Below are 54,287 nucleotides of genomic sequence, written 5' to 3' on the forward strand. Positions count from 1 at the left end.
TTGGGTTCGATCCCCAGCTGGGCTGATTGAATTTTTCTTGACCTGGGCCTGGAACAATCCAGGTCTGGCTGGTGAGAGGCATCGGCCCTGGCTACACCACCCTACCGCCAAGAGATTTAGCGTTCCGCTACGATGTCGTGTATAAACCGAAAGGGGTGTAGATTTTAATCCACCTCCCAACAAATTAGTCCGTTTCCATCTTAAATTGCATCATCACTTACCATCAGATGAGATTGTAGTCAAAGGCTAACTTGTATATAATAATAAAAAGAACACAACCTTTGTGTGTTACCGTGTGTCAAAATGTACAAGTAAGCTCTTACATGAAATGTAATTTTATTCAAAAAGAGAAATATTTTCCTTCAGTCAAGAGATAAATATGAAATCTCAGTAGTCTGTGCTGTTGTCTCACAGTTAATATTAAATCAACTCAGGCAATGAGTTTCTCATGTTTATATGAAAATTTAATGGCACCGCTCCCTCGTCGCAATTTGTACGTAAATATTTTAGTAAGAATAAAACTTTCAAGTTTATTAAACCGACAGCTCGTTTGAAGGAATCCTTTTTGCTGGAGTCTGTTTTGCGAGTAACTTTTAATTATAATTTAACTAGTGGACGCACGCGATTTTGTCCGTAACAAAATCGATGTAAACTTTAGGTATGCAGTCATCTTTTGGGATAAATAAAATGGGAATAGTAATTTTCGTGAAAAGATAAATATACTAGTAATATACCATTGTGGACTTTACACAGGATAAGGATAGGACAAGTCTATTATTAGATAAGATAAACAGGAGAGTTTAGATTATATGTTTGCATTGAAATGCTCTAAAACTACTGGACCGATTTGAAAAATTCTTTCACCAGTGGAAAGCCACATAATCAGGAAGTAACATATGCTTAATTTTATCTTCGTATCCCTACGGGAACGGGAACTAAGCGGGTGAAACTGTGGCGTTCTGCTGGTAAATCATCAAAAGAGAAATAGTCCACCATGCATGTTTTTTTTTAATTTCCAGGGTACCTAGCTATTTCGATGAAAGCTCCCACTTGACTTTTTCCGACACTTCGTTACATTAAAAAAAAGGTGAGAAAATTATTTTAAAAAATCGATTAGATGTTTCACTGTGGCATACCGCAGACCAGCTAACTACACAAGGGCTCTACACACTAACAAGCGCCGCACACAAACAGCTGTCTACATATAAATGCATATTGACCGTTTAATGCCTATGAGTAAGGTAACAGACGCTCGGTTCCACTGTCGCCCGACATGGCATTTAGACGGCTGTAACTGAAAGGTCCGAGGTTCGATGACTAACTAGTGTAAATTTTTATTAGCCATTCCAGTGCCAGCTCTCCTCATAAGAGAGAATATTTAGAGCATCGACCAACCATGGTTCTGGTTGGCGCGTGGATGTTATGTGTAAATATAACGATGGCTAAAGTACTTTCCAAGGTGCTGGTCATTATCACTAATTTCCCAATTTCAAGCTTTCTTTGCTTCTTCAACATTCCATTCTTATGTTATTTACTTTAACAATATTTTATAAACTCAAGCTTTGAACTCAGGATCTCACAAAGTCGCATAAACTAACTACTAAGACCAATTCAGCCGTTGGATTTAATCATTTATTAATCATCTCGGATTTCGTCTAAACCTAAACCGCGTCCAAAAAAGATATGATGCTATAGAAAGACACATACAAGTATTATTTTTATATATTAATGTAAAAAACAACATATTATAACTATTTATAATGAATAATTGATCTGTGACTTTGACTTTGGGAATACACGTTTGACGAGTGTTTGACACATGTTAAATACTCGTAAAGTATTTCAAACCTTCGAGATTTGGGTTCATAGGAAAATGCTAAAAAATACCCGGAACGGAATAGTAACATACCAAACACTAAAGTGCCAAAATTCATAGGCCAATACAGAGAACTCATGTCCACCATAACGCGATGAAAGCTTGGCACGAGCTTTCTTTGAGCACGTGCAGAGTGGATCCCAGTTTTTAATTCCAAAACTAATATTGGAAGGGAAAACATGGGGCAAGTGAGTACTTAGCTGTCAAAGACGACAACGGTAGGACGTTAAGGGAGTAGGCAAGGCAAGTACAACGTATTTTCTACACCTTACTGCCGTACTAAAGTTGCTAGCCATTCCTCCATTAATCGAATTTGTAGCCTATTTAATTCTCTGCATCAAAATAATCAAGAACTCAACCTTTTTAATTCTAAAACGATCTGCTTTCGTCGTAACGTCATAAACTCCCTGCGCAGGGAAGTTGAAGATTAAGTGTAGGTACTTTACTTTTTTTTAAATATTAATTTGCTCTTTCTTATTTGTTAATTTTTGCTTTCTTTATTTTGTTTTATTTTTTGTGTTAGTTGTAGTTTATATTGTTTTATAGTGTTTTTTTTTTCTGCTTATATCCTAAGTATTTCTGTGTCTACTGTACAAGCCAGTTATTGATGTTTATGTTTTAAATCTGTATTTCCAGTATATCTATTTTATATCATATTATGTAAATTATTTTGTGTGCATAAATGTTGTTGGCCTGTTTAAATAAATAAATAAATATCTACAGCAAAAAGAAGCGGTTTCTTTGGAAACTTCAGTTCGAAGTTGGAGGTTGGCACACGTTACTGATGGAACATATAGCACTCTTTTGTGTCTTGTAATGGAAACGCACCCAATCCGCCATAGTCGGTGCATACACGTATACAAAGTGAACATTTCTATAGAGTATTTACAGGTGCAGAAATGAATAAATTTGCCCACACGGCACCCGGCCCACTTCTAGACACGCGACTGCGCCGATACGCTACCCTAGCGAATGCTCTAGTTCAATGGCGCTCTAGAAAAGTGCTGTGTTGTGTTGAGAGTAAGTTTGTTAACTATCTCTTGACATGAACACGTTGTTTGCATAGTGGAAAACACTTCAATAGTCTGATGATAGTAAAATTGGTATATAATTGGTTTTGCAGCTACATTTCTATCATTTACATCTGTATAATATTCATTGCAAGGTATTGTAAGGTGTATTTGAGAAGGATCTAAGTCACTGACCAGGCTATGGAGTGAGCTAAGATTGGAGTACTGCGTGATCGACTCAGAAATGAGGTTCAAAGTCACTGACATAGCTCAGCGAATCGCGAAGCTGAAGTGGCAATGGGCAGGGCTTAAAGTGCGAGGAGCCGATGGACGTTGGGGTCCAAGGTGCTGGAATAGCCTATAATGATAATTCATACTATATTTCATTCTCATCATCATCTCCTTTCGTATACCCACTTAAGTGGAGTAGGCGAAATATGTCAATCTTCTCCATTGTCACAATGTCCTCTTTTACACACTACAACCGTCTCTTATTTGACCTTCCTCTCGTCTTGTGTCCTTCATTTTATTTCATTTATTTTATTCCAAACTTTTGATTTATAGCTAACCAAATCATAGATAGAGAAAAGCAAAGTGCAAAGAATATTCCACATATCGAATTTATATATTCCACATCCAAATACCTTCAGCGTTGCTCACCAGAGACCAAAAAGGCAGGAGTTCAGAATAAATATGTCGCTCCATAAATAGATTGGTTGTATAGAAAGTACTGTACGCGCATCTTATTTGAATTTATTTATAACAGGGCTGCTTCGTATAGAAATAACTTGAGGCACAAAATTAAATTGAGAAATAAAGTAACATAACATATCCTTGGTAGAGAGCCGTGATAGCCCGTGGGGTCTGTGTCTCCGATTCCAGAGGGTGTTGATTCAAATCCGGTGCGGGGCATGGACCTCCAACAATTCAGTTATGTGCATTTTAAGAAATTAAATATCACGTGTCTCAAACGTTGAAGGAAAAACATCGTGAGTAAACCTGGATACCTAAGAATTTTGCTCATGCTCCTACCATAAGTAAGTACGGTTGCCAATTATGGAGTAGATCGTGGTGGCTTTGGGAGGTAGCAGGTTTTAAGGATCCAGACCCTCAACTGTCTAAGTATAAAGAATTATTATATTTTTATGGGCATATTACGAAAAATGATATTAATCTATTAGATTTTACCAACAAAACAAGACGGCTGCTGTATTTTATTACATCGTTTTGCGTAAATTGTGCTGCAGAACTCCCTCACTGGTCGTTCTTACGACCAAATCATGAAATAAATAGAGTACGCAAAGTTAACCACTCAATACAAACGTGACGCTCTCAGATACGTTAAAACCCTCTTACAGGTTCTCAGTGCGTGATAAAATTGCTCCCCAAAGAGAGTTACAAGTGAGTGAACGCATTTAGGTCTCAGAAGCTCTTGGGAGTGGTAACAAAGATTAATGCTTCACGTTCATATGAGTGATACGATTCATTCCAGTCAGATTACAACTTTCAGTGTGCCCTCGTGGGAGTTTTCAATATTTTCATACTGTTACTATCACGTTGACGTTTACGCTAATCTATATAGAATTAAGCAGTTGTGCAGTAGTGCCACTAGATGGCGCTGCTCCAATTCCTTAGAAATTCGCGTTTACGTTACGTGACAGTAACAGTATCAAACTGCCACTAGGAACTCAGTTGTTTTCCATCTTATGGTAATACTTGACGGGACAAGCAGATGACTTTTCAAGGAAAAGTGTAAAACCAAATTCGCAGGATACGCAAATAATACGTCCTAGAAAGTCACAGATTATCTAGAATCCGTACGTAAAGTGCTGCCTTGTTTCAATCACTCATTTTGTCTTGTTTTAATTCTGTCACTTTCTAAACTAGTGATAAAATTGGTCCCCAAAGTGTGTAAAGTGTGTGAATGAACGCATTTTCATCGACTCTGAAACCCTTGGGAGTGGTAACAAAGAGTAATGCTTCACGTTTATTGAATGATACGATTCATTCCAGTCAGATTACAACTACCAGTTGTTTTCCATCTTATGGTAGTACTTGACGGGACATGCAGATGACTTTTCAAGGAAAAGTATAAAACCAAATTCGCAGGGCACGCAAATAATACGTCCTAGATAGTCACAGACTATCTAGAATTCGTGCTGCCGTGTTTCAATCACTCATTTTGTCGTGTTTTAATTCTATCACTTTCTTAACTAGTGATAAAATTGGTCCCCAAAGTGTGTAAAGTGTGTGAATGAACGCATTTTCATCGGCTTCGAAACCCTTGGGAGTGGTAACAAAGAGTAATGCTTCACGTGCATATGAATGATCCGATTCATTTCAGTCAGTTTACAACTTTTAATAGGCTATATATAGTTGACACTTTTTTTAAATGGTCTTAAATTTCATTATCTGCCTGGTTTCTACTAGATTGAAATTTTTTTTTTTCAAATGTTTTTGAGTCGTAATTACTTGAACATTTTAGTTTTTTTGAATGATACGATTCATTTGAGTGAGTTTACTGCAATTTTCAGATAAGAGCTTATGTTAATTTACGATGTGCATTGATATTTTCAAATATATTGACGAAACTAGTAGATGGTCTTCCTTATGTTATATTTAAATCATACTCAATACAAGAGCATCACTATTAACTTTGCTAGTCATAGAAGGAACACGTCATACAAATTCCTAGCCTGTGTCTCTTAACCTGAAGTGTAGAAGCTTAGGTGTTAAGATTTATTTAGAGATTTATAATTCTTTAACTTTCTCAACTAGTGAAAAAATTGGTCCCCAAAGTGCGTTACAAGTGATTGACACACTTGCGTCGGCTCGTGGGAGCGGTAGGAAAGATTAATGCTTCACGTTCATATGAATTATGCGACTCATTCGAATCAGTACCATATCCATGGATTAGGACTTTTGTATCCTTACTGCACTACCTTAGTTGGTTTATACGTTTTACTAGTTACTTGGGAAAGTAATAAAAAAACAGTGCAAATATTTTTAAATTATACAAAATATCAGCAATTTCCAATATTATGAAAAGCATTTTGACAGTAATTTATAGCATAGTGACCATAATAGTTATTAGGTCTTGTGCTGATAAATAAATTAATTTTTTTTTTCTAAATTCTAACACGGAAAAATCACTCGATGCAGTGCGATCCTCTGGGATTCACTGCACTTTCTGAGAGTAGACACGTAAGAATTCTGACACTTTCTCAACTAGTGATGAAATTGCTCCCCGTAGAGTTCTGCAAGTGAGCTAGTATTTTGTGTTAGCTCCGACGCTCTGGTAGCGGACACAGAGATTAATGCTTCCCATTCATACGACTCAGTTTACTCTAACGTGAGTAACATCTCTATTGTTCGCGTAAGCTCTTTGCAGAACCTAAGCTCGCTTATAGGAAATATTTTTTTTAATTTTAATTTATTTGCTTTTTTTAATTTCTCTCATAATCGTAAACTCTGTATACAGAGTAGTGTTTGAGAACAGAAAAGTCTATAAATTTTTAGATTAATGCAACTCTCAGAGCAGGCACGTTGAATTGTGATACTTTCTCAACTAGTGATGAAATGGCTCCCCGAAGAGCGCCGGAAGAGAGTTTGCATTTTGTGTCGGCGCTCAGCGAGCGGTCGCAAAGATTAATGTTTCACATTCATACGAGTCGGTTTACTCTAACGTGAGTCTCTCGTTCGTGTATAATAATTATGGGCTTATTAAATCAGAAAAAAATATTAAATTGTTTCGGATTTAATATTTTTTCTCTCACGTTCAAGTTTATGTTTGTTTTTTTTTTAATTTAGACAATACATCATAACATTAACAATGTGATGATTATGAAGTCAAACATGAAACCAATTTAATTTAGCCCGCCAATCCGCACATTCGGACCGACATGGTGGCCCATACGTACTCAATAATATTGACAATATCTTTGCATGTGTGTGGGCTTCCTTAGGGATGAAAATCCACACATGATGGTAAAATTAAGATGATGCAAAAATAAAACTTTAAACCTTTAAAAAACCTCCTTTACGCGACTAGGTTAATTCAGCGTTTGTACAGTATATTAAGTACCTATATGAAAGTAAGGCTTTATAATAAATAGGTATGCTTAAAAAAGCTACCTTTTATTGTCTGTGGTTGCATGTTATGTTGTTTACTTTGTCAAAATTGTCGTGAGTGTCCCTCATTATTAAAGGCCCACTTAATTACCTTGCTGCGTCTATCATTTAAATATTTATATATTCTAAGCGTGAATAGCTCCACGGTTAGGAATTCAACAAAGGTAGATCGTGGGTTCGTATACCGCCAGTGGGAGTATTTACCCACTTTTAACACAGTTTTTATTAATTTATTGGAGCTGAAAGGGAACATTAGAAATAGCAATAAATATTTAAAAAAAAATTACTAACCCCATTAAGTGAATCGATGATTATAAAGCGATTACAGAGAGCTACTGGATTCAGGCAGCTCAAGACCGCGGTGTTTGGAAGTTTATACATACCCCCAACCTATGAAGGACCCAAATTTTACAACAAAATACCGACACCAATTAAAAATGTAAACTGACTCAATGCATTTAAAACTAAACTAGCAGATTACGTGATAAGTAATCAACACAACAGTTTAAATAATTATGTCTGAACTAATGCATCGAGTGAGTAATAGCAAAAAACATGATGGCGAAGTAATATAAGTTAATTTATGTTAAAAAAATACAACCGACCTAAAAACGTACCCACTAAACTAAAAAGCGAAAAATAACATCATAATATGTTCTACCTGCTGATATGTACGAAGACGGTGCTAAGCCGGTGATGTATTAATTCAAGCCATGTGAGAATATCTTATGGATTTAGATTTTGCAGACAGTGTTGTTTCATGTGGTCCAGTCAGAAATGGATCAATTTCTTTCTTTCAAAAATTCTTTTTTTGTTTGGAACGATTTCAAACAAAAAAAGAATTTTTGAAATCGGTCCAGGTGTCTTAATCGGTGTACATACATAAAAAAAATACCGACCGAATTGAGAACCTCCTCCTTTTTAAAGTCGGTTAAAAATTATGTTCTCATGTTAGCGGTTAAGCCATTTTATGAAAATAAATATAATCTTAAACCTTATTCCTATGTCCATCGTCTGATAATGATGATGAAAATGAAGAATATCCAAATAGAGCGAGCTAAGATCGAAGTATTACTGCGTGCTCAGAAATATCATCAATCAGAGTTGATACTTGTTCTTCTTTCTCATAAGTCATTGATATATTTGCCTTTTGCTTGAATCGATACAACAAGCTCATTCCAGATGCTTATCATGCCACCTAGTTAGCAAATTTTTACTATGGAATCAAAGTCCAAATCTATAAGGAAGGAGAGTCTAGCTCTACAGTGGGTCATTCTTATAGGCTGATATTGCTGATGATAATTACCTAGACATTACAGACATATATCACAGTGTCGGCAGCCCTGCGCAGACAATAGGGCTGTCAGTGATTGTTCTGCGAACAGCGGCGAGGAACACAAAGGCGTGACGTCATGCGTGACGCGGTGCGTATTGATTTAGTGCCCGTTTTGTTACGCGTTAGTAGGTACTGAGACATTGATATGATTTCTTAACTTCTTGTACCTACTGACATATCAGAAGCGTGCGTTATAGATTCAAAATGAACTGCCTACCCGGTACCCTTCAAAAAGATATATCAAATCCTTTATTTGCTGATACAGTTTACAAGGTCACAACAAATAAATTTAGTCTTTTCTGTATCATGCCCGATCGGCATGCAAAATATTATATTTGTTAGCGAAATTCATTCGAGAAATAATGAATGGAAAAACAATAATAATTAATTGAAAAAAATTAAATCAATAATTGGACTTAGTAACTATTTTCCATCATGAACATTTAATAGGGTAGGCAATGCCTACTTACCCTATTAAAAATCTTGTGCACTCCACTAATTCATACTAATAAGTCGGGTAAATGACGTAGTAGGCTTTTGTATCTAAGGCAGTAAGCTCGATTCCTATAACTGGAAAATATTTGTGCTATGAACATCGTTCGTTTCTTTATCAACCCATAAAGCTCACTGCTGAGCTCGAGTCTCCTCTCAGAACGAGGGGGGTTAGGATAATAGTCCACCACGCTAACCCAATACCAGAGAATCAAGATAAATTCTCTGGTATGCAGGTATCCTCACGATGTTTTTCCTTCACCATTTTTGAGACACGTTATATTTAATTTCTTAAAATGCACACAACTAAAAAGATGGAGGTGCATGCCCCAAACCGGATTTGAACCCACACCCTCCAGAATCGGAGGCGGAGGTCATATTCACTGGGCTATTACTACTCTTATGAACATGGGTATCATGATATAATAAATCCACTATACAGTATACACTCTCCTTTGTGGGGGTGAGGAGGGTATTATATTGATAAAAATACTTAAATCATGGCTAATATCCCGTTTCATTTCAAAAATAATTCTCATTCGTGACCATGTCTGAGATAGCTCGCTGTTTAGTCGAACAAAAAATGAGTGAAAATAAATGAAAAAAAAACTGCGGTCCACTCATAAAAGGAATATCATAAAGACTGAAATCCAATAATACTTGTGATCCGTACAGATTTTAGATCAGAGATTATGACAGAGTAAGAAAACGGCAGATGTGACATTCTCTGCAATTGTATACCTAACAATTGTGAAAGCCAGCTAAAAAGGTTCAAAGTAAATACATAGTCCGTTAGCTTCGAGTGTTGAAAATCTTGTTAATACAAAATACGTAAAGCCATTGGACATGACTCCGGGTATGTTGTCATGTTAGAAGGCCTATGAATTCTCCTACCAAATGTTAATACGGTAGGCAACTGTGGACTTTGGAGTTATGGACAATTGTGACGATGGTTTTGGGAGGTAGCAGACTTAAAAAGTCTAGACCTTCAATATTTCAGTCATTCAATGCGTATTGTATCCCCAGTCGCCACTGAAATAAATCTCTAGTCGCAAGAAGAAGGGTTGTCATGAAGCTAACTTCGTGGAGCTGGAGTCACTTAAGTTTAATATTTAACGATGTTTTGGAAGGGTTGCCACAAAGGTAAGTGTCTGGTGATTGGTGATTTAAGTTGTTACCACTCTACTTTAGCTACGAAAATTTCCTTTATATGAAATTTTATTCAATGTACTTTCGGAATTCAGCCTTAAACTCCGCGCCACAAAATAATTCCCGTGACTAAAACCTGATCTAAAATTGAGAGCGCCTTACACAAATGACAATAAGACCGCCATTACCAAATGACAATGAGCTCCATTAAGACATTAACGCCGCTTCTACTTGTGTCATAGCGCGGAGTATAGCAATCTCTTTTGACCTTCGAGTGCAATTCGTGAATGTACCTACAATGTATAAACATGATGCATATCCGAGTATTTATCTACTCTTTGACACCGCGGTGCAATATAGCAGTTATTGCAATAGCTGTTCATTGAGCGGCGGCTGCACTCGCTCAAAGAGTATTGACTCAAAGGCGTCGGCGGTCTACTTATCTCCATCTCAGTCGCGCTCACACAGACCGCGGCGCGCTTTGATCTCCACAGTTATAATACTACAAGCCGACTGTGTATACAGATATTTAGAATATTTCTTTTAACCCAGTGTGTGTTTTTAAACCATAAAAAGAAGGTTCTGATATCCACTTTTGTGCTAAGATCTTGATATTAAGGTAGAATTCGCTTGCCTAGAAGTACTTTTGACTTGAAGGTGGTAGGAAAAAACTATAGTTAGAAGGGTTTCCCATATTTAAAAATATCATACAAATAATAAATTAATAATGCAGACCCTAGCGTCCGTCGGCTCTTTGAACTATGTGCCCCGCCCATTGCCACTTCGACTTTGTGATTAGGTATACACGAGTATATCGGTAACTTTGGCCGACACCGAGCATAGCTCACGCCATCGCCCGCTGAGTGATTCTGAGCTTTCAGTGATTAAGTATAAATTCATCGATCCTCATTCATCATTATCAACCCATCTTCGGCTCACTGCTGAGCTCGAGTCTCTTCTCAGAATGACAGGGGTTAGGCCAATAGTCCACCATGCTGACCCAATGCGGATTGGCAGACTTCAAACACGCAGAGAATTACGAAAATACTCTGGTATGCAGGTTTCCTCACGATGTTTTTCCTTCACCGTTTGAGACATGTGATATTTAATTTCATAAAATGCACACAATAGAAAAGTTGGAGGTGCACGCCTTGGACCGAATTCGAACCCACACCCTCCGGAATCGGAGGCAGAGGTCATATCTAGTGGGCCATCGCGGTTGTATTGTTGTTGTTGATCGTCATTAATTGTATAGTAATCTAAACTTATTCTAATCCTCACAATAAAAATTTAAGTATGAGAAAAGCTGAAGAGAAATATCTAATGTTTTTAAGACCAGCATTCCAAGCGAAAGATGTGCCAGGGAAATTCAAGAGTGAATGGAAGGAATGTTTTTCAATGTGAATATTTTCTTATAACACAAGGGATGTTTGAAATAAAGCAGCGATCTTAATTTCTGACACTGTTGACTTAATGTATTTTGTGACGTCAGTTACCCCCATTACACTTTTCCTAATGTACTATAAAAGCCTGCAAGACTTACGTTAAAATAAGAAGGTTCAAACTTTTACAGCTAATGCTCCTTCTTTGTTGAAACGTTGTTTTAGAAGGTAGCAGGTTAAGTGTCCAGACCCTCAATCAGCCTTGTATAAAGTGTATTTCTCTATCATTTTCCTTGGCAGAATATGAGAAGTCATGTATCCAGACGATTTCCGGCAACCATACGAAAAACACCGTCAAAAATCAAGGGTTTCTGGAGTAAGGTTACCATGAAACTGTAAGCCTGGCGACTGGATCATGATTTATTATGGTATCCCGTAGAAAATATTGTAAAACTATCTTCTGAAGCCATCAAGGTCCAAACTTCATAATTGGCTATCGTATTTACCTATGGTAGGAGCGTACCACCACGTACATTTCCTTTTTGTTTTTTTTTTTTCAGGGAGGAAAAAAATCCCTCTGGACTTCTGCCGGCTAGTCGGGAGGGCATGTTCGACTTGCACTAAAATTACCTCCCGTGTACTCCGTCGTCAGCGCGGAACCGCTTTGCATTTCTTTGTGCTGATCTTCATAATATTTTCTATAACTCTCTCTAATTTGTTCTGTCTCTTTATCCTCTTTTCTTTTCATCGTAGTTCGGAGTATATGGGCGTACTAAGTAAGTACGTACTACTTACGTATTAAACGCCAAACCGTCAGTGTCAGACAGTGGGAACTTAAATATGATGAATTTAAAGTTCCATTAAAAGTTCTTGATCTTATAAAAGTGAGCCCATCTATTCCGCGTCAAACTGTCCCCCTTCAAGATCTTAATTAAGTGAACTAATCGAAGAGCTGGTGGGAAATTATGAGGAGCAAGTTTGTCAGCCAAATAAATCTCTAGTAGCGTTTTTTTTTTGTTGAAAGGCCTGGGATATCAAAGATGGTTATACTGGCGAATTTAATTTTTTACTACTAACAACGCAGTATAAAAGTCAACAATACCGACGCATTATCCCTTACCTTCTACGGTATTATCTAACGTGCTTTTAATTAGGTGCTTTCTGAAAAACTGCGTTGTGATGCTCATAAATTAATCATCGATTATTGAAAAATGCTTATACCTAATATTCAATTGATTTTTTATTGAATTCAGTTGATTAGTTTAAAATTGTAAGCCGTTCCATCAATCTATGCAGACCATAAATAGCACCCAAAAATCATGGCCATTTGCACTAGATGCTTTGCAAAAACTCTTCAGATAAACGCATTTCATAGCCCAACCCAATGGATATACCTAACGTCAGCCGTCTATTACAATCGTGAAGTCACCTTACTTGGAGGACCAGAAGTCAGTTGATGCGAGATGATGCAAGTATTTTTTTTTATTATATCTACCAAATAAGAACTAGATATACCAACATACTAACTAAGACAGTTTTGTCACGGTACAATTTTCGCAATTTTCTTATGAGAAACTTTCCTTGTGTAATCCGTTCCCTTAACAATATATGTTCAAGCACTTCTCTCAATTTTTCCACTAACTCTGCAACTAGTTGAACATAATTTGATCGGAGTATGACGGAAAGTAGTTGAACCAGCAAAGACGTGGACGAGGCGACGTCCTATCAAATGACGTGTTGAGAGATTGGATCTAATAGGTACTCTGTACCTACTCTTAAATCTATAAATCTAATCTTAAACGATGGATCTAATAGACTTTAGTGCAAAGTAAAGTATAAAGGATTTGATTTAAATTATGTATATATTTTTTATTCTTTACAAGTTAGCCCTTGACTGCAATCTCACCTGATGGTAAGTGAGGATGTAATCTAAGATGGAAGCGGGCTAACTTGTTAGGAAGAGGTAGAAAAACCACACTCCTTTCGGTTTCTACACGGCATCGTACCGGAACGCTAAATCACTTGGCGGTACGTCTTTGTCGGTAGGGTGGTAACTAGCCACGGCCGAAGCCTGCCACCACCTAGACCTGGACCAATTACAAAAACCTCAATCGGCCAAGGCCGGGGATCGAAACCAGGACCTCCGTCATTAAATCCACCGCACATACCACTGCGCCACGGAGGCCGTCAAAATACTACCTATAATATATACCTACCTACTAATCACTTAAAACTGTGAAAAACCTTATAAAAATAGTTCAACACTCTAACACTTTCGGTTGATATAAAAACTACGAATCTGGGATGTAGCGTGTGAAACATTAGGTTTTATTCTTGGACAGATAAGAAGGTATGAATCTTGCAACCTTCCAAAGCCTATATAGTATAAACTCTATAATTAGCATATATAATAATTTATTTATTTTACTATGATCCGCGAAAAGCCGACGAACCCATGTGACTACGTCACCCAGGTCCGACAAAATACTCTCTACGCACGTTTCACCCCGAAACCGGAGCATCCTCAGGAGATGTTGACTCTACAACGTGCAATTGCAAAGTCAAATTTGCAATTGCACGTTCTAGAGTCAACATTCCGCAAAGTAACGCCTGCTTCTATCCAATATCCATAATTAGCTACTATACTTATAAAGTTTCACTTTTATAAAGTGAGGTTGGTGTGGCTATTGCAGACCAGGGATTAGATATACTTACTTATTTTTATATAAACACTTATAACTCATCCAAACAATACAAGAATAGAAAAAAAAGTACAGAATAATGGAATTTCTTAACAAAAAAGCACTCACTTTTCCCTACATTGTCATAAAACCCGTGAACTATTTCAGCGTCTCCTAATTGCACAGGAGGCTCTCTCGTATCGCCGCGGGCCAAGTCAGAGCATCCTGTAGAGTGGAGGCTTTGTTGTCCGCGTATATACATCACCATATGTAAACACTTTAGATATGTGTGTGTCTAAGCCCTAATTCGCACGAGAGATTTTTTAACGGTCGTGAAAAAAACATTCGAGTACACAAACGCATTCCCAACTATATGTTCACACGACAGCGTTAGAAAATTAGACACTTTTATCCGATTTTTAATTTTGAGCGTTGGAAATGGACCTTCATTTAACTTTATTTACTATATTTAAACGCTCTTTTAACACCGTTAGAAAAAGTCTCGTGCGAATGAGGGCTTAAGATCTCTCTGTTTTGTTAATGTATGCGTCGCTATTTAACCGAGAGGTCTAAGTTTGAATAAGTTTTGAAGAAATTAAATAATATATTGTAAAGTAGATGCTTTATTAACCATGAATTGCTTCAAATGATTTGTGTTTGAAGATCTCTGTTATATTCGTGTAGATATGCTTATATGTGTATAGGTAGGTTTTTAACCGACGTCCTACTTTCGATATCAATGACAGTGAGTTTTGAAAAAAACGCAAATGAAACACCCCCGATTATTAATTATAAATTACACTCTCGATCAAGACATCAAGTTTTCAGTTTCTCTATCAGTTTTTATTTTATTTTTTTGTTTTTATTTGAGACCGAGTATATTTGCAGACATTCGGTTATTCTTCCCCACTTTCAACCCCTGGAACTTTTGAATGGCTCAACAGCTTCCCAGGATGTTGTTCCCAGAATGCCTAATAGTACTTCCCAGGATGAATGTCTGTCAAATTAATATTATTAATATAATGTTTATATACTTTATTTTATAACTAAACTTAACTCTTGAAACTGTGATTTATACAACCACCATCACCATAAAAGGGATAAAACTTAAAAGCAATATTGCACTTAAAAATATTTATCTATTTGTTCTTATCAATCACTCAATTTCACGATACAATGATGAGCGAAAAAGTCATTAAAACAGCCAATGAATATGTCGTGATAATTTATTGAAACTATTTCTACTTTATTTCTACTTTATTTATTATTTACACCTGTGCTTTAAAGAAGCTTTAAAGCGTAATATAATTTGAAGTTCTAAAGTTGTGTTCTCTATTTCTTCTTGGCATCCACCTTCTTCTTTGTAGCGGAGAGTGAACGCATAAGATTTTCGCGAGCGATTGCATCGTCTCTTTCTTCTAAAACTGCATTCAATTCTGGATTCCACTGCGAATCTACATGTGATTTCAATAATTATGTTAATGTGGAACAATCAGTAAAATATTGTATCGGGGCTTACGTTTTAAGCATATTAATCAATCAATCAATCAATCAATTTATTTCTTTGCAGATATTTGCATTATTTATACAGGTGGTCGGTAGATGTAGATGGTAAATGTATCTTGCCAATTTGGCATGCAAATTATTTATTAAGTATTTAATGATTCAAATGACAATTTCACCATTTAAAATTTACATCTTTACAATTAAAATATGTATGAAAATAACAATAATATCAACTTAAATACTCATTTACACTGTAGAATGCCTGTTGAGTTACGTATTTATATAAATTATTTTTAAACCAATTTATATTCTTTTCTTTCCTAATTCATATATATAAAAAAAATCCTACCAGAAAACCCTGTCAATTTATTTAATTTTGTTGTCGTGAAACTTTAAGACATACATAAGGGCTTTAAAAGGAATATCACACTAATATATATTATAAAGGTGAAAGTTTGTGTGTCTAATTTTTTAAAATTTTTACGCATCCGTAAACGCATTTCTCCTAATTTTAGTTCTCAGCTAGATTAATTAGAAAATTTATAATTCCTTTAGCTCAGCTGAAGCACAAAGTTAGGCTGAGATAGTCTAGCCACAGAAAACATATGTCTAGCTAACCTAGACGTACCTTTGTCAAAAAAAATAGCGGTACATTGTAAACTTCTGTTAAGTTAGCACACTTTAACATGCATAACCACTTAACACCAAAAGCGTAAAGTTGTCGTTGAATAAAAAAGCTCCAACCTCCGAATCGTCAAGCTACAGAGGATAATAAAAAAGTAAAAGAAATGCACCGAAGTATTGTATCAGCATATACCAGTAGGTACTAGGACTATAGCACTCAATCGAAGCAGTCACTAACAACCGGGCTTGAGACAACTCGAAAGTGGACGGACGTGACAAGTTGGCTGCTAACAAACCAACTGTACCCACTCCATGCGCCCCTAGTACTTCGCAGTCTTCAATAACTACTTGATAGTTATGTGGTTCGGTTACTGTAGTGATTGTTGAACGCGTTTGTTGTCTGGTTAATTGTATGCATAATAAAAAAAAAAACAATTGACTGGATTGCTCATGGGACGCACTGTGTCCGGTTATTTGTAAGACTTTGTTCACATTTTTAATGTACCTAGTCATGCTAAATTACATTTATCAAGTATAGTCTCTGCGTTCCAACCGCGGATAGTCGAACGAACGGACAGACAGACATGGCGAAAAATAGTTAAAAGGATAGTGACAGGCAACTTTTTGTCTCTTTCTGAACCCCCATTTCCCTATTATGGGGGTGGAAGTTTGTGTGGAGTATTCCGCACCTTAAAAGAGGAGGTGAAATTTTATACCCTTTTCGCAGTTTTCAAGGTAGGACGCTAAAAATCGGTTGGGGTAGGGTAGGGTAGGGTGGAACAGACATAAGACAGATACACGAACAATGAACATACCAACAAATAGTTTCTCAAGTAGCTGACACCTATGCTTTTGACCTCCCAGTACATGCTCCTCGTTGTACGCCTGCAAATCTGCCATACGCTGCAATGAAGCTTCGATGTTAATTTTACGGGCTTCCACAGCTGCTTCTAACATTTCTGGTGTTAGGGTAACGCTGTGAAATATCAAAACGCTGATAAAAAAAATACAAAATTGTTAGATAGAAAACTAATAGGAATTATTCTGTAGAAGTAACAGGGTATCTGCAATCATTACTTTCGATTGGATCATTACAGCCTACAGGGATTTATTATAGGACTCAAATTGAAAAAGCCCAGGGTTCGATTTCCTGGATTGGATTATTTACAGCATATTGATGAAAGCGCTTGGAGGCCATTGGATCAGCTTCCACCTTCACACAGGAAATAAAACTATAAGAAATTGTAATTGTTATCAATTGTAAATTATAATACTGTATGACTTTTTCAAAAGAGCAACTGTTGAGTTTCTTGCCGGTATCTTCTCAGCAGAACCTGCCTTCCGAACCGGTGGTAGAATCTTTACAAATAGTCAACTGACGTGTAAAAAGTGCTTGTAAACTGAGCCTACTTGAAATAAATGATTTTTGATTTGATTTGAAATAAAAAGAGAATTTAGTCGAAAAGTAGGTATTTCTCACCGGGAAACGCAAGTTATTAATGGTCTAAGCGCAAATGTGAAGGTATTCAAAATCATCGTTTATTCCTTTATTCTGAAAGTATTAACGAATACCTAAAACATATTTTTAAAAGCTGAAAAAAGATATATTCTACCTTTCTATCTCACTTTCTTTAGTGCATAGCGGGACAAAGAAAAGTGGTGTAAACTTGTCCTTCAATTGCTCTGGCATGCTCAGATATGTGGATTCTTCTTCACTTTCCATAGACATTTCCATCACTGAAAGAAGAATAAGTAATACAATAGAATAAGAAATAAATAGAATAGAATGGAATGGAGAATAATGGAGTAGAATGTCATTAACTGAACTGAACTATTTACATATTATGTTAATAACACTAGAAAATGTGTTATTTTAAAATTTAAACTATCGTGAGTGTTATTCATATTAATTGATTATGAAACACGGCTAAAACTCACGTGATTATAGGTCGGAGTATGCCCGACTAGTTTCGAACCCATACGGGGCCCTTAGTCATGAGCTGGTTCTTGCATCGCGGCACGATCCAAACTGCGAAGCGGCTGCGCGACGCGCTGCTGCTCGCATTGCACCCTGGGAGAGGGGTTGAGTGGTGGGGAGTGAAGGTTCCGTTACACTCCGACGGTTCATTAATGTCATCTTCATTAGACTCGTCTTCTTGTAAGCAAACCGAACTAATGCTATCTTGTTCCAAGTTTGTTGTATGTGACAATGAAAGAAATAGCAGTTTCCACGCTGTGGGCAGCAACCATCCATGATCCCGATTAAATACTCCGATTAGATACTCCGACCTAATATCACTTGAGTTTTAGCCGTGTTTCATAATCAATTAAAATGTGTTATGCCAATAAAATTTTGACGGCCTCTGTGGCGCAGTGGTATGCGCGGTGGATTTACAAGACGGAGGTCCTGGGTTCGATCCCCGGCTGGGCAGATTGAGATTTTTTAATTTGTCCAGGTCTGGCTGGTGGGAGGCTTCGGCCGTGGCTAGTTACCACCCTACCGGCAAAGACGTACCGCCAAGCGATTTAGCGTTCCGGTACGATGCTGTGTAGAAACCGAAAGGGGTGTGGATTTTCATCCTCCTCCTAACAAGTTAGCCCGCTTCCATCTCAGACTGCATCATCACTTACCATCAGGTGAGATTGTAGTCAAGGGCTAACTTGTAAAGAATAAAAAAAAAAAAAAAAAAATGGACGTGACTCAGCATAAATAGTTGTGAGTACATCAGTACCCACAACACTGGTATTTTGTCACGCCCTAATTACGATAATGCTATTTTTTAAGATTTTCTCTTCTGATTAACACCTAACCTAACCTTGTTGAAAAATCAATTACTTACTGTCGCTTTCAGTTACAGGTGTGGGGCCCTGATGCGTTGGGGAAAGAATTTCTGAAAATATGCAACAAATATTTTGATAATTCAATACTTACATAAATATTTTGATATTAAATTAGACCGATTTTGATAATTCTTTCACCTTTTCAGTGAGAAACATAAATATAGCCTACCCTTGTACTGACGGGGGCTGGAACTACAAGGGTGAAAACGTGAGGCGTCCGGTAATCACACTAATATTATAAAGGCGAAAGTTTGTGTTTGTGTAAGTGCGTATATTTGTTCTTCCTTTGCGCTGCATCTAATGGCGCGATTTTGCTGAATTTCGAATGAAAATGGATTTTAATCTGGATTCATACCAGGCTTAATTCAATCTCCCGGATAAATCCATAGTTCCCGCAGGATTTGTGAAAAACTGAATTTCACGCGGACGAAGTCGTGGCCATAGACAAAACAACTCTTTGGATGAATGGTTATCCTTTGAGGATATAGTTTCGGAGTCACTGAGTTACCAGGAAAATTAGGAATAAAAAAGTTGATCGTCTCATCGAGATGAAGCTACTCACGAAAAATTACTTTAAAATAATCATACAATCAAAAAAAAAAACATACATACAGCCGAACGTAGAACCTCCTCCTTTTTGGAAGTCGGTTAAAAAACTTACTTTTTCCTTCTCCCTCTAGTTCTTCGTACATTTCCTAAAATATAAATTAAATATTTCAATATCAATGCGATGCCTTTATTTAAAAAGTACCTAGTAAGTACCTAATACATGTATTACATGAGAATTTTTGACCTTTAGGTTAGGTTAAAGAACGGGGAAAAGGAGGCAGAACTTTGATATTATAAAGTCTGTTTTCTGAAGTGAGACGCAGGCAAAGTTGGCAGTAATTAAAATTAATTAATTAATAAATAACTAATTAACCTCTGGAACAGACTTCGAGCTAGGTGACGGCGGCTGGAGCATAGCTTCGAGGAATTCGGCTCTGAAATCCTTCCTGTAAACAATGAGCTTTAAGTGTCGCCGCACACGAGCCACAAGCGACAGTCACAAATGCCACCACAGGAAGCTAGAAGCCACAAAAGTAGCTGAAACGCGCGACAGCCACTTGTGGTCGGTGGTTGACATTTGCGGTCGGTGGATGCTACTTTTTAAACCCATGCATGCAGTATCATAATAGATTCGAATGAAGAAGGTTTAATTGCTTTTGATAAGAAAACGTCGTCTTAGAAGACGTATCCGAAGTTATTGGATACGTCCTATTTTAGCAGAGAGGGGCCGACATCACGCGAATAGCGTTTTGCGGCGTTTTGTGTCGGCGTTTAGTAGCCACAAGACGCGAGCAGCGACGATTGTAGCGTGTGGCAGTCACCAGCGTCAATCGTGTGCGGCGAGTCCATATGAAATATATGAGAGCTACAAGAAATATGCCGGTAGCGGCGTTTTGTGGTTGTGGCTGGTGGCCCGTGTGCGGGAGCCCTAAGCCCTAATTTGAACAAGACTTTTTAAAAATAATTACAAAGAATACCAATACGAAATACAAAGAAATACATCTACCCCGATGCCTAAATATAAACAGGGAGGTTATCATACCTAATCTGAGCTCCTAGTGAATTCCTGCCACGCTCTGTGGCTTCCCAGGATTTCCTAGCTGCAGCAAATTGCAGATCCCTCTCATCATCACGCCTGGCCTGTGCCCCTCCGCCGATAGCCAGAGCAACTTCCAACTCCACGTAAGCGTCTCCCGGATGTGGTTGCGGAGGTTCTAGTGTTTTTGTTTTGTTTGTTGGACTACTCTGAATATATGATACAGGCATTATTATTATTACTATTAGTTGTTGCTTGCTAATGCCCTTGGTTAAATGTTGTGTGTTTAGAGTCTCACTAACTACAGGCCCTAGGAACCGGACTCATCACCTCCTCATAGTCTTTTCCGACTAATAGGAAGGCAACACACATATTAGTCGTTTTTAAAAGATATGATAAGTTTTCTCCAAAAAATATTGTATAAAAAATCATTATAAATTTTATATCGAAACACTTTATTGCGGATCTGTCGTCGAACGCGACTTCGTCCGCAAGAAATTTAGTCTTTATACACAGAATAAAGAATGATACAGAATGAGTCTTTACAAGCCGCGCAGTAAAGCCGGTTCAGCCATAAACATAAACAAACTGTCTGTAGATGAAATTTTATTGACTGACCTATTTCAAATACAAAAACAAATTATAGGATTGTTCTCAGGTATGCAAATATTTAAAATTGCGTAGACATTCGTTAAGAAAGGATTTTCTTAACGAATGCCATGTAAATTTGACAATAAACAAGGCTTTCAGAAATTCTAATTTACTTTGTCTTTGTCCTTGTCCTTGTCCTTGCTCTGTGGTTTCTTCGATGTTTGCGTGTCAGATTTTTCAGTTTCTTGCACCATGTTGCGTACTTCGTTGACTCTGCTCCACTGAGCCAGGGTCAGTGGCCATCCGTTTCTTGCTACGACACTAGTGATAACAGGATCAAATCAAATCATTATCATGTCCTATAGCTTATCCCACACTTATCTCCTCTGTTCACCTCTGTTACTCGTCAACTCATCATCATCATTAATCCTATTACATACATATCCTCTTTCACACACTCCGACCATCTTTTCTGTCATTAACACTGAGGGATGAAAGTCATATTCTTCTGGAAACTTCTGGACTTTCATCCCTCCGCATTACATGTCCAAGCTAACCTTTAACTCCTCAACTTTTTTCATTGACGCCACTTTCATTCCTTATTTTGTCCATTCTTGTCACACCATACATCTATCTCAACAACATACATATCGTTTCGTTCGCATGCATTCTTCTACTATACGTCCTTTTTACTGCCCAATATTCTGATCCACATAAATCAAATCAAAATGTATTTATTTCAAGTAGGCTTAGATTGCAAGTACTTTTGACTATTTGTAAAGACTCTACCAATAGTTTAGAAGGCAGATTCTGCTGAAAAGAGCCAGCTAGAAAGTCAACAATAGGTCTTTTTTAAAAATTTATAAATTATTATAATTTTCAAAAATTAAAATCAATTTCTTGTACTTTTACTTAATTTGTGAAGGAAGAAGCTGATCCTATGGACTCCAAGCATCTTGAAATAATAAAGCGAGACTTTCTATTACAAGCAAAGGTATGTAGTCACAAATGATTCTATTTTTTATAAATACATACCGAATTGTGTACAGCTTCGGCTCCACTGGTTTCGCATCTTTAATCTGAAAGTTTAAACTGATTTCGTTCAATAAGTACTATATTATATTATATTATATAATATATTAACACAAAAATAAAATAGAAGTGTCTGTAATTTCAAAATAACTGTAATTATTTCTGTCGTCTGTCTGTTTGGATTAATTTATGTAACGGCTGCTTTGGAGCTTCAAGGTCGCATGGTAGGTCATGTGATACGGAGACCATATCGTGAAGAAGTGCATTTCCATGAATGCTAAGAAGAGGGGGAAAGGGAAACCAATAACAACGCGGTTAACGAAGGTTTGTAATGACCTGAAAGATAAGGGCATGACAAAATAATGACGCAATAGAACGTACAAATAGCGCGCATGATTTGAAAAGCCAACCCCGTATAAAAGGGACAAGGCGAGGAAGAAGAAAAAGAGGCTGAACCAAATTTAATGGGAAGATACACTAAAGGAAATGTCCACCGGCGACCGACGTACCAAAGCGGCGAACCACTATTAGAAGCTGTATTATTTTTTTCTGTTAACAACAAGCTTAATAAACAAGAAAACGAACAAATCAAATCAATCACAGGTCTTCAAAAAATATCGTAAACCTCCGGCTGTATGTTCAACGATTTTAGCTTGTCTCCGTTGTGGACAAATTAAAGGTGAATGGAATATTATGTCGTAAAACGTTGTAGCAAACTTTTTTTGATAAAGTAATGATTTCATTACAAAATTAGAATTCATTAAATCATCACATCATTCAAATCAAGATTTTTCTAGATATAAGTAAATTAGGTTAGGGTCTGGGCCATTCCCTAAATGAACCTAGAATACTTTTCATCCAATACACAGATAGGTAGTGTTTTCTAATTCTTTTACTAATTGATGAATGAAAGTTAGACATTGATACTTCACTATTCAATTAATTCATATTGAAGCAAAATATTTCGCGTCGGTTGCAGGAGTTATTTATTAAAATAACCTTCGTAGCTGATCTACTTTTCATGGACTGCTTCTGTGACTTTGGTGTCTTTTGCGAACGAGCACTTAATGTTGTTGATTCCCTTGAAGCCAGCACCTGAGACAACAGTTAATCTATTTAAATCTATTATAGGACTCAAAAGTGATTACAAAAATAAGAAAACTAATGTCGAACTAAGGTTATGATTCACAACATTTGTCAGGACAACTTAATTAACACAATCAAACTGTAACCAAAGTAAGACCCTAGAATGGCAGAGAATGACCTTGAGTGAAGTCACGTACTTGTGAACGATGTGTGTAGGGTTAAGGGATCCTTTGACTGTTAACAAAAACTCCCCTTTTCCACTCGAGTCACTCTCCCCGCCTATCCCAAGTTACCCATAAAGAATTACACAACAAGAGATGTGGACGGCTCGAACGCCACGAGCACACTGAAGCTGTCCGTATCGCAAGTCGTTGCATCGCGTCGATAACAAATCTATCTACGAGTTTACTTGGTAGGTATATTCTATTAACTAGTGTAAGTTTATATTTAAATTAACCAATGACTGAAGGAGTAGGAGTACAAACCTGGTACGTTACATACAATTATCCGATAGTGAAACTGTGACATTATAAAACCTGACATTCAAGATCTGTGATAACAAACCAAACAATTATTTTAGCCTTAAGTCCAAAACTTTATTTCCACGATTTCATACCTCGGTCATATTAACACGTGATGTAGCAGAACGTATTTTTGCGGTTCTCAAATTAATAGGAATATGGGCGGATTCGAGTTTAATGTAAGGCCACTGCAATTCTCCGATGCCCGAGCACCTCCCTAGCTCCTGGACTATTCCATCCGTTGAGGTAGTGTAGAGTATTGCATCCATTTCCAACTAAAACAAATTCAAATAGTGGATAGCAGGTGGTGGTATACAAAAGATCCCACATTCTACAATGTATACAGGATGTCCTATATCTATATTGACCGCTACACATAAATTATTACGTTATGAATGAGTCTGCAGATATCTTTGAATATACATAATATACTGATAAACATAATTAGATATTATAATATACGAAAGGTATGTTTATTATGGGTTTTATATTATTAACTATTTTATTAACTCTAGGTGAACTTTTCTAATGAGATATCATTAATGTATTTTGGTATTATTACCAAAATCTTGACAAAACTATTTAGTGACATCACGCATGTTACAAATTACCCTCAATAAATTTATGTCCACACTTTTGATTTTTTCAATACGACCTCAAAAAAGGCGGAAGTTCTCATTTCGAATGTTTTTTTTTTAAATTACCTCATAACTACGTCATTTACTAACCAATTTTGAAAATTCTTTTTTGTTTGAAAGAGTATACTACCAAATTGATCACATTTCATTTTCATGAAAAACGGGTTTAGTAATTTTGTATAATTGAAATACGTCTTTGAAATCAGTTTCACTTTTATGTTAAAAGGATTATTAATAAGACAAATTAAGAAATTATTACCTCCTCAGAAGTGGCGGCAGCTCTAAAGCTAATAAACTCCTCCCTGTATATCAGTATCTGTATCCCCCCCATAATGTTCCTTCTGTTTGGTATGAAGATCTCGTCTATGTGCATTTTAGTAGAATGCAGCAACGGCATCTCCTTGCAAGGGTCTATAATGTCGTTGTCACAGATGTGGAACACGTCTGCTATGGACGAGAGGACCGTCAGTTGCCAATGGGCTTCAGAACCCACACCTGCATGGTTGGATGCATTCAGTGTACCGTGTCCCATTATTGTATAACTGAGAACAATAGAATTTTTTAGCTTGGCAAGTTTGTGGATGACACTCCCGATGATATGCGGGCGACGGAGGGAAAGGACTGTGCGGGGCATCGCTACCCCCTCCCGGCCCGTGCGGATCATCGGGAATGTTACGAACGAATTTTTCAAGCTATAGTAACATGGCAACGAACAGCCAGAGACAGAATACAATGGCTACAATTAGAGCAGGCATTCACTGCTATATGCAGTCCTTACCTTTAACGTTTTTTTACCTTACTCTAATAATATGGGAATCAAATGAAAGATCGTAAAACGACAATTTCAAAAATGTATATTATATCATGTTTATATAACTGTTTTAACACAAATTATCAAAAAAAGCGTACCAATTATATTGGGACCATCGAAGTAAAATTTACTAACTAGAAAGTATTTGGCATTGTCTAATGCCATGATTTAAAATAAAAGATATATCTTGAAGAAACTAAAAAAATCGGAAAAAAAGACATTATAAAAAACCCGACTGCTTAATGAACTGAAAAGTGAAAAACAAGTAGGTAGTGTATATATATTTTTTTCAATGTAATGACATATTTAGTTATCTTCATCTTACGTAAGTGGTAGTAGGAAGTAGATTGATTTAAAGAAATACCATTATTTACGTAATTTCGTTGAAATAATAATGTTAGACGATCACGATTTCGATAATACGATGAAAAGCGATGTGGTGACTTATTACTTGAATGGTACACCGAGTTACATAATAACCCTGCAGTGCGTTTATACCAATAGAAAACTATTAAAATCAATGTTGACTTACCCATGGTGATTCGGCTCAAAATGGAATGTGATGTGAGCATTATAGACTTGCGGCATCAGTTTCGCCGTGTCATTGTTGTATACAGCAACAGTGCTGTGCGACAGAGAACTCTGCACGTCGAGGTGGACTTTGACGGGCGCGTGACAGTTGAACACGCCTTGAAAGTACGGGATCCATTTACCTTTAACATTATTTGAACATGTACTTTTATTATATTTCCCTTCATCTTCATCCTATCAGCCGATGGATTTTGTAGGGACTTCCAAACATAATGATCCTGAGCCGCCAGCATCCAGCGAATCCCTGCGACTGCGTCTGTCCACCAGGTGGGGGGTCCGACCAACACTGCACTTTTTAGTGCGGGGTCGAAATTCCAGCACCTTGGGACCCCAATGGCCATCAGCTCATTGAACTACGGGCCTTGCACATTGGCACTTCAGCTTCGCGACACGTTGATTTTGGTTCTTTTGCGGATCTCCTCATTTCTGATTTGATCACGTAGAGATACTCCTAGCATAGCTCGTTCAATCGCCCGCTGTGACTGTTATTGGCTAGTATTTTGATGCTTATACTAATTTTCGTCTTGCTTAAGTGATCGAGTTATTTGTAGTACAATTTTGAGGTAACGCTCGCTTAACTTGAGAAGAAAGATGGTGAATGCGTTACGAAAAATGGAACCGAGTTATGCGAACGGAAGTTTTTTTTTATTCTTTACAAGTTAGCCCTTGATTACAATCTCACCTGATGGTAAGTGATGATGTAATCTAAGAAGCGGGCTAACTTTTAACGAGGAGGATGAAAATCCACACCCTTTTCGGTTACCGGAACGCTTAATCGTTTGGCGGTAGGGTGGTAACTAGCCACTGCCGAAGCCTTCCTGGGCCAATTAGGAAAACCTTAATTGGCCCAGCCGGGGATCGATCCTAAGACACCCGTTTTGTAGATCTACCACGCATACCACTGCGCCACGGAGGCCGTCAACAGAGATTGTGGTCTAAAATAGGACGCATTCGATATTTTTCAAATAAACGTTTTTTCTTTATTTACATTTAGGAGTAACAGGCGCCGTCCCGCTGTATTGATGCAGTCCCACTCCTCCGGCCAGGGCCGAGGCCACGGAGTAGGCGTACTTCGCTCCGGGATACATCAGGAAGAACTCGTTCATCAGTGCTGATAATGCTTCTAAATTGCCAAAAGCGTGCTCCATAATCTGGTGACGATTATGATTAAACTCAAAAACTACTGGATCTATTTGAAAAAATGTTTCACCAATAGAAAGCTACATTATCATGGAGTAACATAGGCCATATTTTATCCCCGTATATTCTCGGGAACGTACAAGTGAAACAGTGATGTCCTGCTGTTTAGGTTAATATATATGTGCCTAGTAGTAAAACGTTTTTAAGATGTCTAAGCAATTTTTTATGGTAAACGGGCTAAATAAGCCTGTTTACCATGAAACATTGCTTGTGATACCCAAGTCAAGTCAAGTCAATATTTCTTTTATTTCAATGAAGCTTAGTTTAGAAGCCCTTTCGAAACGCAAGGTATCAATATTAAAATAAGATAATGGTGATGGTAAATAATTAGTCAAAAAATCGAAATTTTTACGAGGGTTCCAAAGGCGCCTTGGTCCGAGAAGAGCCCACAACAAACTTAGTCAGGCATATTAGAAGCACGCCAATCTGTATTGGTGCATTCTGGTGGCGCTGGTGCATTGGTGGTGGTGAATGTAAGCATCTATTTATACCTACAAGAAGAGAGGCCTAGCTTTGTACCTATTCGGCCATTCAAATGTGCTAATACAGTGATGATCTCTAGCTTTTAAGATCAATCTAAAAAGAAGAATGTCTAAAGATCTTTAAAGAAGAATATAACTAACCAGTTTATATACATCAGGCGTGAGCAAGGCATGGTCAGTCAAACACTTCCTAGCCCAAGTGCCTCGCCAGTGAGCTTGTATAACCGTCGCTGCTTCGTGTTTTTTAATCAACTTCTCTCGTTCATTTTTTAACAAACCACATGGTATCTCTTCGTTAGCCAGGTCACATATTTGGGAAACCGTAGGTGGCTCTGGAGAAGTAAGGAGTTTTCTCTTTGTTTCGGAGTCAATCAGTGATTTTTCTTCTGGTGACTAAAAATAATTTAATAATTACTTCGGGCGTCTATGACTTCGTCCGACCTTAAACCGACTCTTTGGTATGCGCGGTGGATTTATAGGACGGAGGTCCTGGGTTCGATCCCCAGCTGGGCTGATTGAGGTTTTCTTATTTGGTCCAGGTCAAGCCGGTGGGAGGCTTCGGCTGGGGCTCTACTTACCTACCGGCAAAGATTTAGCATTCCGTCACGATATCGTGTTGAAACTGAAAGTGGTGTGGATTTTCATCCTCCTCCTAACAAGTTAGCCCGCTTCCATCTTAGATTGCATCATCACTTACCATCAAGTGTGATTGTAGTCAAGGGCTAACTTGTAAAGAATAAAAAAAAACTCTGTCGAAATTCGTTCTTCTTGGACGTCTATTAACTAAAAACTAACTTCCTGCTATATTTCAGCTTTGTACGTCAAGCGGTTATCTATATATAGTGGTGAATGTCCTTTCGCTTTTAAACACTGGTATCAGATGCCCCGCAGTTCCAACCGTGTAGTATCCGTTCCCCTAGGAGTACGGGGATAAAATATAGCCTAAAGCACCCGGGGATAGTGTAGCTTCTCAACAGGGAAATTATTTTTCATATCAATTCAGCGATTTCGAGCCTATATCAATCTTTCCTCTTTATAAATTTAGTACAGATAGATAGATTATAAAGTTTACACGTTATTTCCACATCAAGGCTATGTTTCTCTCTCTATAAGAGAGGTGATATGAAGTTTAGGCCCAGCAAGGGTTGGTGAGCCCAGGGTGATATGGTTTGCCTCTTTAACTATTATCATCAAGTTGTTAATGATGATAACCGGAACCCACGACTTAACGAGCTCTATGAGGCACGGAAGTATAACAACCAACTTCCTAACTCCAAGCTGAGATTTTTTACTGAAATATTCTTCGAAGAAAAAACTTGGCATTGCTTTGAATAGGCTAATCGTTGCACCAACGGGACAGTTGATTGAAGATTGCATTTTATTTAGGTAATGAATAAGAAACCTGTCCTTCTTCCATCAGGTATTCATCCATGCCCTCTGTTTCTTCAACTTCAGGCATAACACAATCGCAAGGATCCCTGTCTGCTATGGCCCTTACAGGTTGGGGAGGTGTCGGCTTTGGTGGCATACCAAAGTCTGGGTCGCAGAAGTACTGTCTCAGTACTGCACAAACGGCGCCATAGTCGTGAGGAGACAATCTCTTCATCAGGAGAGATTGCACCGCCTGTCTGAACATCCAGTGTCGCAAGTGTTTGTTATGGCCCACTATTTCTGGATCCCATTCCAAGTCCGGTTGGTATGAGCTGGCGGAAAATGGTTAGTAGCTTTTACTGATGGAGCTGTCATATTTGTACCACCAAATAATGCTGAGGAGTTGCAAACAACACAGCAATGCTGCTATGTTCCGATCTGAAAGTTGCTGGACAGAATCATCATCATTATCAATCCATATTTGACTCACTGCTGAGTCTCAGAATGAGAGGGTTTAGGCCAATAATCCACCACGCTGACCCAATGAGGATTGGCAGACTTCACCTAATAGAGACTTAAGAGAATTCTCAGGTATGCAGGTGTCCTCACGATGTTTTTTTGCCGCTGAGAACCGTCACCATTTGAGACAACCGATATTTAATTTCTTGAATGCCTCTGACCTTATTTGAACCTACGCCCTTCGGAATTGGAGGAAGAGGTCATATTCACTGGGCTATCACGGCTCAGACAGAATAAAATACATTATTACTTACTAAATACGTATGTAAATAAACAACTCTCATAACTGACAAAGTTAAAATCGAAACAAATCTAATGCAATCATTGGAATACGATGTCTTTCGAATGCTTCTGTAGTATTTAAAAAAGAATATCCTCCATGTGTAAACTTACTTGAAAAAGTCCTTTTCGGTCGCCACCGCAGTTAGGGCGGATTTATTCACTCGTATCCAATTAGAGAACGCAGTGCCGAGGTTTGAAAGGAAACGGGACGCCCAAGGGCACTCTTTGGCCGCCGCACACATAGCCACGTCTCGCTTGCCGAGCAGTAGCGATGACTCGGACACGAGCATCGCGTGCCAGTTCATACGGGAGTGAACCCAGATCCTGATGAATTAGACAAATATTTTTGCCAGAGAACCAGGGAAAAGCCTGCATAAACCTATAACTACAATTCTAGCCTTCCGACTAAGGGAAATTGAATAAAAAATACGTTACAAATATTAAATAGGAGTATTTTCTATTATATAAGAATCTAAACTTTTATCATTTTGATGAAGTGTAACAAAACAATCACTAATTATTTCTGTCATTTATTTACTCTAGACTAAACACTGTCAACAGAGAATCCAAGTTTTTAATAAAAATTGTATCTACTTAGCATAGACAATACGAAAAAAAGACAAAAGTATCACAGAACAAAAACCGTCGACACCGAACGCAACTGAATTAATTGACTATAAAAAATTCCGTTCAAAAATGAATGAGTTTGACATTGCAATAGTCTCAAAATTTATTACAGAATAGCCTCATATTCAATTAATACGAAAGTTATCTCTATTTAATTTGAAATAAAATTGTAAATCGATTGGGAACGTGTGGACAACCGGACGACCATGCGGGAACCAAGCGCACACACGTAGGTATATATCGGTGATAAACCGGTCGCCCAAGCAGGGTCAAGTAGGTAGTCAGTTTTTATAAGTCGTGCAACCGGACATTTACGAGTAAACCTATTTTGGTTTTGCCATTCACATCTTGTCACACTTTAGCCGTTGAAGCCAAGATGTCATCATTGACAGACAGGTTAAGAATGACATCATAGGTGACACTACCTGTCAGAACAAAAGGAGCCATCTCTCAACTCAACAGTGTGCGCACTCCAATACGAGTATATTTTATAAGCATATAATTCACTAGCTTTCGGACAAGTTACAAGTTTTGTTTCGAGATAGACAGTCGTGACAGATAGACAGAAAGACAATAAAGTGACCATAAAAGAGTTCCGTTTAGAGGTAGGTACGGTACTATGATAAAAAGCATTGTACTGTTATGTATGCCATACATATTACCTGCAAAAATGTCGCCCTGGAGGCAACTTGATTTCGAGACTATTGTAATTCCGTGTCTCCACATACCCCTTGGCTATTGGCAGTTCGTTCCCCTTGAACCATTCGAACACTTCCAGCATCAAATACGCTGGTTCTATGTAATCAAAGATCGACACACCACAGTTAAATAGTATTCTAGGATGGAGCACACTGAGGGAAATTCTTAGAATATTTTCATCTGGTCCATCAATTTGTAGGTACAGAGGTGCTGATTTTGGCGCGTGCATGTCAATGTTTTTGTTGAGAGGAACTTTTGTTGTTCTCAACGGCGGATTGCTGGTCACCGAGGTAAAGTGGAACATCGAGGGGTAGAATAGGTTGCTGACATTCTCTAAATATTCATGTAACTGAAACAAAACAGTTGCTAAAATAAGAGTAGGTATAATAAGCTGACAGAAGTCCTGGTTCGTCTCCTGGTAAGTGTGGCTTGTTACTAATACTAACTATCATTTTCAGATGCAGTAGCGTGCACAAGATTTCAACCAGGGTAGGCATTAGATATACTTAATAAACTGGAAAATCCCTCATTTTAAGGGATTCGTAGTCCACAAGAAACCCTTATAGTTTCGCCATATCAGTCACCGAGGTAAAGTGGAAGAGAAAAGAAAGAACAACGAGTCTTCACGAGTCTTCAACGAGAAAAGAAAAAACAAAGAGTCTTCTACCAACATTTTATAGATCTAGTACAAAAAATACTGGATCAAAGTTGTAGAAAATTTAATGTTAACATTCTTTTATATCAGACAGAGTTTAAAAGATATATCGTAAAAACCATTTCAACCCCTATTTCTTAAGATGGCGGCCGTGGGATCTCACAAACTGGTTTCCTTGACCTGGGGTCAGTGGAAAGCTTATGAAGCTTTCCACTGACCCCCCTACACATCAAAATAAAAGTGCAACCTCTAAAGAACGTAGGGTAAGGCCTAAAAAATGCAACGTTTCAATGGACTGTAAATTAGGTGGTGCGCATGTTAAGCCTACTGGAAAATAATTCAGGACTTCGCTATCCCAAGACACAGTAATATGATAGATGCTAAAAGGCTGCAGCTACTAACAGCATTAAATGGTATCCACTCCCGTAGTTCTTCCTTCGCCTGCTGCTCTATGTTAGTGGAGATGGTTGTCGTGAGATCTTTCCCAGCTTTCCTCGTTTGGGGATTCGTTTTTTCATGCTCTTCGCGGAATTTAAATGTAATCTGTAAGAAGTTTTTATGAATCAGTACCACTACCTTCGTTTAGATAAATTTGTAACCAGTGGCTCTCACATGAATGCCATATTATGCTTAAAGTCGTTTTTTCTATCAAGAGTTTGACAAAATCTATGTTTTCCGGTGCGGTGTCACCATTTTAGCACGTTCGGCTTGGGACTCCAACGTCAATCGGATTTTCGAAATATGTGTCCTGCCTATTGCCATATCAACTTTGTGACTGATCAAGGTATGACGGTGAAGTGCTTTTGTTAATCTAATTTCTGATTCGATCGCCCAGAGATACACTCTGCTAGAGATACCTGCTGAGTGATTTTAACCCTACTTAAGGTCCATAGTTAGCGACCAAGTAATATACGTACTGATCGAAGACTAGGAATCAGGAATTGAGAAATTTTATACGAAAATTTGTCACGGACGTTGTTCCGAATCGCAATCAACATCGAAAAAAAATCACAAATAAAAAAAATCAGAAGAAATAATCACCGATGCAGTGCTCTGAACATCTAATAAATGAGGTGCGTAGGAGAGTTTCATGAGGCCGTTTATCTTCAAGAACCTCGTACGTGGACAATCGAAGGCATCGTACAATCCGTGACTGCGGGCCCAGTCCACCCAGCGGTAAGTTTTCCACAATGCAACATCTGAAATATACATAAACATTAGTACTAGTAATAATAAGTTGGAAAATAAGTAGGTACACTGCTAAGCATCGATCTCCTTATAATAGAAGAGGCTAATGCTGCTAAGAATCGGAAAGGATTTTTAACGTACTGTATAATAAATATAATACTCGTAATGATTACCGGAGGGTTTGACAGGTGTCAAAGTCGTAAACACTTAGCTCCGTATAAAACAGTGATTAAAATTATTAAATCTAGAATTTCCCACAATATAAAGTGATTATTTTGTTCGTAACAGTGTAATACATCTCATAAAGTATCAAAAAGTCATTAAATAAAGATATCGTGCAAATAAATACCCTAAAACGAGTGGTCTGTACTTACTGGATTATAATGACTATTATATAATTTAAATGTAAACAACACTGTTCATCAACTGTTATTTAAACACAAACTATCATTGTGAACACAAATTATATACTTTTGGAACGTTTTAATGAAGTTACAACAACACAAGATAAACGCAAGTTTAAAGTGTAACTGTCACCCACCCGCAATTCGCAAAACGGCGGTCAATCAGCTGACGAGTGTAGGCAGCGCATAGTACCGTGTGCAAGCGATTCTCGCGGTTGCGTACACGGCACTAGTACCATTTTCGGGCGTCGTGCGCCGCGCTGCGTGTCTCACTCGCTATACGAACGTCTCCGCGGCAAACGAATCGACGTTTTATCTAAGACTAGCGGTTGCCTGGGACTGCGCCCGCGGAGGTGAATAATTGGACCTGTTAGAGTTTTTTATTATAACTATAGATTCTTAGAAGCTAAAAATGGAAAATCAATTCCAAATTTTATTTGAAAAAATGAAAAATGAAATGCGAAACCAAACAGACGAATTAAAAGAATCTATATTAGAGAAATTAGACGAAAAGCTACAACCAATTATAGCAGAAAATAAAAACTTGAAAACAAAATTGGATACTCTTGAGAAAGAAATAGAAAGCCTGAAAAGAGGGAAAAAGCAAAATAACTTAATAATTTACGGAGTTAAAGAAGATGAAAAATCTACGCCAGAAATAATACAGAAAGTGAAGGAAATCTTCAAAGCCGACTTAGACCTACAATTTGAAGACTATGAGGTAAATAAAATTTATCGAATTGGAAATAAAAAAAGCTCATGTAAAAAACCTAGACCTATCCTATTTTCCTTTGTAAATGAATGGAAGAAAAGCGAAGTAATGAAAAGAAAGAAAAGTTTTAAAGATGTATATGTGTCAGAAGACTATAGTAAGGAAGTTTTAGAAAAGAGGAAAATGTTGCAGTCGCAACTGAAAGAGGAGAGGAATAAAGGAAACATCGCATATTTAAAATTCGACAAACTAATAATTAGAGAGAAAGTTGATAACACAAAAAATGAAAAAAGAAAAAGAGAAATGTCAACATCACCGCAACAAAATACACAACCAAGAAAACAACAATATATGAAACCATCCAACAAACTGAATGCTTATGATTTGATGAAGATTAGATCTAACTCCCTTCCTTCGAATACGAGTACAAATACAACAACCAATAAGCAATGAAAACTAACTACCTATGAACTGAAACTACCGGATAACAATAAAAAACAAAAATTAAGATACACGAACTCACATCTTCCAAGACGGTTGGTCACCGAGGAAGATTATGACCACTACCTTCCAAAGGAGATAAATTCAAATATATGTATATAAAAAAAAAAAAAAATCTCGAAAACCATGAAACAAAAATAATTATACCTTTCGTTCACATGAACGAATAGGTAACAAAATGGCGAGGACCGCCAGGCAATCCAAATCAGACAATCTGACAAACAGCTGTTGTATAGGTAGACCCTACATACGCTGGAACCGCAATGGAAACAAAGTTATTAAAAATAGCAATCCTTGGAAGAGGCCTTCACCTGAGAGGGGTTCCTAATAGTATAAATATAAATAAGTTAAATATGGTACATTGTAAATATTTTCCTTTCTTTGTCTGTTTAAAAAAATCTTTATTTAAAATAACGTACCAGTTTGTAAAATCTATTTAGGAAATAAAAGGCTTTTTTATTTTTTTTTTATTTATTTATTTAATGATTACCTGGTTCTGGCAAAGGTTTCTTCAGTGGCAGATCCCTGGCCATCGTAACCAGCAAGTTCATCTCGTGCGCTGGAGCGATGCCAGGGAGTGTGTAGCTTGGCAGACTCTTGGTGTCTCTGACGATAACTGACGTCATTGAAGTGCGCTGAATTTATATTACCAATTAATATACTTTGCAAACAATTATAATGTAAAATAATGTCTTGAGAATCATAAAAAGTAGTAAGTAGTAGTAGAAGCAAATCTCGTATAGAGAATTCATTTTTACGAAATTCAATTAGGTAAATAGCATCATCATCATCATCATATCGACCCATATTCGTCTCACTGTTGAGAATTAGTCTCCTGACAGAATGAGAGGGATCAGGCCATAGACCACCACGCTGGCCATGCAAATTGGCAGTCTTCACACACCTAACTTCACACTTCACACCTCACACACCTTCATAACCATCATCAATTCTCTAGGGCTTTGTGGAAAACATCTTGAGGAAACCTTTCCTCTCGATGTTTTTCACAAAGCCCACGGGAACCATGGATTTCTCCGGGATGAAAAGTATCCTATATGTTAACCCAGAGTAAAATCTATTTCCATTTCAAACTTCAGCTAAATCTCCGCAGTGTAAAGGATGAACAAACATACAGACAAACTTTCGTCTTCATAATATTAGTGTGTAGTGACCAAATTTGAAGTTTGTAGCATAAAAGATGAAGGACTTTCATACAAACTCTTTAATCCGGCCTTATCGCAAAATCTGTTCTTAGCGGATACCTGCTAACTATAAACTACCTCCCAGCCAAACTTCATCCTTGAACGTCAAGCGGTTATCGAAACATTGTGATGAATGACCTGTCGCATTTATTTATTAAGATATGTAACAACAAAAAAAATGTATATACCCTGACAGATGCAGTTTCTTTATTAGTCGGTTTTTTGGTGCTCTTGGTCTTGACTGTGGAGGGGGGAGAGTCATCCTCGTCGTCCCAGACGAACATCGGCACCTCTGACGTTATTACTTTCCATATCATTTCAGGGTCTGGAATTTCGATAAAGATTCACAATGTTCGTAATTGAAAGTCACGACAGGAGAGTTAGATTATCATAATCATTAACAGCCGATGGACGTCCACTGCTGGACACAGGCCTCTTGCATGGACTTCCAAACAACGATCCCAAACCGCCACCATCCAGCAGCTCCCTGGATATGAAGTGTAAATTCTCGGATCTGAATAAACTAATCCAGTGTTGAAAGTTAAATACGCGGTACAGTTTTATGTTTTTTTTTTAAATTTATTTTAGGGTAATATTTTTATTATTTTTTTTCTAATATAAAATTTGTTATTTTAAGTTTTCTTATATTTACTTACTTCTTACTCATTCACTTGATCTTACCGTATGGTAAGTGTAGATATGGTTTAAGATGGGATACGATTGCCCAGACCATAATAAATTATTAACAGTAATTCCAAATATACGAATCCGAGATTTGGTCGCTTACTATGGGCCTTATTAGAAGGCGCAAAGTCACTCAGCAGGCGCTGAAGCGAGCTATGCTTGGCGCTAGATGCTGGCGGTTCGAGAGCGTTGTCCTTGGAAGTCCATGTAAGAGGCCTATGTCCAGCAATGGACGACTATCGGTTGATAACCATTTGACATAAGGTAAGAAAGTTACAAACCTTACGTTTAGACTACCCGGCACCGCCATAACCAAAAATTTGTGAAACCGACCCGTAGTGTTTTCTGTAGCACTATTTAATTAAAAGCTAGGCACCTCGTTTCTGTATTGACTGAGCTAATTCAGCTATCAAAGTAAGGCTAATTTACCTGTTAACTTTCTTAAAGGCGACGAGGTATTTAATGCAGAGAGCTGAGAACTGATCAATCAGACTCAAAGAGTGATTGATCTAAAGAGCTCTGTATCAACGTTTGCGTATCAGAATTAGGTACATCAATCAACTTATCTTAAAAAGGTTTTTTGGTATGTGTTTTAGGAATCAAATGATTTTGTAGGTTTATATAAAACACCCCATGATTAATTCCGCGTAGTTCCCATCCCCGTGGGAATACGGGAATAATGATGATAATGTAACTTTAAATAGGTATATTGGTAATATTTAAAAGATTTGACAATATTAAAATGATGAGCAAAGTTGCACTTACACTAACAGATTTAAACTATTCAGTAGAAAACAGGGTTTGCAATCAAGTGCTAACTCGCGTTATCTAATTTTATTATACTAGCTGATGCCGCGCGGCTTCACCCACGTGGTCCCCGTTCCCGGGGATAATATATAGCCTATAGTTTTCCTTGATAAATAAGCTATCTAACACAGAAATGATTTTTCAAATCGGACTTGTAGTTTCTGAGATTAGCGCGTGCAAGAAAACTTACAAACAATCTCTTCAGATGTTTAATATTAATATAGGTTCATCACTTACCTTTAGAAGTGTAGGTAACACTAACAGCTCCAGTCAAAGCGTGAAATACATCGAACTCAGTCATCGCTTCGTCTTCTAAAGAGTTGTTTTCATCAGAATTTAAATCAGGTGCCGCCAGCTTTAGAAGCGCCTAAATTTTATTAATATCAAGAGTATTAGTAGCCAAATTCAGTATTAACAAACATGAGACTGTTTGTACACGAATAAACCTGGTGAATATGACCTCTGCCTTCGATTCGGAGAGCATAGATTCGCATACGATCCGGGACATCTTCAACTTTTTAGTAATGTGAATTTTAAGAATTTAAATATCACGTGTTTCAAACGGTGAAGGAAAAACATCGTGAAGAAACCTGTATACCTGAGAATTTTCTTAATCTTAATTCTTTACTTGTGTAAGGTCTGCCAATGTGCATTGTGCCAGCGTGGTGCACTAAGGCCTAACCCCTCTCAATCTGAGATTAGTCTCGTGCTCACTAGTGACCCAAATATGGGATGTTAATGTAAAGTTGTAAAGTATGTTTGTGTTTATTATTCTTTCACACATTAAAACTATATCCTAAATATTTACATACACTTTGTCATAGAGTGAGAACCTTTATGTTGTATAATAGAGATAAGCTGAACGGAGATTCTTTCCAGAATGCAGAAGAAGAATGAGCTTGTTAAAATCATCAAGCAGCGGAAGATCTCGTACATAGGATATAATTTGTGACACGATAGGTATCGTTTGCTTCAAACCATTCTGATGGGAAAGATTGCAGGGAAAAATGCGTATGAGTAAATATAAGTCATGACCACGAAATATAAGAGAGTAGACTAGCGTAAAGACAATCGGAGAACTTTTCCGCCTAGCCATGAACAAGGAAATGTTTACAAAGCTATAATCGGGTGCAATGTTTATGACGTTTCCAAACAGCTGTGACATACAAGATTTTTAGGTATCCCCGGTCACGCTAGGGCGCAGTGGCAGGGCATCACTCCGCGCGCTGATTTTTGTATTACCAGCGCGTAGAGCCACCCGCATCTTATTTCGGTGACGTCATAAAGACTGCATCCCACTATAACTGCTGACCTTCAGTAATGACGAGGTACTTCAAGAAAAATAAGAAGAAATCCTTTAGGCCAGTGAAGTGGAAACACAAAAAACACCATTAAATTTAAGAGTCTCTAGCCTATATAAATGTCTTACAATTAGAAATCTTTGTAATGTGACTAAGGCCTTGGTATTTAGGATGGACGTCTTGGGCGATGGATGACTGGCTTTAGGGAGCGCCTGTTCAATTTTGATTAGCAATTAAACAGTAATGCGTCATGAATGTTTCATGAGGACAGGCGTTTGAGTTAAAGTTGATGGAAACGACACTTGGAATATTTCGCAATAGAGAGCATAGGTTCCAGAAGTATTCATACAACTTGCATGCATATATTGAACTCTGCACTATGTATATGAACTGCTAAGATGTGGAATGCCCTTTCTAACACGTAAAATTTGAGCACCTTCAAGGTAACAGTGAACAGGCATATTATGGGCAAACGCGCTTCATCTTAGACCACATCATTGCTTTCCATTGGGCATGATTGTAGTCAAGCACAACATAAAAAAAAATCGCTTAACCAATCATATTCGAACTTATTTATCTTTTCGTTGATTACATGTTGTGAGCTAGACTCTTCTATTAACTTCAGATCCAGAGTCAGTTAAACACGAAGGATCGCCGATCTTTGTTTATAATTAAGCCGCTGCCTTCAGTTCGTAACCAGCAATAAATCTCTGTAACTGGGTGTCTGTAGTTTGTGCTAGGCCCAGGCTTCCATGTTTAATGCATAATATAGACTAGATACTTATGTAGCGACCGTATGCTTAATTTTGCCAAACAGCTTTGTCCTATTATTGAAGGGTTAATGGTTTATTTAAATACTGTAGGAAATAGTAGCCTCAGACGGATAAGACGTCGCTCAATCTTGTGTTGACTCGTGCCGACGCTAAGTGGCGCGACTTGTTTCCTTAAAGAGTAGGGAGTTAGAGAGGGGTAGCAATCGACGGGAACGACTTGCGATATAAGGTGCCCGTCGTACGGTCGGCTTCAGTATACTCGTGGTCCATATTTTTTGTTGTGTAATTCTTTATGGGTTACTTAGGATAGGCGGGGAGAGTAACTTGAGTAGAAATGGCGAGTGTTAGTTGAATGTCAAAGGATCCTTTATCCCTACACTCAACGTTCACAAGTGCGTGACTCCACTCAAGGTCATTCTCTGCCATTCTAGGGTCTTATTTTGGTTATAGTTTGATTTGTTAATTAAGTCGTCCTGACAAAATATATTGTGAATCTAAAACTTTGTTCGACATTGGTTTTCTTATTTTTTAAATTTTTGAAGCCTTCTGCTAAAGGAATGATATTTTGTCAAAGAATTTTGTTTATGTGTGTAATCTGGTCTTGTACCTACAATACTTGTAGAATAGGGTAAATTTAAGTACCAATCATTACCTATATTTGTATTACGAAAGTATCGCAATAGGTAAATGCCTCGGGAATCGTTAGTTAGGTACGCGCATAGCTGGTTGGGTAACTGTGACGAGATTTTGTGGTTATAGTAATTCTACAAGACTGTTATTTATTAGTTTATCTGAAAGTATCACCACTGTTGTATGTAGTAATCTTTGTGATTGAGGAACCGAAGACAAAATTATTCTGTGTTGATATTTTATTGTTTACATTTTCTATTTTATGACTATGGTTTTGCTTTGGTTGTAATTTTCACCTAGTTGTAAGGTGATAGGACAAGCACGTTTGAGTGAGTAAACTAAAACTAAAGCCCGTTCTGAGTTGGGCTAAGTAATCTGACGGCCTACGTGGCGCAGTGATGTGCGCAGTGGATTTACAAGACGAGGTCCTGGTTTCGATCCCCGGCTGGGCCGACCGAGATTTTCTGAATTGGTCAAGGTCTAGCTGGTGGGAGGCTTTCGGCCGTGGCTAGTTGCCACCCTACCGACATAGACGTATCGCAAAGCAATTTAGCGTTCCGGTACGATGTTTGCCCGCTTCCATTTTAGATTGCATCATCATTTACCATATGGTGAAATTTTTGTCAAGAGCTATCTTGTAAAGAATAAAAAAAAGAAATATTAAGCATTTCTTTCTTACGAGAACTTCTCATTCTGTCTAATCTTGTAGTGGTTTGGTAAAATATACTGATGAAATAACCTTGCAAAGAAGCAGAGGCCATAGGTGTACGTAGTTGGATGTCACAGTCGCCGCCATCGTCGAGGCTTGCTTGCTTGTCTTGGTGGGCGTCTGGCAGATGAGCGGAGAGAACGGAAGGAGAGGAGAGTCCGTCGCGTCCACCGGCACGAGGTCACTGACCCACACGCAGCGCCATGCGCCGAGGAAGAACAGCCGTACCAGGTAGCAACCTTGTCGCGAAATAGAGAGAGTTAGGAGAGTTGTGAGAGCATTCGTTCGATGAGCTACAAATATCAGGATTATTTATGCTGCCAGGCGACATTACTTTTTAAGGCTGACAGAGACTTATTAGGAAACTAGCGGACGCCCGCGACTTTATCCGCGTGGAATTTAGTTTTTCATAAATCCCTCGGGAACCATGGATTTTTCCGGGATAAAAAGTAGTTTGTGTTAATTTCCAGGCTATAATATATCTTAATACCAAATTTCAGCTAATTCGGTTCAGTAGTTGAGGCGTGAAAGAGTAACAAACATTCATATCATCAAAATCATCAGTTTTCGCAAATCTCGGGAAACCATGGATTTTTTCGGGATAAAAAGTAGCCTATGTGTTAATCCAGAGTAAAATCTATTTCCATTCCAAATTTCAGCTTAATCGCTTCAGTAGTAGCGGTGTTATAGAGTAACAATCATCCAAACATCCAAACATACAACCAAACATCCATAAAAACTTTCGCGTTTATAATATTGAGTAGGATTATTAATTTATGTTGTTCTCATATTTTTTATTTGTAGGCAGGTAGGTACATTCATACTTCTCAAATTTCGTTGCTCTAGGTAAATGGTGCCTTTTAGGTAATGATTTCCTTGCTTGTTAAAATATACGACGTAATTGTATATAACTTTTATTTCACATCAAGAAAAAACAGTTCTCACATACCAAGTAATATATTCTATAACAGTAATACAGCTAATAATGCCAATCAGGTATGCAGCCTATTTTCTGACTTCTTTCTCTCCGTCTTTGTGCCGTCTGATCTAACCGATGATTATGATTTAGTAAATGATGAGGATGTAAATGAAATTGGAACATCAATCAATGTAATTAGTAGTGTCAATATTACTTGTGAAGTCGTTCGTAAAGCGTTGGACAATCTAGATGTCACCAAAGGCTCGGGGATGGATAATATACCCCCCGTCTTTTTCAAATCTACTGCTGCCACTATATGCAAGCCATTGTACATATTGTACGATATGTGTATTAAACAAAGCACGTTCCCGAATAAATGGAAAATGGCACGTATAGTTCCAATTTACAAAGGGGGCTCAAAAAGGAATGTGGAAAACTACCGGCCGATATCAATTCTGCCAGTACTTGCTAAAGTTTTTGAACGGATAGTGCATGATAACATTTATCCATTATTACACAACACTATTATTCCACAGCAACATGGATTTGTACATAAACGTTCGACAGTAACTAACCTTCTGGTATTTACCTCGCAGTTATTTGAAAATATTGACAATAACAAACAAACAGATAGCATTTACACAGACTTTCAGAAGGCTTTTGATAGAGTGGACCATAAACGGCTACTTGAAAAATTAGCATATAACGGTATACGTGGTGATCTGTGGCGATGGTTCAAATCGTACATAACAAATCGCACTCAAACAGTGATTATCAGTGGTTTTAGCTCAAAGACGGTTGTGATCACTTCTGGCGTACCTCAAGGATCAATATTAGGACCACTTTTATTTATTTTATTCATAAACGATATTCATAAATGCTTCAAATATAGTAACTTTCTTCTTTATGCAGATGATCTTAAAATATTTAAAACTATAGAAACACCAGATGATCACTCCCTTCTACAGGCAGATTTAAATAGCTTCACGGCATACTGTTCTGAAAATAAATTAAGCTTAAGTTTAAATAAATGTAAACATATAATTTTTAGTAAAAAAAAGAATATTAGCAATGTAACATACTCACTTGATAGTGTTAGCCTTGAAAAGGTTGACAGTATTAAGGACTTGGGAGTAACGTTGGATTGTAAATTACATTTTGATATACATGTTCAAAACATAATTAATAAAGCATATAGAATGTATGGTTTTGTAATGAGAGCAAGTAATGGTTTTAAAAGAACTGCAACGTATTTACATTTATACAAATCACTAATTCGTTCTCAATTAGAATACGGTGTTTGTATTTGGAATCCGTTTTATGATAAATATGTAAAGAGCCTCGAGACAGTACAAAAAAAATTTCTACGCAGGATGCACTATAAATGTACTCGGAGTTACCTTTCTTATAACCAACTTCTTGAAAAATATGATATACTAGGCTTAAAGTGTAGACGAAAGCAACTCGAAGTCATGCTCTTGTATGATTTATGTAATAATAAGTACGATTGTGTAGCTCTAACGCGCAAAATTTGTTACAAAGTACCACTCAGGGCTCGAATGCGAAGTGTTCGAACGCATCAACTCTTTGCTACCACCAACTGCCGTACAGATGCGGGCAAACGTTCTCCATTATATAGAATGACGCAATCTTACAATGAGTGCTTCAATAATATTGATATTTTTTCTACACGTGTAGGTACCTTCAAGAGGTTGGTTATAAAACGCTTGCAGAGTTTATAGCTATTAGTTAATTAATAATTTAGTTTTAGTCTTTAGTCTTTTCTTTCATCCATTTTTTTTTATTCCCTTTTCAATTATTTTTTTTTTAATTTGTTTGTAATAATTTTATATAAAGTGTTTAGGTACGTAGTAGTCTACTTTATAGTATTGTAATCTGTGGTTTCCGAAGCTGGTGTCATAGTTATAATTTTTATTTATATTACTAATATGATAATATGATTGTGTACTATGATGTTGTTTGTAAGCCCTCAATAAAATAAAATAAAAAAAAAAAAAATAAAAAACTGTTCACTGCTTGTTTTTTCTTACGTCTAGGAAGTAGATTGCATTTTTATATTAAAAAGGTTATTATAGCAATGACCATTATTATACCATTTTTTGGAGCCGTCATAGCCCAGTTGATATAACCTCTGCCTCCGATTCCGGAGGTCGAAGGTTCGAATCCAGTCCGGCACATGCACCTTCAACTTTTTAGTTGTGTGCATTTTAAGAAATTAAATATCACGTGTCTCAAACGGTGAAGGAAAACATCGTGAGGAAACATGCACACCAGAGAATTTTCTTAATTCTCTGCGTGTGTGAAGTCTACCAATCCCTCTCATTCTGAGAGGAGACTCGAGCTCAGCAGTGAGCCGAATATGGGTTAATAATGATGATGATACCATTTTTAGACAATGTGGGGCGATGTTGCAGTCCACCCCCTGGCTTGATGCCCGGCGAGTAGACGTGGTAGCGCGCTCTCCAACCTTCAGGCATCGTGGCCATGAAGTTCTCCCACTGGTGTTCTACCTGAGAGTAAACAATCTTTGTAAAAATATGAAAAATTTTAAAACTTTTGAATGGGAACATAATCTTTTACTATTTACACAAGCTCGTAACAGAAGCTCTCATAACGATTATTTTTTTCTTTCTAAATAATTGAAGTATGACAGAGCCTCGATAAATAAACTAAAAAATCAACACACAAATTTTTACAAAGGAGTGCTAGGAGTGGATACGATAACAGACCAACGGGGCGGGGATCGAACCACCATCACTCGGTGATGAGTCCGACCGCTCTTACCGTTGAGCTATTGAGGTTCTAAATAATGGATATTAAATATATAGGAGTATAGGTACCGTTCAGGCAAGCTCGCTTCTACGTTAGACCGCGATCAAAGACCAATTTGTCATTAAATAACATAAAACCAGCCAAGTGCGAGTTGTTTCCAAACGGTTTCCTTCCGTATGCTATCCAAATGTATAAAATAGAAAGGTCACATCACGAAATATCGAAAACCGCCTGACGTACAAAGATGAAATTTGGCAGGGAGGTAGTTTATAGTTAGTAGACGTCTGCTAAGAACGGATTTTACGACAGGGCCGACCGAAGTCCCGGGCGTCTGCTAGTTAGTTATCTATAATAACGGCAATAAAAATATAAAATTACGTTTGTTGTATGCGATCCTACATCAATCCTATCTATTTAGAATCACTATCACGGCCCATGACATACAGCCTAGTGACAGACGGACAGACAGACAGACAGAGTCCTAGTAACAGGGTTCCCTTTGTGTGTGGAGCCCTAAAAAGCAGCTGCCGCTACAATGCAATACGAATACAACAGTACATAGAAACAGAAACATAATAGACCGTAAAACAGAATAGAACACAAAAGAAATAGAATATAAATAAATTCAAATGAAACTAGAACTCCCCAGCGCATTCAGCAGCCAATTACTTGTAGAGAAGGCTCGCTGACGTTGCCAATGGTTACCTTTTTATTTTCTTTCACCAGGAATCTCTAATTAGCTAACTAGACGTAACTAACCGGAAATAGGTGAGCGAAAAAATACACAAGTTTGATTTCTTCAGGGTTCCTTCCTTCCTGTTTAACTAGCGTGAAATTCTTGCTACTAATATAGTATGAGTGTTTGTGTTATGTGTTTGTTAAGGCAGGCGCACATTAGTTTTAGTTCTGCGATAATTATTTTTTGTTTAAGAGTTCTAAACAGACTCCTTTTAGCTTTAATTTACCACAATTTGACGATACCGAGTAGGCGATTTGTCGTAAAATACTTTTTCAATATATCAATTTTTCTTGGCAACACGTCTGTATTTTAATTTAAATTATACAAAAAATCCGCAATTTTTCACTGTCACCCGCACCACCCTACATAAATTAACGGTAACAGTGTGGCTGATGTAATTTACAATTTTTTTTAAGTCTATACCAACAGGTAAGATTGACACCGTACAGTCATGTCTTCATACTCGTATTTGCATTACAATTTATATTACTATTCAAATTGTTAATTAATTAATATTAATCGTATCAATTAATTATTAAATTAAAGTTAACCAATTTTCTAATAAATAATAAACTTGAAAATCTAATGCATTACGCAATTTTACGTTTTCCTTTTTTAACGCAGGAACAGGAATATATATTTTTTTCCATATTCGGTCAATAGGTTTCAAACTACGTTAATTTATAAACGGCACTCGGTTCAAATGGCTTCCATATAGGACCGGTGAAACTATTCAACTAAATAAAAACGTAATGCGCGTATGGCCTAATAAGTAATTTCGTTCTATGCCGTTGGGCATATGCGTGACAGTGTGTATGGCTATTATATTATTATTTTGTTGTTATCAAAATCGATTAAGCAAATTACTTTTTTATCAACCAATAGAACATGTTGTTCGCCATACATAAATACCGGAAAACATGATCTAATTATTATTCTGACATGTGTTATATTACGTTTTTTTGTTCAATGACAAAGCAGCTTGGTTATTTTTTATTCTTTACCTGTTGGCCCTTGACGACAATCTCAACTGATGGTAAGTGATGATGCAATCTATGATGGAAGCGGGCTAACTTGTTAGGAGGAGGATGAAAATCCACACACTCCTTTCGGTTTCTACACGATACCGTACCGGAACGCTAAATCGCTTGGTGGTACGTCTTTGCCAGTAGGGTGGAAACTAACCAGGGCTGAAGCCTCCCACCAGCCAGGCCTAGATCAATTAAGAAAACCTCAGTTGATCCAGCCAGGAATCAAACCTAGGTCCTATAAATCCACAGCGCATACCACTGCGCTACAGAGGCCGTCAAAGAGTCGGTCTAAACTAGGACGAAGTCATAGGCGTCCGCAGTAATTATTATTAAATGAAACGAAAATGAAAATTAAATTGAAAATGAAAATGAAATTTATTGGTTTAAAAACATTACATTGACTAATAGAGCTGAAAGCTTTTAAGAAAAAACTGGTCTCAGGAAGTCTTGCTCTGTCTTAATACCAGTACATTCTAACTAGGGATGAAGCTCTCCCGGTGTGTTGAAAACTTTATTGCAATGGTAAAATGGTAACGGTGGTACGAAGTTTTATGACACGGTCATAAATATATTCTGTAAATCATGCTTCAGATTTGATGGAACAGATCTAATTCAGTGACGTGCACTGACTACCCTGAGAATTCTATAAGAACCTGGAAAACGAATTATGTGTGAAATGCCAACACTGAGTAAAATAAGCTGCTTAAACTAGCTACTTACGTAAGGAGCTTGCACATTACTATTTACTATAGGTGCAGGACACGTACAATAGATGCCGTATACTTAGTAATGACGCAGTTTACTGTACCGTCTAGAAGCAACACCATGGTACATATTATGGAGCACAACTAAGTAAAGTATTTTAAGTATGGCGCACTAGGATTTTTTTTTCAGTGTACCATGATTTAATACATAGTGCACGCCACAGGTCTAACTCTACAGTTACTCACCACTAAGCTGTCAGCTCTTTCAAGTATGAAACAGATGGACATCACTCTCCTGCAAAACGAGGATCTCAACAGAACTTGCGTATGACTGAACTGTATGTCCATTATTGACATTTTACTTTCTCCTTGGTTTTCCTGCAAAAATTCAATCGTTTGTTTCAATTGCCTCGCACGTCCAATGGCTTGTAACGGTATTTTACAATCCATACTAATATATACTTTTTTTACATGTATCTGCAGTATATAGTAGTTTACATGTGTCTTGAGGAGTAGAAGGTTAGCTTGGTAATGCGTAGAGAGGAAAGTCATATTACTAGAAAAATGTTGAATGTGCAAGTGGAAGGTCATAAGAGGAGAGGAAGGCCAAAGAAGAGATGGTTGGATTGTGTGAAAGAGGACATGTGTGTAAAAAGAGTGGATGATGAGTTGACGAGTAATAGAGACGAATGGAAAAGATTGACATATTTTTCCGACCCCACTTAAGTGGAATAAGGGTAAGGGCTGGGCCTGGGCTCCGTGTGCCCTTATGGTAAAGACGGTATTGCACACGCGGAGGCCGCATTATGGCGCCATCGTGTGGCCTCACCCTTACTGGGTCGGGCTATGAAATATTAGCTTCTTCTTTCTTTGCTTTGTCAATGCTACTACGCACCTCACTCACAACAACTTCCGCCTCCCACCGCCTCATAGCCAGCTCTTCAGCTCGTACCCACCCGTGCAGGTACTGGCGCGCCGACCGCGGCAGTGGCTGGACTTGCTCATCGATCCACACGTGCTCTGCTGAAGGCTTTACAGGCATTTTGGTCACGACAGGAGGGGCTCTAAAGGCTGCGGGTCCCTGACACCAGAACATAATAATTTAGCATGTGCCTGCTTTAATGAGCTGTTTTTTTATTGACCAAGCTAGCCTTTGACTTCGATCTCTGATGTGAAGTAACGATGCAAAGGTAGACTCCGCGACACAAAAGAAGTCCCGCGGCTAAAACTTGAACTAAAATTGACAGCGGCTTACACAAATGACAATGAGCACCATTAATGCTGGCGCCACATTAGTGCCGTGAATCTCCGTGAACAAGCGTGAATGTGAATGTAAACGGTTTTCGCGGGGTTCACGCACGTTCACGCCTGTTCACCGATCAGAGTTCACGCATACATATCCACATTCACGGCTCATCTAAATAGTGGTATAGTGACACAGCAAACAACGTTCGCGGCGGGGTTCAAACGATTGTGAGCAGCCCGTGAATGCCCAATAATTCGCGCGTGAATTCATGGCACTAATGTGGAGCCAGCATAAGATATTAGCACTGCGTCTACGGGACTTGTTTCGTGGCGCGGAGTATACAAATTTATTCTACCTATACCTCAGATGATTTCTACTAACGATGATGAAGATGATGGTGAAAAAAAAGCTTAGATTATTACCATCCCCCAATGTTCTGTACTCAGTTCATTATCTCTAAATTCTCTAAACGGGCACTCAGTTGGATCGACCGGTATATGGAAACATTTACTTCTACCGTAATCCTTTTTCGCCATATTGTCAATAAATAAACAACAACGACTTTTGCTTAGAAATATTAATTAATAAATCATTAAAACTAATTAAAACTTGACGCTAACACATATACTTGAGAAAACTTGATTGAAAACGCAATCAACTGACATAAAAATTTCATAGTTTTTTATTGCTTCCCTTTGACTTAAAACCTTTTCCGTTCAGTAAATTTTAATGGCCGTTTAGTCTTTGCGAGCCGATTTTAATTAGCACTTACAGTGATCCGAGGAGGTTTATTTAGATTTTTCCTTTATCCCAAGCTTTAAAGAGGACATAAAGCTGTTACCCTCATAATACCTGATAATTTACCGTGTAATACATAGACGTAATAATAAGTCCAGAACGCCAGTTCAGATGCACATATGAAGACAGACCGACCACCATTAATTTCATATATCTGGCAATACACTTCACACACACACAGTATAGTGTTTGAGTTGTTTGATAGCGAGATACTATCTGCCTATTTTTAAAGTCAATGGTGTAATTGTAAACTGGTAATCTGTATCTAGGGTATTAAAAAACTTGAAAATCCCTGTAACTAATGCGAATAATAGAAAAAAAAGATAATAATAAAAACTAAAACAATAGTAAGAAATGTAAATATCTTTTGAGCAACATTTTATCGTAGATTTCTTTTAGCAAATCGACAAATTATACAAAACCTTGCGTGGATTATAATCGTTTATAGAGCACTTTCAAAATGTTAAGACTTTCAAAAGTGAACAATTTTAGTTAAGACTTTTGTTCTGTAAGTAACTGTTGAATGCAAATTTATTTTGAATCATTAGCAAAGCCCACGGTTTCGCTCGCGTATGTCCAAACAATTCAATCGACAAACATGAAAAATCTTAATTGAATTTAGGATTTTATAATTTCTAAATTGGTTCAGGTCTAACATATTCACTATTTTGGTCTTTACTATTAAAATAAACATCAAATCTATTGACAAAATGTAATTTACATACTGCGCGATATCCACCAATAAGCAACGAATGACATTTTACATAGAATCTCGATTTCGTATATATGTCAACTAGCATACCTCAAAGTTATTGAATTAACCTGCTGTTAAACAATCTGTTATTATTGAAGCTTATAACTATATAAATAAAGAATATAACATACATACAAACTTACATACATACAAGATACGCGCGAAAAACATGACCCTTCTTGCAGTCGGGTGAAAACTAGCGGATGCCCGCGACTTCGTCTGCCCACTTCGTAAATTCAGCCCTCTCGCAAAATCCGTCCTAGCGGACCTCGACTATTTATAAACTACCTCCCTGCTAAATTTCATCTTTGTACGTTGAGAGGTTTTTGAGATTTCGTGATGAGTGACGTGATTTCGCACCTATAAATATTAAGATTATTATTAGGATTAATATTTAAGAGAAACAGGCTTTATTTTGCTAAAGTTCAATCAATGAATTATTGATTTGTTTTTCTGTACAAAAGACAAACAATAGGAAGACAAGCAAACCTTCAACGTACGTTTCTCACTGAAACCGCAAACGCTGGGAAATGCATTTTCGCATTTCTCATTAAAGTGCTACGTAAGAAAAGCCATCTTTTGGAGTGTACTGAGTTTTGAAAAAACAAAAAGAGAAAATATTTTTTTATAGGTTACGGTTTACAGAAGGTGTCTGGACCTTGGATACCTGCTACCTCTTATAGCCACCATGGTTCCGTAATTACCTATGGTAGGATTATGGGCCTGAAGACGAAACTTTTCAAACAATGCGTGTTGTCACTGATGAATAACGGATCCGCGACTTATTTACTAACTATGGCCTTCATAAGAAAGCTCAAAGCGGGTGACATCGAATCAGGAATGAGAAGATGAAATGATGAAGAAGAAGAATCTGAAGTGGCAATAGGTAGGGTGACAAAGTTTGAAGAGTCGATGAACGTTGAGGTCCCATGGTGGTGGAAAGGGCAGTGTTGGTTGACCCCCCACTAGGTGGACTGAGGACATTAAATGGTTTACAGTGTCTGGCAGCTCAAGACCGTTTTGTTTGGATGTCCATGCAAGAGGCCTATGTCCATTTGTGGACGTCCATCGGCTGTTAAGCATGATGTTGATTATGATTCTCATAGGTTAACTTTAGTTTAGTTATTATAAAATGACATTGGTCAAGGTCAAGTAATCACAGATTATTAAACCGTACGGCCAAATGTAGAAACTACCTGATTATGTTAGTGTAGTGTAGGTACTTGGTAGTAATAGGTGCAACAAATCCCACGCAGTTGATATTTTATCTGCATTGAACCAGTTTATATAACTGAGTGTAGTTTCCTGGTAACAAGAAGCCTGTAAATAATTCTAAATGGTTGATATCGACAGTCTGTATTATATTATATGCATTATTTGTTCACATGTAATATTAAAGTTAATTTACATCATTTATAGTGACAGAGCTTTTGTATAGTGGGTGATCTAAAAGTGGCTTTTTTATATTCAACTAGCTGACGCCGCGTGGTTCCCGTTCCCGTAGGAGTACGAGGATAATGATATAGCCTTTCTCGATAAATGGGCTATCTAACACTGAAATAATTCTTCAAATCAGACCAGTAGTTCCTGAGATTACCGCGTTCAAGCAAAGAAACAAACAAATTCTTCAGCTTTATAATATTAGTATAGATAACAAGTTAGCCCTTGATTCAACGATATTTTTTACTATATATAAGTTACGTACCGACAAAATCACCGCAAAAGTGATCCGAATTCAGCTACTCCATTGACCGTACATATGCATAATTTTGTGTTTACATTATATTTTCATGTATGTATAGTTTTCACACTTCCGGAACTACTCGACATTGTAGACAATATTTAGGTATTAATTGTTTAAACAACTTTGGCTGTTTACTCATACAAATAAAATTACTTACTTCACTATAATTTATTTATTATTGGATTGGATAATGAACTAGCTTAATAAACTAACAGTAAAACTTTCGTAAGGGAAAATGAATGAAATAAGAAAAATAAAGTAAACGTATATATTTAAAGGACAGATTACAGGAAATATTGAATTAACTTGTTTTTTTCAATTATATTCGTAAAAATCCATTGGTTGTTTAAAAACCAAATTTTATTTTTTGACGTAACAACGTCTTATAATTCGATGGAGCCGGCTGCACACTCGAAAAAAGATGACGTCATGCGTCGTTCCCTCGCTCTAGGGTTGCCAACTTTTTTACAAGAAAAAAAAGAATATTCTGGTCTATGAAGATTATTAAACAGAATAGAAAAACAAACATTTTCTTTTGAAAAATGCAACCATCCCATCAGTATTTTCTTATGACGTTGACACGTTCAACTATCGTCAGTAAACCGACTTTACAGACAACCGATTTTTTTTTAATAATGTAAACCCTACAATTGTAAGAAGTTTTCAACTTTCAATCAGGTACTCACATTATGTGAGTCAATTACTAGAAAGTATTTAATTATACAAAGTATACAAATTACATAATGAGCACTGAAGCGGTAACCTTTCAGTAAAGTAACAAGAGTTCAACTCTTAATTGGACCATTAACCGTAATACACGTGTAATAAGTATAAAATGCATCGAGATTTAAAATAATTGTTCCAATGAGCCGTTTGCAACAACATCGGAATATTAAGGTCAGTTGCAAAATGAACCAAGTCTGGTGAAAGTAGTTTTGAACGACCATACAACTTGGTCTGCACCTCCCCCCGCAGAAGTAAACAAAATCGATGAAACAGACGCAACAGTAAGAACCGTTGCAGGTCTGGATATATTGGTTAGGTTTCTAAATGGCTTTTGCGAAGTAAAGGTATGTGTCTTGTTCCCCGCAATTGTATTCGATAGAAATAATCGAGAAATTTAATCTTGAATTATTGATAGAGTCAAATGTTTGTAGGGATATCAATGATCTTGATGGACTCATAAATGAATTGTAATTTAGTGAATCAATTAAAATGATTTCTCTTCATTTGTTTTTCATCATGTACTTATATGACAAAAATAGTAATCATCATCTTCATCATCATCTCCTTACCCTTATCCCACTTAAATGAGGTCGGAAAAATATGTCAATCTTTTCCATTCGTCTCTATTACTCGTCCACTCCTTTTACACACATGTCCTCTTTCACACAATCCAACCATCTCTTCTTTGGCCTTCCTCTCCTCTTATGTCCTTCCACTTGAATATTCAATATTCATCATTATAAATTCTGTATAAATGTTTCCATTGGGTATATTATTTTACCCGCACTTTGGATGGAAAACAAATGTTAAGATACATTGCTATTCATTAATTCAAATACACACTGGGATAAAATGTCTAAAGATTTAGTTTTTATCATTAAATGGATTCAAACTTTTAGAACATTTTTTATTGGACGTTAAAAAACGTTAAAATGCATTCCCAATATAATAATTATGTTCACACGACAACGTTTTTAAAACACGGCGTTTATTTTTTTTTTAATTTTTGGCGTTGGAAATAGACCTTCATTTATCTTCATATTTATACACTTTGTTTAACGTCCGTTAAAAAAACTCTCGTGCGAATGAGGGGCTATATTTACTTCAATTGAAATTGGTACTGACATAATGATGATCATAAAAAGGTTCTGTATTGTATAATTAGCAACAGAACAACGCATTCATATTCAAATTGATTGAAATCCTGCTCTATTATGCTAACAGTTGTTATTGATTTTAACAACAATTATTGATACCAAATGCTGTATTTATTAGTTTAATAATCACATTATACAGGCATATAATAATGCGTGTTTATATTTTAGTTAGTTATTAGAGTATTTAACAAATCTTGGTTCAGCATTTCAATTAGTTTATTTCCGTTGATTGTTGAATGCTAATATTTTAAAAGAGGTCTAAGGGCGGACGAAGTCGCGGGCGTTCGCTAGTTACTTATAATAATAATTCCTAATTCCTTATTAAAAAATAATTTATATAACAACTGAAATATTAATTAAATAATAACAAAAAGCTCAATTGACCTATAAAAAGAAAAACAAATATATACATAGTACCTTCTGGGTCACCATCATTATCAACCCATATTCGGCTCACTGCTGAGCTCGAGTCTCCTCTCAGAATGAGAGGGGTTAGGCCAATAGTCCACCACGCTGGCCCAATGCGGATTGGCAGACTTCACACACGCAGAGATTTAAGAAAATTCTCTGGTATGCAGGTTTCCTCACGATGTTTTTCCTTCACCGATTGAGACACGTGATATTTAATTTCTAAAATGCACACAATGGAAAAGTTCGAGGTGCATGCCCTGGACCGGATTCAAACCCACACCCTCCGGAATCGGATGCAGAGGTCATATCCACTGGGCTATCACGGCTCTGGGTCGCCATAATTTGTGAAATCAGGTAATATTACACTACGAAACTCAGTATTTGATAAACACTATCGCAATGATTGGTTCACCTTCTGTTCTGTGTAACTGCCTGTTTTTTTATTTTTTTTTAAAACCCGGCCTTTGCTTCATTTAAATCGGTGTTGATAATTTATCAGTTAGCCGTCTTATGCTTCTTTTGAAGCTGATTTGATTTGCCATGCGACTTCGCTATCCGGTTTGTTTCGAGTTTTACTTTAAAAATTGACAAATTTACTATTGGTCTTATATGATTAAGATTGAAGATTAAGATATT

General features: G+C 37.3%; 2 protein-coding genes across 4 annotated transcripts; one reads left to right on the forward strand and one right to left on the reverse strand.

Moving 5' to 3' along the window:
• Positions 1-15,265: 15,265 nt before the first annotated feature.
• LOC112054190 (uncharacterized) lies at positions 15,266-49,903 on the reverse strand. 3 transcript variants are annotated; one of them, XM_052884333.1, is made up of 28 exons: positions 49,757-49,903; positions 47,711-47,896; positions 47,062-47,193; positions 43,953-44,079; positions 40,660-40,868; positions 37,454-37,583; positions 35,914-36,050; positions 35,014-35,158; positions 32,760-32,917; positions 32,121-32,261; positions 31,027-31,412; positions 29,849-30,061; positions 28,968-29,268; positions 27,707-27,958; positions 26,872-27,034; positions 25,825-26,005; positions 24,741-25,023; positions 23,939-24,118; positions 23,236-23,331; positions 22,240-22,283; positions 21,378-21,525; positions 20,620-20,822; positions 19,951-20,023; positions 19,690-19,723; positions 19,028-19,078; positions 17,801-17,924; positions 17,003-17,163; positions 15,266-15,511 (listed from the first exon to the last, which is right to left on the reverse strand). In XM_052884333.1, exons 1-28 carry the CDS (start codon positions 49,760-49,762, stop codon positions 15,390-15,392), a joined length of 4,386 nt encoding a protein of 1,461 aa, XP_052740293.1. In that variant the 5' UTR covers positions 49,763-49,903; the 3' UTR covers positions 15,266-15,389. The 3 variants fall into 3 exon arrangements, with proteins under 3 accessions (XP_052740293.1, XP_052740295.1, XP_052740294.1); XM_052884335.1 differs by lacking the exons at positions 47,062-47,193; positions 47,711-47,896; positions 49,757-49,903 and adding an exon at positions 45,047-45,153; XM_052884334.1 differs by lacking the exons at positions 47,062-47,193; positions 47,711-47,896; positions 49,757-49,903 and adding an exon at positions 44,720-45,035.
• Positions 33,565-34,990, forward strand: LOC128198506 (uncharacterized). Its single transcript, XM_052884336.1, has one exon. The coding sequence runs from the start codon at positions 33,723-33,725 to the stop codon at positions 34,473-34,475; it is 753 nt and encodes a 250-aa protein (XP_052740296.1). The 5' UTR covers positions 33,565-33,722; the 3' UTR covers positions 34,476-34,990.
• Positions 49,904-54,287: the final 4,384 nt, after the last annotated feature.

This window comes from Bicyclus anynana, chromosome 11, assembly GCF_947172395.1.
Source record: "Bicyclus anynana chromosome 11, ilBicAnyn1.1, whole genome shotgun sequence".
Classification (NCBI taxonomy): Eukaryota; Metazoa; Arthropoda; class Insecta; order Lepidoptera; family Nymphalidae; genus Bicyclus; species Bicyclus anynana.

Excerpts from the sequence above, each read along its gene's own strand:
- LOC128198506 (XM_052884336.1), top strand. The coding sequence starts at position 33,723 with ATGGAAAATCAATTCCAAATTTTATTTGAAAAAATGAAAAATGAAATG.
- LOC112054190 (XM_052884333.1), bottom strand. Across the intron at positions 36,051-37,453 it reads TGTTACCTACACTTCTAAAG|ACCCTGAAATGATATGGAAA; the intron begins GTAAGTGATGAA and ends TCGAAATTCCAG. Across the intron at positions 31,413-32,120 it reads AGTGGATACCATTTAATGCT|TTACATGAATATTTAGAGAA; the intron begins GTTAGTAGCTGC and ends GTTTTGTTTCAG.